This window comes from Dipteris shenzhenensis, chromosome 18 (assembly GCF_047967505.1).
Source record: "Dipteris shenzhenensis isolate YYH24624 ecotype China chromosome 18, Dip_SZ_1.0, whole genome shotgun sequence".
Lineage (NCBI taxonomy): Eukaryota > Viridiplantae > Streptophyta > Polypodiopsida > Gleicheniales > Dipteridaceae > Dipteris > Dipteris shenzhenensis.
The window spans coordinates 29,402,091-29,474,179 of record NC_141613.1 but is presented as its reverse complement, the minus strand read 5'-3'; the positions used below and the strand labels follow the sequence as shown (position 1 = coordinate 29,474,179).

The following is a 72,089-nucleotide window of genomic DNA, read 5'->3' as shown; positions in this document are numbered from 1 at the left end:
GAGAACTTTTGGAGTGAAACAAGGCTACCCCCTCTCATCGACTCTCTTTGGGCTCTATATTGATGAGATCACTTCCTTTGTGAATTGCCTAGGTGGAGAGGGTTCACTTCTACGTGCAACATCTATGAGAATGGAATACAGAAAATGCAATAGAGACAAAACATCAAAGATCACTGTATTCTAGAGCAAGATCTCGCACAACAACTGTGTACAGAACAACATCAAAATGCTAGTAATAGCATGCACACAGAACCACCTGATGGTTAGGGAAGCGGCCGTTGAAGACTCAACCACTTGGAGACTTGAACCACCAATCCTTGGAAGATAACAACCACAAAATGCGCTGCCACGACCACTGAATGAGGTTCTTCACTAGGATTTCTGCACTCGCTCGACCATAAGCAGGGTGCTGGGGATCGGATTGCATCTGATGGAGTTCATCTTGAGATCCACGGATGTGCCTCCTTACCACAACAATCTCCTCCTGAATCTCTGCCGAAGTGAGTGCAAACCTCCATGTGAAGTGCCTCCACAATGACGGCAAGGAACGGACGACATGAGCACACCCAAAACACCTTGTCAGAAGCCAATCAATCACCAGCTCATGAATCCCTTGCATGATGGTAAGAATGCGCATTGTGATTGCCAATGTGTAGCATCATAACTATGCGCAAACGTACGAGAAACAGAGATAAACGACAAGCACAACATCTATGAAAACGGAATGCAAATAATGCAATAGAGACAGAACACCGAAGATCATTGTATTTCGGAGCAAGAGCTCGCACAACATCTATGAGAATGGAATAATTTACCATCACCCACCCCTCAGAGTCACTGCTGCTAACTCGTATGGTTATGCAATAACACATAATGTGTAGCATCATGACTACGTGCAGATGCTACGAGAAATAGAGATAAACGACACGCGCAACATCTATGAGAACGGAATATAGATAATGCAATAGAGACAAAACACCAAAGATCACTATATTTCATAGCAAGAGCTTGCACAACAACTGTGTACAGAACAACATCAGAATGCTAGTAATAACATGCGTACAGAACCATCTGATGGTTAGGGAAGTGGCCGTTGAAGACTCAACCACTTGGAGATCTGAACCGCCAATCCTTGGGTAGCTATCCTATTCTCGCACACCCCTCAGAGTCACTGCTGCTAACCCACATGGTTATGCAATAACACATGGCACTCACGATGGACTATGCGAACCACACATGCACATCCCCAAAACTGAAGTCAGATGCCTACATAGTGTATGTGCAACAATCATTTTAGGCATAGCCTCGATAGAAAACCAGGTGCAGTAAGTTAATTCTCACCCTCCACTCAATACACATGAATTACAAAGCATCTCATTTCTAAAAACACTTAGAAAAAAACATCCATTGTCATTAATTGAAATGCTTGTCTGAACAGCCTTAGTTGTTTCTCTTGCGTGTCCAAAAGCATCCCCGCATTTCGGACATCTTCGATCTGGCTTGTCCAAAAGCATCCCGCATTTCAAACATCTCCTATCTTTATTCTATGAGGCCATCCAACAGCCATCGCCGTAGCTCTATTCTTCATCCGAACTAGAAATATACTAAACATGTGCATCAATGACACTCACCTTGCTTAGTCCCGCATCATCGCTTTCAAGGCCCTCTATCTACAATTGCATCATCGATTCCACTCCACTTGAACTAGTAGCAATAGTCTCTAGCTGCATCTTTCGCAACCACATCTTCAGCCTGCGATCCTGCTCTAGATTCATCAGCCATTGCAAAGGATGTGGCTTGGACCTATCCACCACTTGCTGTTCAGGCCACTGCTCTATGGGCAACACCTCATTTATCCAAGCACTCAATGGAAGCTATTGCTACCAGTGCTTCTGTGCTGTCACTGGTCGCTAAATCACCATTGGCTCATACGAAGGAGATCCGACAATCCAGGGAAAGTAGTGTGCTTATTATAGAATTTCTCCAAAAATTTATCCACTTCTCTCCACCAAGGAGGACAAGGAGGCAATGACATACTAAGGGGTGAGGACACAATTCTAACCATAGACATAGGGAATGCCTCTGCCACTTTATCACATCCACTCTTTTGCTATTGCGAGAAACGACTTCCACAATGCCATCCGCCAAGTCTTCGTACTTTGCATGCCAATCCTCCCTAATTTGCACAGACTCCATGACGATTCCTTTCCCCTTATCTGCACCACCACCACTGAAAGAAGTACTTGAACCCATTGGTCAAGAACCCATATGCACTTGCGGACCACTTTGTGGACCGAAACCTGCACCTGCACCTGCATCTCCATCCATTCCATGTCGGCGTTGTTGTGGAACCAGTTCTCAATATGTTTGCGAAACAACAGCCGCATTCTAGTGTGCAATCTGTCTATCCCACTCTGCCCACACATCCCCTTGAAGAGCCTCCAGGAGCAAGCCCATCTGCTCCATGTTGAAACTTACATTCCCGGGAAAAGCCCTTAACTACGTCGGTGTAACAGTTCATCGGTAGTACGTTGGTGTAACAATTCATGTTGAATGCCCGAAACATACTCCAAATGCAACTGATGAGTGGCCTCCGAGTGTGCTTCTTTCACTTGCACCTATGCTTCAAGAATTGCCACCCTATCCTCCAGTTGCCGAACCCTCGCCTGCTGACTCTACAAGGTCTCATTCTCCATTTGCAACAACTGAGTGACTTCTGCTTCCGAATTGGTCACCCTCACAGAATCATCCCCCACACCATATTGTGTGGCAAGCCAAGCGAGCAACTAGGAACAAAAAAATCAATGTTAAAGCCTTTGGTGCTGACATCCACATTGCCTTGGATATTGCCACCACCATTGGAGGAGTCACTGCAGTAGTCGTTGTTGCTGAATGCTGCTGAAGTTGCTCCAACCACCTTTGAGTAAGTGAGCCTCCTACCAGTGGATTACCTCTGGAAATCCCCATTGTAGTGGTCACTCGAGTCACCGTCACTCTGACCCTTTCCACCATGACCAGTGGTGCAAGTGGTGGTACGATAGTAATCTGCGTTGATGCCGCCCCACTGCTGAATACGCTTCCCATTCCACCTACATGAGAAGGAGTCAAGGGTGCAAGGGTAGAGGCCATCCCCTGACTAAGACAAGTCCCTTGTCTTCTATGCTTCTTCACCACTCTCGCATATGCACATCCTGGAACCCACTCAGCTTATATTCTCCTCTAGCATGGGCTCCAAACTCCGTCACCATCCCCTCCTCTAAACACATCGGCTGCATGATCATGGGCAAGAATAGTCGATGATAAATCAATTGGACCGTCAGCTCTTGATGCTCCTCCAAGAATTCCACCGCATAACCCACTGCCAACTGTTGGGACAGTAACGACGCTGCTGGATGAGTAGGTACCCTTTGCCAATCAATGCTGCTGAAACTTTGAATGCGTAATAGTTGAAGACGAGCATCAATCGACTGGGAATCAATGTAAGTTAGTGGAAGTAGATGAAGAAACTGAGCATGAGCCATCCCCATAGCTATGCGAAGGAGAAGCAAAGAGAGCGCACTAAAATGCAGATGAAAGGTGGAAGGCAAAGAAACTCAAGAGAAATATAAGTGCGATGAAGAAAAAGCAACAAACAACTGGTACATGCAAACAAATGCTCAAGAACTACAATCCAAATTGCCAATACCCCACCCTTACGATAGGTAGTTGCATGGTGGTTGGGATAGGACCTCACCGAAGACTCCTATCATCATGCCACGAACCCTTCTACCACATGTCCTCATATGATAGATTTGCCACCTCCACCTCAACCCAGGAAATCTGTGCCTCATTAGAGATCAGAAATGGGCACTGAATACTACCGTCATGATGGTATGTACGAAGCTGAAAACCATTAATTGGATGTGGAAGTACGTGCCCTTGCAGATCCACAAGATAAAATGATGTCGATCCACAATCATGAAAAATCCAGAATGGACTAGACCATCGCAATTTCAACTTCCCTGGCAACCTTCCAAGGCAAGTGTTGAAGAGAAGAACTTGTTGCCCGCACTCAAAAGATTTTTTCTTCGAGGCCAAATCCACCCTCTGCTTGCATCGTGCTTGAACCTCCAAGGTGAGATAATAGCTCTCCAACCGTATATCATCCAACTGATCTAGAACATCCAATTGGAACACCATAGAGTCTTGCGGAAGAAGCATGTCCTCTACCACAATACTCAAACTCAAAACAATATGCTCAATAGGCGTAATTGCTTTCAGCCCAAATGCCAATGTGAAAGGAGTCATCCCTGTGGCGACCTTGAATGATGTGCATTAAGCCCATAGTGGCGCTAGCAACTTCTCATCCCAATTTGTGCAGTAATTCACGCCACAACAACATAATCGGCTTGAAAGTATGATTTGTAGTCCCTGCCATTCCATTAGCCTGTGGATAGTAGGGGGAAGACTTCTTGTGAATCACCATATAGAAAGAATTCATCTACTTGATGACCTTATTGACAAAGTGAGTCCCCCTATCACTAACAATCTCAATCGGGCAACCGAACCGAGTGAACACATGGTATAGGCATTTTGTGACCGATTTTGCAGTTTTGTCATGCAAAGCCCAAGTGTCCACCCATTTGGTACAATAGTTCGTGGCTACTAGAGTGTAACAATTCCTTGTGCGGGCAGCTACTGAGGGCTTGAATGGGCCCATGAAATCTAGACCCCTCTTCTGAAATGGCTCTAGAGGTAATATGGAGTTAAGTGGCATGCAATCCTAATCAGTGGGCTGGCCCAACCATTGGTAAAGGTCGCAACTTTTTGCAAACCATTTGGCATCCTTCTGCATGGTTGGCCACCATAAACCCACTTGAAAATTTTTCTTTGTGGTTACTTCGCCCACAAAATGACCACTCGAAACCCCACAATGGGCTTCCATCAGCATTGCCTCCTGCTAGTGAGGTGGAACACATCGTAGCAGTGCCTCTATCAGATGTCGCCGGTACAGTTGGCCCAGGACTACTTCAAAGGATCAGCTCCACAATGCCAAGCATTTCCTTTGGTCTCTACTCATGTACTTGGGGATGATGCCAATAGATAGAAACGAGAGCATCTTATCATACCATGACCATGGCCCTTTCGGAATGACTTCGGCCTCTACCATGATTAGATCCCGCCCAAAAAATCACTACTAGCTCTGCATTAGGAAACTCTTCCTCTACTCCCATTGGTAGTTCTCTAGACTCTAGCCAAGATAGGTAATCTGCTACCGCATGCTACACCCCCCGTCGATGAATCACATCAAAATATATTCCTGCAGTAGCAACAGCCAGCATGTCAATCGGCCATAGAAATGGTTAGGATAAATTGGCCCGTTCTTTCAAAAATTGAGCTTCATCCATTTTGATGACAAATATGAGCTTGCCATAGAAATGTTTAGGATAAACATGATATAGGAAATGAACTAATAAAGCGGAATGCTGTAATGGATTTCCTCTTACAATCTTCTCTTGTGCCATAGAATTTGACCATTGCTTCATCTATTGCATAGGATCCCTTGTGTGATGGTAAGAACATGCATCGTGATTGCCAATGTGTAGCATCATAACTACACACAGACACTATGGGAAATAGAGATAAATGACATGCACAACATCTATGAGAACAGAATACAAATAATGCAATAGAGACAGGACCCCAAAGATCATTGTATTCTAGAGCAAGAGCTCACACAACAACTATGTACAAAACATCATCAGAATGCTAGTAATAGCATGCATACAGAAGCGTGATGGTTAGGGAAGCGGCTGATAAGACTCAACCACTTAGAGATATGAACCGTCAACCCTTGGAAGATAACAATCGCGAATTCACTACCATGACCGTTGGATGAGGTTCTTCACTGGGATTTCCGCACTCGCTCGACCATAAGTAGGGCGTTGGGGATCAGATTGCATCCGATGGAGTTCATCTTAAAATCCACAAATGGGCCTCCTTACCATAGCAATCTCCTCTTGAATCTCTGTCGGAGTGAGTGAAACTACGAGCAAACCTCCATGTGAAGTGCCTCCACAATGATGGCAAGGAACGGATGACACGAGCATGCCCAAAAACACCTTGTTGGAAGACCTTAGTTGCCAGCTCTCAAATCCCTTGCATGATGATAAGAATGCGCATCGTGATCGCCAATGTCTATCATCATAACTACGTGTAGACGCTACGGTAAATAGAGATAAATGACATCCACAACATCGATGAGAATGTAATATAGATAATGCAATGGAGACAAAACACCAACGATCCCTGTATTTAGGATCAAGAGCTTGCACAACATCTATGAGAATGGAATAACCTACCCTCGCACACCCCTCAGAGTCACTGCTGCTACTAACCTACATGGTTATGCAATAACACATAATGTGTAGAATCATAAGTACGCACAGATGCTACGGGAAATAGAGATAAATGACACGTGCAACATTGATGAGAATGGAATACTGATAATGAAATAGAGGCAAAACACTGAAGATCACTATATTCCAGAGCAAGAGCTCACACAACAACTGTGTATAGAATAACATTTGAATGCTAGTAATAGCATGAGTATAGAACTGTCTGATGGTTAGGGAAGTGGCCGTTGAAGACTCAACCCCTTGGAGAATGAACCGCCAATCCTTGCAGCTAACCTACCCTCACACATCCCTTAGAGTCACTACTGCTAACCCGCATGGTTATGCAATAACACATGGCACTCAGGGTGGACTATGCGAACCACACATGCACATCCCCAAAACTGAAGCCAGATGCCTACATAGTGAACTGAAGGCAATGACAAATTGAAGGAGTGAGCACATAATTCTAACCACAGACATATGGAATGCCTTTTCCGCTTAAGCACATCCAGTCTTTTGCTATTGTGAGCAATGACTTCCACAATGCCATATGCCAACTCTTTGTACTTTGTATGCCAATCCTCCCCAATCTGCACAGACTCCATGATGACTCCTTATCTGCACCATCACCACCGAAGAAGTACTAGAAACCATTGGTCTACCGTCTACACTTGCGGACCACTTTGCAGACTAGAACCTACACCAACCCCTGCATCTCCATCTTCCAAGTCGGTGTTTAGGAGTGAGCCCATCTATTCCATGTTTGTGGAACAATAGCTGCATTATAGCATGCAATCTGTCTATCCTGCAATCCTCTAGGAGCGAGACCATCTGCTCCATGTTGACACTTATAGTCCCTGGAAAAGCCCTTAAGTACTTAGCCAATGCATCGATAGTACATCGGCGTAACACTTCATGCTGAATGCCCAAAACATACTCCTAATGCAACTACTAAGTGGCCTCCGAGTGCAGTTCTGCCACTTGCACTTGTGCTTCAAGAACTGCCACCCTACCCTCCAGTTGCCGAACCCTCGCCTGCTGACTTTGCAAGGTCTAAGTGACTTGTGCTTCCAAACTGGTCACCCTCACAGAACCACTCCCCACACCATATTGTGTGGCAAGCCGAGCAAGCAACTGGGAACAAAACTGCCATCTGAACATTCAGAGGATGTGCCCAAAAAGAAAACCCGGCTGAGGACACCGTTGAATCAACCACAGACTTGGAGATCACTATTAAAGCCTCTAGTGTCGAGACCCACACTGCCTCGGATACCGCCACCAATGTTAGAGGAGTCACCGCAGTAGTCATTGCTAAATGCCACTGAAGATGCTCTAGCCACCTTTGAGTAAGTGAGCCTCCTACCAGTAGATTACCTCCAAAAATCCCCGTTGTAGTGGTCGCTTGAGTCACTGTCACCGTTACCCTTTTCGCCATGACTGGTGGTGCAAGTGGTGGTACAATAGTAATCTGCGTTGATGCCGCCCCACTGCTAAATATGCTCCCCGTTCCACCTGCATGAGAAGGAGTCAAGGGTGCAAGGGTAGAGGCCATCCCATGATTGAGACAAGGCCCTTGTCTTCTCTGCTTCTTGGCCAGTCTTCCAGGTGACCCCTCAGCTTCTCCCTGTGTAGGTCCCTCAGGCTCAAGAATTAGTACCAATGCTGTAGCCTGTCGAGGCATCGTAGACTCCAGATGCAAGGGAAACAATATCTCCAGAATTTGCCCAATCTTTGAATTCACTACTTGCTTCTTATCCACTTCTATCACCACCCTTTGAGCTTTTGCATGAATAAGCTCCTTAAAAATTTTGAGCCCATGGCACCACCCGCTACTCAGCAATCGCGATCATCCCTCAAGTCCGAGGAGTGATGGTATATGTGTTGGCCTGTAAAAACACAGACTCGAGTATCCACCGATATAGATCTTGCATCTGCACATCCTCATACCCACTCAACTTGTATTCTCCTCTAGCATGGGCTCCAAACTCTGTCGCCATCCTCTCTGCTGAACACGTCGACGACTGCACGATCACTCCATCCATGGGCAAGAATAGTCACTGATAAATCAATTGAACCATCAAGTCCTGATGATCCTCCAAGAATTCCACAACAAAACCCACTGCCAACTGCTGACAAAGCGTCGATGCTGCTGGATGAAGAGGTACCCTTTGCCAATCAATGTTGCTGAAACTTTGAATGCATAATAGTTGAAGATGAGCATCAATCCACTAGGAATCAATGTAAACCAGTGGAAGTAGAGGAAGAAACTGAGGATGAGCCATCCCCATAGCTATGCAAAGAAGAAGGAAAGAGAGCGCGCTGAATGCAGATGAAAACTGGAAGGCGAAGGAACTCAAGAGAACTGTAAGTGCGATGAAGAAAAAGCAGCAAGCAATCGGTACATGCAAACAAATGCTCAAGAATTGCAATCCAGACTTCCAATACCCCACCCTTACGATAGGTAGTTGTATGGCCATTGGGATAGGACCTTGCAGAAGACTATTGTCATCATGCCGTGAACCCTTCTGCCACGTGTCCCCACGCGATAGATATGCCGCCTCCACCTCAACCTAGGAAATCTGTGCCTCATTAGATATCAAAAATGGGCACTGAATAATGCCATCATGGTATGGATGAAGCTGAAAACCATTAACTGGATGTGGAAGTACATGCCCTTGCAAATCCAAAAGATAAAATGATGTTGATTTGCAATCATGAAAAATCCAGAATGTGGACTAGACCATCGCAATTTCACCTTCCTTGGCATCCTTCCAAAACGAGCGTTGAAGAGAAAAACTAGTTGCCCATGCTCAAAAGATTTTTTCTTCGAGGCCAAATCCACCCTCCGCTTGCGCCATGCTTGAACCTCCAAGGTGAGATAATAGCTCTCTAGCCGCATATCATCCAACTGATCTAGAACATCCAATCAGAACACCATAGAGTCCTACGGAAGAAGCTTTTCCTCTACCGCAATCCTCAGACTTGAAACAATATGCTCGATCGGTGTAATTGCTTCCAGCCCAAATGCCAATTTGAAAGGACTCAACCCCATGGCCACCTTGAATGATGTGCGGTAAGCCCATAGTGCTGCCAACAACTTCTCATCCCAATCCCAATCCACATGAATTGTAGACTCTGCCAATCCATTAGCCTATGGATAGTAGGGGGAAGTCTTCTTGTGAATCGCCATATAGAAAGAATTCATCCGATTGATGACCTTATTGGCAAAGTGAGTCCCCATGTCACTAACAATCTCAATTTGGCAACTAAACCGAGTGAACACCGCAGTATAGGCATTTTGCGACCGATTTTGAGGTATTATCATGCAAAGCCCAAGCTTCCACCCATTTGGTACAATAGTCCATGGCTACCAGATTGTAATAATTCCTTGTGGGCAGCTGCTCAGGGCTTTGCTCAAGTCTTGAATGGGCCCATGAAATCTAGACCCCATTTTTGAAATGGCGAGGGCAATATGGGGTTATGGGGTTAAGTGGCATGCAATCCTGAACAGTGGAGCTGGCCCAAACCACATGCAAAGGTTGCAACTTTTTGCCAACAATCTGGCATTCTTCTGTATGATTGGCCACCATAAACCCACTTGCAAAATTTTCTTTGCAATTACTTCACCCACAAAATGACCACTCGAAACCCTACAATGGGATTCCATCAGCACTGCCTCTTGCTCATGAGGTGGAACACACCACAACAGTGCCTCTGTCAGATGTTGCTGGTACAGTTGGCCCAAGACTACTTCAAAGGATCGGGTCCACAATGCCAAGCATTTCCTCTGGTATCTACTCATGTACTTGGGCATGATGCCAGTAGATAGAAACGAGAGCATCTCATCATACCATGACCATGACCCTTCCAAAATGACTTCGGCCTCTACCATGATCAGAATCGCCTGAAAAATTGCTGCTAGCTCCACATCAGGAAGCTCGTCCTCTACTCCCGTTGTTAGTTCTCCAGAATCTAGCCAAGATAGGTAATTTGGAGGGTGGCCATTTGGCCACCCTCCAAATGGCCAAATTCACGCCGTGGTGGGTTTTTGCATTTTTGGACACCCATGACATCCCGACCAACTTTGTCTTCAATGTCGCAGTCAAATTCCTTCAACCTTTGCCAAAAATGGACATTGGAATGGCCCAAATTGTCAAATTCCTTCATCTACCTAATTAAAATCCATGTGTCTTTATAGATGCATCAACTTCAACATAGATAAACATGGAAAATAAAATATTTACAAAGTAACTTAGCATGTGTATTAGCAACACCCAGTGTGCCAATCGGCCAGTAAGACTTTGCTGTTTTACCAAATACAACAATGCGGAATGATCAACATGGAATACAAAAGTTCGGCCCAACAAATAATCCGAGAATTTCTTGACAAAATAGATCATCATGCCCAGCCCTTCTCTCTCCGTGACAAAGTAATTCTTTTTGGTTGTTGAGAGCAGTCAGCTTGCATAGTAGATTGGGCGATACCATTTATCTGCATCTTCTTGCATCAAGACACTCCCAATAGCTCTATCCAAGGCATCCACAAACACATGAAAATTCTTCTCCCAATCCGGAGACAGTAGCACCGGTGCTCTGGAAAGCAAAATCTTGAGTTGCCAATATGGTTGGTTGCACTCCATAGTCCACACAAATGCCTTGCATCCTTCCGAAGCGAGTGTTGAAGAGAAAAACCAGGTTCCTGCACTCAAAAGATTTTTTCTTTGAGGCCAAATCCACCCTCCACTTGTGCCATGCTTGAACCTCCAAGGTGAGATAATAGCTCTCCAGCCGCATATCATCCAACTGATCTAGAATATCCAGCTGGAATACCAGAGAGTCCTATGGAAGAAGCCTGTCCTCTATCACAATACTCAGACTCGGAACAATATGCTCGATTGGCGTAATTGCTTCTAGCCCAAACGCCAATTTGAAAGGAGTTGTCCCTGTGGCCACCTTGAATGATGTGCGGTAAGCCCATAGTGGCGCCAACAACTTCTCATCCCAATCCGTGGGGTGCTCATTCACCAACAGCAACATAATCTGCTTGAAAGTATGATTTGTAGACTCTGCCAATCCATTAGCCTATGGATAGTAGAGGGAAGACTTCTTGTGAATCACCATATAGAAAGAATTCATCTGCTTGATGACCTTATTGACAAAGTGAGTCCCCCTATCACAGACAATCTCAATTGGGCAACCGAACCGAGTGAACACATCACGGTATAGGCATTTTGTGACTGATTTTGTAGTATTGTCATGCAAAGCCCAAGCTTCCACCCATTTGGTACAATAGTCCGTGGCTGCTAAAGTGTAACAATTCCTTGTGCGGGCAGCTAGCTACTACTGAGGGCTTGAATGGGCCCATGAGATCTAGACCCCACTTCTAAAATGGCTCTAGAGGCAATATGGGGTTAAGTGGCATGCGATCCTAATCAGTGGGCTGGCCCAACTGCTGGTAAAGGTCGCAACTTTTTGCAAACCATTTGGCATCTTTTTGCATGGTTGGCCACCATAAACCCACTTGAAAAATTTTCTTTGTGGTTACTTCGTCCACAAAATGACCACCCGAAATCCCACAATGGGCTTCCATCAACACTGCCTCCTGCTAGTGAGGTGGAACACACCACAGCAGTGCCTCTGTCAGATGTTGCCGATACAAGTGGCCCAGGACTACTTCAAAGGATTGGCTCCACAATGCCAAGCATTTCCTCTGGTCTCTAATCATGTACTTGGGCATGATGCCAGTAGATAGAAATGAGAGCATCTCATCATACCATGACCATGGCCCTTCCATAATGACTTTGGCCTTTGGATCCGCCCGAAAAATTGCCCCGCTAGCTCTGCATCAGGAAACTCGTCCTCTACTCCCATTGGTAGTTCTCCAGACTCTAGCTAAGATAGGTAATCTACTACCGCATGCTACGAGCATGACCGATGAATCACATCAAAATCATATTCCTATAGTAAACACCCAGCATACCAATCGGCTCGTAAGACTTTGCTGTTTTACCAAATACAACAATGTGGAATGATCAACATGGAATACAAAAGTTCGGCCCAACAAATAATGTGGGAATTTCTTGACAGAATAGATCATGCCTGGCCCTTCTCTCTCCATGATAGAGATTATTTTCAGCTATGGAGAGCAACCGACTTGTGTAGTAGACTTGGCGATACCATTTATCCGCATCTTCTTGCATCAAGACACTCCCAATAGCTCTATTCAAGGCATCCACACATGAAAATTCTTCTCCCGGAGACAGTAGCAACGGTGCTCTGGAAAGCTCAATTTTGAGTTGCCGGTATGCTTGATCGTACTCCGCGGTCCACACAAATGCCTTTGATTCCACATGAGTCAATGCATTCAAGGGAATAGCCATGTGAGCCAAGAACTGCAAATGTCTACCATGCCATCGAATTCGGCCCAAAACCATAAGCGCTCCTTAGGTGTTGTGGGCACTCGGGCTTGCATAATTACTGCCACTTGTTCAGATCCACTGCAATTCCTTCCATCAAGATCACATGCCCCAAGGGTCGGCTATCACCACTGTGGACTACGAATGCTCATTTCATAGGATTCAAACTAAAGGAGACTTCCCTGCATCGTTGAAACACTTTCACAAATGCTCCAGGTGCTCGGTGAATGTTATGAGCACACTAAGGTCATCCAAGAAAATCCACATGAAATCTTTCAAATAAGAGCCGAAAATCTCCTGCATTGCACGTTGAAAAGTCGAGGGAACATTCCACAATCCAAACCACATGACTGTGCAGACATAGACCCCCCATGATGTTATGAATGCTATTTTGGGCTGGTCTTCCAGAGCCATTATGATTTGGTTGTACCCACTATATCCATCCAAGAAAGAGTACACCTCATTACCTGCCACTTTGTCCAGCATAGAATCTATGTACAGCAAGGGAAATGGATCAGGTACAGTGGCCACATTCAGCTTGAGATAGTTGACCTAAACCCTAAATCCACTCCGAATTCTTGATCGGTGCGATGAATCCCACCCGCAGCAAGCACTCCAGCTCTTCACACACTTGCTTGGCCACATGCAGATTCATACAATACCACTGTATTTTTGTCGGAGTCACATCTGGTTTGAGGTTGACCTGATGGTAAAATTTTAGATCCAGACCGTTCATATCCACGTAATCCCAGGCAAACACATTAGAGAAATCTTGCAAGAGGGCAATCAATTCACTGTGGAATTCAGCCGTCAACAATGTGCTGATTTTGATTTTGGTTTAGATGCTCCATCCTCTCCAAGATATACCGTATCTTGAACATCTTCTTGCACTCATGTGACTCGGCTCATCCATTCTTCGAACTCTCTCTCCTACTGCAAGAGATCCCGTAGATCCATATCCGCTGCTACTGTGGATGGGGCTCGCCTCCTCCAGAACTATGCTGGCCGCACACGCCAGAAGACTATGATGCATGTAACTTTCTATAATGCCTTCCACATCGATGGTGAAGATAGGAACTAACTCTGGGTTTGCTTTGAGAAAGTCTTCCTCCTCACCATCATCCAATTGGTCTGCCATGTTCACCATCTCGGCCAACACAGGTCGTATTGTGTCAACCAAAGTGCCGCTATTCCCACTATGACCTGCACTTTCTTCTTTCCTCTTTGCACTAAAATGACGTTCTACTCCCAATTTTGATTGACTTTTGCTTATCGCAACCAAGGCCTACCCAAGAGGATGCTATATACTAGTGTTGTGGCTTCCATGTTGAGCACCATGAAGGAAACCACGAATGAAATGCTTGCCACCTGCAGAACAATGGCTCGTAAGATTCTGAGTGGTCAAACTCGATGTTGATCAGCCACGCGGACTAAGAATGGCACCGCTCCTAAGACATCCATCCCATTTCTTGGCAAGTCTTCAAAGTGATGATATTTACACCCGAACTACCATCTACCAGTACTTGAGCAAAAGTATGCCCTTGTGCCTTTGCGGATATAATCGGAATCCTCATGTCGATCAGAGGGACCGCTGGTACTAGGCAGGAATCAGCTTGGCATAGCTCCACCTCTTCTAGTTCAGACTCGTGTGAAGGGAGAGCAACAATTGCCAGTGGAATCTCATAACCAAGTTAAGTAATCTTCCCAATGAGATCTGGATTGGTGCCTCCAAAATGCATTCCAACCCCGGCTCCCTTTGTGGAGAATTTGCCCGCCTCTTGACTTGGTTTGCTACCAACAATGGAGTTACTTTGACTGCCTTCAGACCATTCCCTGGTAAGTGAAGTTTGAACTTGTGTTGTGCCTCCACCTCTAGTTGGACAACTGGTTCCACGAACTGCACCTTACGTGCTTCATTGGGCATCATTGCAGACTCTATCAAGTGCATCAATGGTGGCTCCTTTGTCACCAACTCGCAAGACTTGGCATCGTACATGTTCCTGGGCTGGCCAATCCAACAGCTTGTCACCATTCTTGGGAGTTAGTTCCTGCACCTTCGTACTAGCATGGGTGATTATGCTAATCTCTGGGCACACCAGTGGATCATCATCAACAATGTGTACCATCAAAGTGCTGGGTATTTTCCCAGCCAACTTTTGCTGCTCTACACATTGCCGATCCCATTCCTAAGCATCCAGGCATTTGTTCTGCCAATGGCCTTCGCCCAAGCAAAATAGATAGATTTTGAGTCGATTTTGACCACGACCTTTGCCTCTACATCCGTGTCTACGGCCACCATCGCCTCTACCTCATTGGAAAGCCACCATCGCCTCTACCTCATTGGAACAACTGTTGCTGCTACGGCTAAAATGATTACTGTTGTCAGTGAAACGCTTGCTCTTGTGGCTCTTATTGCACAAAAGACATAGCCGCATCCTGCTACTTACCAACCGCTCTCTGGCCCTGCCTATTATAGTGGCATCCCACTGTGTTGTGTGTATTAGTCAAGCAAATCGCTCACCAATTCGCGTTAAGAGCACACTCGACTGTGGAGTGACCAGGATTGCGGCAGTGAGTGCACCAAATATCCTTCAAGACTTTGATCCTTCTCCAGAAGCCACTGGCATGCACTTGCCCCCTTTAGAGGCTCTCTGGGTCTTCGTCTCTGCTTCTCAGTCAGATTCCTCCAAACTGGTACCTTTAGAGCTTTCTTCCGAGATGGTCACATCCGAATCTTCATCACTATCAACCGACTTTCTAGATTTTGGCATTTTCTTCTTGGTTTTACTCTTCGCAGATTTGTGGTTCTTGGATGTACTCTCGTGCAGTGAATCTATGGGAGAGGAGAGCACACACAAAGGGTTAAGGAGACACCAAAAGTGGTGGAGCAAAAGCTACTCTAGCTTATTCCTCTATCATATATATATGAGTATACATGGGCACTATACAATGGGTGGGCACACTGCCCTTTACCCCAACAACCTCCCACTTAAAGGCAGTGTTCCTTCAAGGGAGTATAGTATACATATAATACAATCAGCCATAGGCTGAACAACAAGATGACCAGCAGACTGTCATCCTATGCCCATCGGCACTTTACAATGTGCAAAGTGCATAGAGGATAAGCTGCTAGCAGACATCAAGTTTGCAGGATAGGAAATGACAAACTGTAGATGCCTGTCAACCAAGATCTCATGCCAAATCTCACTGGGAGAGTGAACTCTCACCACCACGTGCTCCTGTGCTAAGTCCATAGCACCCAAACTGTCACTATGCAAAGAAAATGTCTCTGTACCACCTGTGACCATAAGCACATGCCCTACAATAGACCTCTGCTAGTCTACCCAACCTGCATCACCTGCATGCTACTCCTGGAAGCATAAGGACCTGATGTCCACAACAGCTTCCCTATTGCCAAAATCTTCCATAATCATGCTACCAACTCCCGCTGTAATGGAAGCAAGAACCATAAGTGTAGCCCCAATGGCAAACATGTGAGAACCAAGTCTCAACACAGTCATGGATGCATGAAGTACTATGGCTGCCATGTCAACCATAACTTGCTGCTCAACTGATTTGTGATCGTCGAACCTGCAGTGTTTCAAGTATGAAGCCAATATAGGCAGTGGAGTACTCAGTAACTTCCCCCTCTCCATACTGAAACGACCAAGTATCTGACAAACATCATCAAGACCATGCAGCTCCCACTGCAAAGCATCCCTGTCCATAAGGAACCATATGGCAAGTAACCTTAGAAGGATAGCAACCTCCTGAATACTGAGACCATAACCTATCTCACTGTGCATCACATCCTGAGCTCTCATAACGGTATCAAACCTATGAAGCCAAGCTTAAGGGGATTTCTTCTTGCCATGGAGGCACTTACGAAGCAAACATATCAATGATTCCTACTCATGCGCAATATGACCCGAGTCAATAAATGCAGAAACCACATCTGTCCTGGCATAACCAGCCAATGGATCATAGCAGGCATTATTAGCCAAGGTATCCTCCTCACCATGCATAGCCTCATCCTCATCTGCAAGAGGCACTCCGCATCCTGGGAGTAAACTGTAACTGTCCATAGAAGATGCATCAACAATGTCCATAGGAGTATAAACCTATGGAATACTTGAGACATCTGACCGTCTTTGACCAAAATCAGGAAGTAATCGTGGCTGTCCCAACTTTATAACCTGCTCACCATGGGAAAAATCTCCCACTCCAAGGAATATGGGCTGCCCCTGCAAAGAATTCAGAGGTATCAGTGCACTTACACCCTCCTGGAATACCACTCTCCTAACATCCACAGTCCTGGGCTGTTGTCTAAACATAGCATCCTCTCTGAAATAGACATTATGGCTGCGTATCAACTCTCTAGTTGAAGAATCCCATAACCTGTAGTCCCTACTGGACTCACTGTATCCAAGGAAGATACACCTCCTCGATCGGGAACCATGAGAATCAGCCTCGCAGCCAAACACACGTAAATGCTCATAACATGGTGCCTTGCCTGTCAAGAAGTCAAATGGCACTCTACCATTCAGAGATCTTCTGGGTGACCTGTTAAGTAAGTATGCAGCTGTCTTACATGCCTCAGCCCAATAGCATTCGGTAAGACCTGCATATCGTAGCATGCTACCAATCCTATCCAATAGAATCCGATTTATGCCTTCTACCAGGGCATCGTGAGCAGAATGATGAGGAGTGGTCAACACCCTCCTGATACCAAGTGTATCACATAGATGCTGAAATCTAGAAGAGGTAAACTCTGCATCTCCATCAGTCATCAAGCTCAATAGCTTCTTTCCTGACTGATTTTCAGCATTACCCAAGAAGCGCTGAAATGTATCATATACATCATGCTTTTGCCAAATCGGATATACCCATATGTACTTTGTAGAAGCATCAATAAATGTCACAAAGTAAGAGGCACCACCCAGTGAAACAATAGGCATAGGCCACAAACTGCACTATGAACCAACTGCAATGGCTCAACATACCTCTCACTGACTGTCTTCCTCGCAAAAGAGGATCTTTACTGCTGATCATCATCACAATCATGACATAAAATTTGAGAGACATCCATAACAGGAATGTATCTCAATGTTGTAAGGGCTTCCATACATGCAGTAGACATATGTCCAAGTCTGGCATACCATAGACTAACTGATGGCTGCTTACTAATCATAAGCATCTTATTTTGGACACCTGATACATGCAATGCATAAGAGAATCCAACCCATGATCCCCTAGCCATAACCAAATTGCCTTTAGCAATCTTCCATGCATGACCACCCAAAGAGACATAATAACCTACCTCAACCAACTGTCTAGTACTGATCTTGCTCGTAGTAAGTCCTGGTATATGTCTAACCCTCTGTAGAACAAGAATAGAGCCACTAGGCATAACAAGGTGGATATCCCCATAACCATAGACATCCATAGAATGATCAAAGCCCATCAAACCACTCTCCACAATGCATTTTTGATATGCACTGAACCATGACCTATGAGGGGTCATATGACATGAAGCACATGGATCTAACATCCAATCACCGAGAATGGGTACATCAGTGGCCAAGAAGGAGGTGTCAGACATAGACGAAAGAATGCTTCCATCACTGCTATTGTCAGTGTAAACCCTGGCATCCATGCCTTGAAGCTCAACATGCTTCTTCTCCTTCTTCCTATCATTTTTAACCTTGCTCTTCTTCTTGCATTTTCTTAGCCATTTCCAGCAGTACTTTTTCATGTGGCCATACTTTCCACAATAGAAACATCTAACATAAGTCCAAGAGCTAGACTTGCTCTTGGAATTCCCCCTTGAACATGAACTGTTTCTACCAATTGATCGACCTTTGGAGTGCATATCAAGGCTATATCTCAGCCCATCAGGACATTTCAGCCCATCATGGTGTAACATAACACTATCATGGTCATACATTCGGCATATATGAGTATAGAACTCATATGCATGGTAGTCTACACCCTGTACACCATCCTGTACCTACAAGTAGACTGACTTCGAGAGTGATGACTGAATGATAGAGCATGCTTGCTCATCCATGTCATCCCAATCACTCTGTTTAATGCTATTAGGCTTGACACCTTTGTATTGAATGGGCTTATGCTGCCTTTTCTGCACTAACACATCATAAATCTGCTCTTTCCAATACTGAAAGTTTGATCCATCCAACCTCTCACTATCAAAGAGGGCACTACCAGCTGTAGATGCCATATCTATGGCACAATAGCTCACAACCAAAGAGCAGTATAGTGCAGTAGGCAACCCAAATGACCAAAAAATATAGTGTTGTCCAAACCAATCAGGTCTCCAAATAAACTAGCTAATCCAATGCTCAAAAGCACTCAGCCATAAAGTGGCATAAACAAGAATATATGCAGCCCAGTAACCTGCCAATGCCTGGCAATCCATGTAAGAAATGCACTGAACCAAATGAGCAATGCCTGCTCAACCAATGGCAATAGGAGCCCAGCTCAACTATCCATAAACATTAGTGTGGCATCCACCAATGCATATCCATAATGCATCGAAATGGCATTTACTGCATCACCAATGCATCACCTCAAGTGCACAATCCTTTGGCAACAAAATCAAGCATTCACCACTTGCCAAATGTGCCAAAGTGACTTGCCAAAATGCTAATAATGCCCTTGGACTAAAGTGAGATCCCAATCACTTTTTGTAATTTACTGTTCTGCAAGAGAAATCACATCCACTTTGGGCAGGATAACATGTTGTCCTTGTTTCTGAACAGTGATATCTTTTCACTGAAAGACTGGATGCCAAAGCTATAAACAGCAAAGTTGTAGCTGGTAGAAAGATCTACAACTTATCAGCTGACCTCAAGAGCCAAATCCTTGTGGATTCTCAGATATTATCACCTGAAAAATAGCTTCTTGCACATTGGTCACAAATAGACAGTAGATAGCAACTTTTTGTGGTTTTGCAGAGGCTGTAACTCCTGCAGCTTATATCGGATTAACTTGCTTCCAAAAGCAAAGTTGTAGTATGTTCTGTGATCTACAACTTTCCAGTTTGGTACAAAGCGCAATTCTGCACCAGGAAAGAGATATTTAGTCCTGAAAATGACTGTTTTGTCATAAAAATAGCAACAGCAGCTTCCTTGAATGTTTGCTGCCCTTTACAACACTCATCTGCTCCGGCAAAACAGTCCCAAAAATGGTCAAAATACATCCAGTAGATCACCCTGTATGTCAACTGCAACACCAGCAAAATGGCAAGTACAATGCCCAACCAAATCACCGGAGAATGGTCACAGGTCAGTAATAAAATAGCCCAAAAGCACTGGCAAAACAACCCTGAATACAGTAACAAATCAGCCCCAAAATGCTGACAAACTAGCCCTAAAATAGCTCCAAACAATGCTAATCTGACAGTACATCCTCCTCAGCTGTTCAATGAACTGACATAAATACCACCATACATGTAGGTGTAAAACCGTCAAAATGTCCATTGAATCACTGTCAAAATGACCTCAAAGCATGTGTCCACAGTCGGCAAAAGTATCTGCAATGGCGTCTGACAAGAGAACTCCTAACCTGAGTCTTTGTTAGCCTACTGTCACTCGGGGAGACCTACACCTGTCCTCGAGCCAAGCCAAGACCAACTGAAAGAAACTGACGCTGTCTAATGCTCAGCACAGACAAGATGTAGCAAATTATGCCCAACAAGACCGAAATGCATGGGAAAACACAAGCTAACAAAGCTCAACTGCAACCGAAAGAAGTTGCATAGTGCACAAGCACATATCCCACACAATGTCCACAAGGCGTACTTCTGTAAAATGTCCCGCAAAGAGACCAAAATCAGCCAATGCTCAGCTCTAAGACCTCAAATGCAACACCGGCTATCTCCCAAGCATACAACTGCATCAAACATGCAATCCACAAGCTCCCCAACAACTCATCTTCTCCAAAGTGGATGTTGTTGCTATCACTGGGCTGCTCTTCCTTTGCTCATGGGATGGAGTTGCTGCTAGTGTTGGGATGCTCTTGTTCCTTTGCTCACATCTCTTCCTTTTGAAATAGCTTGTTTAGTGCCATCCTCTCAAGGGCACCTCTAGTGTCCACGGCTCCATCAGCCCTTACAAGTGCCTCAGACTTGAAATACTCTCCTGCTCACGAGCCATCTATAGCAGCTGCATCTACAAAGAGCTTCCCAACAGCCCTCCATGCAACGCCTCACCTCTAATGATGAGCAAGATTCACTTGCAAGGGGATCTATGGCTGCTCCACGGCTCCATAAGCTGGCAACACACGACATCATCGATGATCTCCATCAACAGTCTCCTTCCAACGCTAGGCAATCGACTCCACAACCCTTCTCATAAATGAGCTCAAGGGCTCACAAGCAATCCAAAATGCCACCACCAGCTGCTCAACAAGCTCCTGGACGGCGAACAAGCTTCGCAAAATGGCAAAGAAATATGTATGGATGATGTTTACCCAAAATCTCTTCATGAATGAGAGAATCGAGCTCTCCAAAGCTCTCGGTAGATCTCTCGAAGTAGTGCCCGTTCTCCTCTCACCGAGCTCCTCGTAGATCGAATGCCATGGGCTTTGATACTAGTTGTGGGAGAGGAGAGCACACACAAAGGGTTAAGGAGACACCAAAAGTGGTGGAGCAAAAGCTACTCCAGCTTATTCCTCTATCATATATATATGAGTATACATGGGCACTATACAGTGGGTGGGCACACTGCCCTTTATCCCAACAGAATCTGCCGCTCGCACTACTTGTGCCATGACCACTACAAGCTTTGTCTATGCCTGATCCACTGTGGCTATCACCATTCGTAGATCTCGTGATAGCCCCAAAATGAAGTAGTCATTGAGTACCTCCTGAGCAAGCCGTTCCTTGGCTGGCACATGTTGCATGAGTAAGTTGAATGGACGCATAACTTTCCACATCTTGATCTCCCTAATCCAAGCGTAGCAATCTATCCAGAGTTTGTGGAATCATTTTTTCCCAATGAAACATTCTCAAGAATGCTTCGTGGACCTCAACATATGTGGTGAAGTAGTCCGCAGTGTACTCTACTAACCATCGTGTAGCCTTGCCCACTAAAGTTGACTCCAAATCACCTCCTTTTGGAGTGGTGCCATGGGTGTTGGATTGTTGACCCCATACACCTTCTCAAACTGTTGGACTGGAGCATCGAGGTCATCTGACCTCCGCCCCGCAAACTTGGCATACTTGACTTGGCCCACTGCCATCATAGCGCCTCCAACGTTTGGTGCTCCTCCTCCTTGAGATGACCTTCCTTAACCGAAGAGATTGCAAGAAGGCATCGAAATTGCAGTTGAAGATAAAGATGCACTCAACACCTGTCGTGCATCAAGTGAGACCTACACCCACAGCCTTGGCAGTGAAATTGACTAAGTAGGTGGAATCTGATGCCAATGGACCCCTCTCGAAGCTCCTTGCAAAATGACATCTCCATGCTCAGGATCGCTATTACGCCGCCATAGTCGCATCATTAGTATCAAGGGACCAGGAGGTCTTTGCGAGCGTGGGCACATGCATGCCTACTGGGAAGATAACAATAGCAAAATTTGTCGCCATGACCATTGAATAAGGTTCTTCACTGGGATTTCCATACTCCCTCGACTATAAGCAGGGTGCTAGGGATTGAATCGCATATGATGAACTTCATCTTGAAATCCATGGATGTGCCTCCTTGCCATAGCAATCTCCTCTCGAATCTCCGTCGGAGTGAGTGCAACTATGGGCAAACCTCCATGTGAAGTGCCTCTGCAATGACGACAAGGAACAGACGACATGAGCATGCCCAAAACACCTTGCGAAAATCCAATCAATCGTCAGATCACGAATCCCCTACATGATGGTAAGAATGCGCATCGTGATCGCCAATGTGTAGCAGCATAACTACGTGCAGACGCTACGGGAAACAAAGATAAACAACACATGCAACATCTATGAGAACGGAATACAAATAATGCAATAGAGAAGCAACACCAAAGATCATAGTATTCTGGAGCAAGAGCTCACACAACAATTGTGTACACAACAACATCGGAATGCATGCATATAGAATCATCTGACAGGCGGCCCTTAAAGACTCACCCACTTGGAGATCTAAACTGCCAATCCTTGCGGGTAACCTACCCTCACACACCCCTCAGAGTGACTGCTGCTACTGCTGCTAACTCACATGGTTATGCAATATCACTTGTGCTATCTCTCATACCACACATTGGAAGGGAGCATGTGAGATCATGTTGTCGGTGCTCTTCTGCACAACTGTCTGATCTCCCTTAGGGTCCTCACTAATGCCTTTGTTATGCATGGCTTCTTGACTCTTGGTGGAGGCCGTACAGGTACCCAAACATGGCTCCATGGCCTCCTATCTACTTTGACCTCTTGCGCTACTCTTCTCTACGCTGATCCTCCTCCAAATTCTCCTCTTGTGGATGACCTGATCTTTCATCTTTTTTGGAGTCCTTGTGATGGGGCTTCCTCGGTGTCTCCTTTACCCTATGCACAGGCACATGAACTATGTCCATGATGGGCTCTATCATTGGGAGAGGGATGACCATACTCTTTCTTGCGGTTTTTTGAATCCTCTTCAATAGAAGCTTCTCAATATTTGGGAGGTTTGCAAAAACGTTTTGCTCATTTGGGGGAGACCTCTCATGGGAGCCCTCTTTGGAGTTGGGGGTTGGTTGATGGCATTTTTGGGAAGGCTCATGGGAGTCAGGGGAAGAAACATGCTCTTGGGAGTTAGGGGAGGGCTCATGGGGAGGGGAAGGCTCATGCAGAGGAGAAGGATCATGCGGAGGAGAAGGCTCATGAGACTTGGGAGAGAGCTCACGAGACTTAGGAGAGGGCTCACGAATCTTGAGGGAGGGCTCACATGACTTGAGAGAGGGCTCACGGGACTTGAGAGAAGGCTCACGAGACTTAGGGGAGGGCTCACGAGAGTTGAGGGAGGGCTCACGGGACCTAGGGTAAGGATCATGCTCTTGGGAGTTGAGGGAGGGCTCACGAGAGTCGAGGGAGGGCTCACAAGAGCTGGGGGAGGGCTCACAAGAGTTGGAGCAGGGCTCATGAGAGTTAGATGAGGTGCCACTAGACCCAGAGAGGTTTGTGTGCACAGATGCCATGGAGGTGGTGGAGTTGGAGGAGGAAGGGTGGAGGCATCGTCTTGTGGGTCTAGCAAGTATTCTTCACTCATGCCATCGAATAATGAGAGAGTTTTTAAAAACTTTTTATATAGGCCCATCATCTTTTTATAAACCTTTTAATTATGTTTAGGGTTTTGCCCTAACCCCTCCACCCCCATCGCCGTCCCTTTGCCTCTGTTGCCCTCCCCCTATCCCCCCTCTTGTCGTTGCCCCCCTCCCCCCATACCTCCCACCCTTGCCACCACCCCACCCCCCGTTGCCCCACCCCGTGCCCCTCCCTTCTCTTCCCCCTCCCTTGCCTTGCCCCAACCTTCCCTAGCCTCCTTACCTCACATAGACCCTCGGCTCTTAAAGTGCGTACACAAATGGTGGCCACACTAAGAAAAATATTCATTTCAAAATTGTATACAATTACATGATACCTTATATTGCTGGTTGGACCCATCTACTCCCTTCTCTCACTCTAGCTTCCAACCAACATGCGACTCCTCGACTCCCTATGGATGCTTTCCAAGCACTATGCCATCTAATCTTTACTATAATTTGAACTACTTTTGTAAGTTTTGATGCCTTTTCTTTTTCAGACTTCAAAGTCCTACCTAGTAAACATCTAAAAAACCAGTTAAACATCTCATGCAATGCATTGCTATGAGTGACACAGGGCCCCAATTCTGTACAAACCATGGTCCGTGTGCATAGAGAATATGCTGCAAACATGACGAGCATCATTTCAGCAAAACAAATTTTTTTCATAAAGCAAATGCTAAATATTACGATGGTGACAATATTACCATGTAATGCATAATGTGTGACTCCCCCCATGCTTTTACCATTAATTTTCATAAACTCTTTCACAACCATCTTGAACCTTTCATAATACATCTCATCCCTTTGAACCTGGGGAAGAAATTTTATCAATGTATCTACCTTTGTCCATACTTTAGCTCTCAAAGTTGCTACTTGAGGGTGAGAAGCCTTATTATCATGCATTCACACAATGCTTTCTAGTATTCCCATTCCAAGCTTCTTTGAGACAATGTATGTTTGTCTTTGTCAAGATTGTGGTTAGATAGGAATCTCCTTGCCTTCGCCACACCCATGGACACTTTGGCAGGAAGATTTTGTGTTGTCCCAGAAATTTTCTTATCCTCCTTGACTTTGACATGTCCTCCATGGAATCCCATCTCTAAGAACAACTTCTCAGCTTCTGTAATGCACCGGGTAGATACTTCTTGTGGAATTAAATTCCAAGCATAAACAAGATGCAAATACAACAACTTATCAAGTACATGTAGATCTGCATTTAAAGTACATATGTGTACTCTCTCCAGTGGGATGGGCAAAGGTGGGATCCCACTTTGGATCCTTCTTGTTGCAATTTGGAGCTTGCGTTTGGCTATAAGATATAATGCCATCCTCCCATTGTAATCTAGCCTTTTGCTTATGTTGCAAACACATGCAATAAAGGCATGTGAACATTGCATTTGCCCCTATATCACAACCATGCAAGCACTCGAGTGTTTTCAAATCACCAGCAAGCCTGCCATTCAACTCAAAATGTTCCATGGCCATCTATTGTCAATATTTTCCCTTCCTCTTGTCTTCAGATCATTGATGGGATTCTTGTTCTATCTAGAACCCACTTCAATGTCTCATGGCACTCTTTTGGAGTCTCAAATGCTACAAGCCACCATTTATCTTTCTTTGATTGCACTGAGAAATCTTGCTCTACTTCCTCGTTCCCTTGAACAAAGGCTAAGGCTTTATTCATAATGCAGATGCTCACTCTCTTGAACTTGTGTTCACAAATTGAGCTTCATCCATTTTGATGACAAATATGATCTTGCCATAGAAATGGTTAGGATAAACATGATATAGGAAATGAACTAAGTAAAGCGGAATGCTGTAATGGATTTCCTCTTACCATCATCTCTCATGCCATAGAATTTGATCAATGCTTGTTGTAGTTTCTCAACATCGAAGTAGACATTGTTGAAAGCATTCATCTCAAAGGTTTGCAAACCAAATTTCTTTTTACTCTTCCAAGTCATTGTGCCCCTTATGCAATGGTACCCTCCAAGCATCTCTCTTGCACCTTAGTTTGTTTCTCACGATGCATGTCTCAAAGACCAAGGTGTGGGTAGGGGCACCATAGACTTCTTATTCTTTTTCAACATAGTAGACTTGAAATTTTTGAAAACAAGTGTGTAAGCTTCACGACTTACATTGGAAATATCGCAAACCTCAAGCATCTCCTTTGTGTCCATAATGTCCTTGAAGTCCTTCATCACCTCTTCACCAACTTGCACACATAGGTGCTTGTGTCTTAGTATCCCAATGACATCGCTTGACTTCAATAAACTTGCTAGAGCATATGATTAGTCACAATATCATCCCCGTCCATTCTTCCCATCACATCTTCCATCTCTCTTCCATGAAGTTCCTAAAGAAGATCACAAGAAAAACATAGTCACAAACACTATAGCACAAAAGAGTGTAATTTCATTGGAACATTTGATAACCAACCTTGTAGCCCAGATTCTCCTCTTTCCAACACCACCATTGGGTGCCAATGGGCCAACATTTGCTTGGGTGTAGCCAATCACAGAACTATTTTCGGGGCCATTTTGGAGCCGTGACGAGATGCGCTCCTTGGTGAATATTTGAATTTTGTGTAGACCTGCACTCTCATCAAAAATTTTGCTGATGTCATGATGGCACATTGGCATAATAATGATATGCAATCTATTTATTCTGAACACCACATAGCTCAACACATGGCATCTTTGCACTACTTCGCATAGCGTAGTCTCTAGCATCCTGACCACTTATCATCGCGTAGCCTTTTGCCGCAGCTTTGCCACCTGTCACTAAGCACCGCACCCATGCATATCATTAAAATTGAAGGTTCGCTTGGAGAGACCACTATGCTAGCTCTTGGCATAATAATGAGATGCAATCTATCATTCTGAACACCGCTGTAGTGTAGTCTCTCACCACCTATCATCGTGCAACCTTTTGCTACATCTTTGCCAATGCAAATCATAGGTTGGCTTGGAGAGACCACCACGCTAGTATTTGGCATAATAATGAGATGCAATCTATCATTTTGAGCATCGCCTTAGTGCAGTCTGATGACCTGCATCACCCAAAATTCAAGGTTGTCTTGGAGAGACCACTGCGCTAGCAAATAGAAGGAGATCTATGACAACCAGCACTGTTGTAGAACCCCAATCCTCGAGGGCTTTTCTTTATTTTCCACCCAACCGCGAATTCCAGTTAGCTCCCCCTACTTACCATGTGGAGCTCTCTTTCTAGAATCCTCCCCCTTGCTCAATACCTCCCAAGTGGCCAACCCTCATGGTGCCATGTGTCCAAGTGGACCTTACCATTAAACCCCTCTTTAGGTTCACTAATGCACCCTTCCATTAATTGCCTAGGCCTAGGATTTCCCCCTAGACCCTAGCCCTCATTAGCCACATGGATAAGTATTGTCAAGCCCTCATGGTTTCCCCGTTATACCGATGTCACGGTATTACAGTTAATGTAACATTCCCTTCCCCTTAAGAATTGTTTACGTCCTTGAAAACAAAATTGGGAAACCTCCTCTGGAGATTGCTTACCTTTTCCCATGTTGAACTCTCTTCAGATCCATCTTTCCACTTAATCAGACATTCTTTCCATATAGTATGTCGCGTTCTTTTTTCTTGCGTATCTAAAATTCTTTCTGGTTCATGTGGTAAAGATGCAGGTTCAATAAGTTCAACTAGGACTTCATTTCCAATGAGATTATCATCATCTCCTTATTTTCTTTTTAGCCTACTAACATGAAAAACTGGATGTACTCTACATCCCTCAGGCAAGGCTAATTTGTAAGCAAGTTCTCCAATCCTCTTAAGTATTGTGAATGGTCCACAATACCTAGGAGATAACTTCAGACATTTACCTGTTTTTAAAGTTTCTGAAGATTCAGGTACCTTAAGGTAGACTTTCTCATTTACTTCAAACTCCAACTTTCTACGGTGGGGGTTTGCATAACTTTGTGCTCGAGCTCTTCTTATGCTATCTTTAGCTAACTTAAGCATTTGATTCATATCCTCAAGAAAGTCTTTAGCCGCTTGAACCTTCTCTTTTTCAAGTCCCACTGTCATTGGGGCTCTAGGTTGAAATCCATACATCATCATGAATGGGCTAAAACCTGTAGCTAAATGTTTGGCACTGTTATATGCAAATTCTAATATGGGCAAATACTGTTCCCAATTAGTTTGCCATTTATTTACATATGCTCGAAGCATATCCTCAATGATTTGATTAACCCTTTCAGTTTGACCATCACTCTGTGGATGATCCGCGGTGCTCATATTCAATGAAGTTTTCCAACCTCTTAAACATAGCCCTCCAAAATTGGCTGTTAAATTTGCTATCCCGGTCACTAATAATACCGGCAGGTAAGCCATACAATCTATAGATATGCTCCACAAATAGCCTAGCTAATTCTGGGGTTTTAACATCTTCATTGACAAGAATAAAATGAGTCATCTTGGTCAACCGATCCACAATTACCCACACAAAGTTGTGCCCCCTTTGTGTCCTAGGTAGTCCCACAATGAAATCCATGGAGATGCTTTCCCATTTGCCAAATGGAATCTCCAATGGGTGTAGGAGACCTCCTACCTTAAGGCGTTCAGCCTTATTGACCTGGCATTTTTGGCACTTCAATACATAATCTTGGATGTCTTTACCTATTCCAGGCCAAAAGAATTGTCTTTTCAGAAGTACATATGTCTTCTGAATTCTCGGGTGTCCAGCACTCGGACTATCATGACATTCAAAAAGAATTTGGCACCTAATGTCATTATTATCCGAAATACATACTCTGCCCTTGTAGAGTAGGTAGCCATCTTCAATAGTATATTTTCTCCACTTGAGTCCTTTATCAGCAACCTGTGGTGTGTCGCCATTTCCATGCGACTCCTCAGTGAAAGCCTCTCGATTAGTTGGATCCTTGTTATTAATTGCTTTCCATATTTCAGAGAAGTGAGGATCAAATTCACATTTCCCTTTTAAGGACTCTAGGAAATCATTCTGAAATTGAGTAAAACTCAATTCATTAACAATTGGCATTCGACTAAGAGAGTCTGCTACCACATTAAACTTCCTTTTCCTATATGTCAATTGTATATCAAACTCTTGCATTAATTCAGCCCATCTAGCTTTTCTACCTTTAAGCTCTGGCTGATTACAAATCCATTTAATGCTTTCTTGATCAAAGATGATCTCAAATTTTGCACCATATAAATAGTGCCTCCACTTCTTTAAAGCATAGACTATATCATATATTTCTTTTTCATATGCCGAGTAATTCCGTTGGGCACGATCTAATTTTTTGCTTTCAAAAGCTACTGGTCGACCTTTTTGTATAAGTACTGCCCCAACAGCAAAATCACTAGCATCTGTCTCAACCACGAATGGCTCATTGGGATCCACTACTTTTAAGACAGGAGCTGCCGCTATAGCTACCTTTAATTTTTTAAAACTTCTCTTTTGAGGTTCATCCCATATGAAGGTGCTTCCCTTCCCCTTAAGCTGGTCCGTTATCGAAACAGCAATCTTAGCATAATCTTGGATGAATCTCCTATAGAATCCTGACAAACCTAAGAATATCTATAATTCTTCTAAATTTGTAGGATGTGGCCATTCCAATATGGCCCTTACTTTGTCAGGGTCCATACGAACCCCTTCTTGGGATATTATATGTCCCAAGTATTTCACTTCTTTTGCAAAGAATTCACATTTGGATTCTTTTGCAAAGAGTGAATTATCTCTAAGCAGTTGAAACACTTTTTGCAAATGTTCCAAATGTTTTTTTCTGGTTTTACTATAAATAAGGATATCGTCTAGAAATACTACAGCAAATTTCCCTAGATATGGCCTTAAGACACTATTCATAAGTGTCATGAAAGTTGTTGGAGCGTTTGTTAATCCAAATGGCATTACTTTAAATTGATAATGCCCATACCTAGTATGAAATGATGTCTTAGGGATATCTTCTTCCCTAATTCGTACTTGATGATATCCTGATCTTAAATCAATTTTAGTAAAATATTTTGCCCCTTGCAATTGATCAAAGAGCTCATCAATGCGAGGCATAGGATACTTATTTTTTATGGTGATTTTATTTAGTGCTCGGTAATCTATGCATAATCGCATAGTACCATCCTTTTTCTTTACCAGTAAAACTGGTGGAGACCAAGGTGAACTACTTGTTTGGATTTGGCCTTTCTTAAGATATTCTGTTAACTGTCTTTCGACCTCACGTTCCTCCATTTGACTAAGCCTATATGGGGGTTTACAAACAGGGGTAGATCCACGAATTAAATCTATTTTATGATCTACTTCTCTCTCAGGAGGTAAACCATTAGGTAAGTCAAGCGGAAAAACATCTTTAAATTCAAACATTAAATCATTGAAAGAAGATTTATACTTTTTAACATTATCAAAAATAACATTACTTCTTTCCGATGCAAAAGACATAGAATCACCAATAAAAGTAAGTTCACAAAGATATACCTCGCATTGTTCTTGGTGTAGTAGTCGTTCCAATTCCATCGAACAAATAAGAGGAGAATTAGGCATATCATGTTCTCCTTGAATCTGAAAGACTCTACCTTCTTTTTCAAACATAATGGAGTTATTAAGATAACTCCTCTGTAAGCTATGCCCAAGACTATACAACCATTCTTGACCAAGCACTACATCTGTTCGGTCGAGATGCATGATTTGAAAATCCAAGGCATCCTGATAGCCTTGAATATCCATCTCTACACCATGTATCATGGTGTCCCAAACTTTTTTATCACTACCCTTCACCAAAGAGACCACATATTTATGGGCGCTGGGACTCTCAGGCAATTTTAATTTCTTAACTAACGAAGTAGTTTAAGAAATTATGTGTTGCACTATCATCGAGGACCATCACTCTTACTCTTTGCCCCTTAATTTTTCCATGCATCCTCATTAAATCATGAGGACCAAAGGTGGGCTATCACATTGCCGATGATAGACAACACATGTGGGTGCTATCCTCATGATAGACCTCTACCTCAGTGTACTTTTTAGTACCATTAAGCGGTAACACTTGCACCGCATGCACTTGTTTTTGTGGAGGTCTATTTGGGGCTTCAGCTCCCGCTAATTTATTTTTAGGACAGTTCCAAGCAGCATGGTCTTTGCCCAGACATTTAAAGCAAAGATTTTCTTGCTTGGCCCTTTCATAATCCTCTTTTTTCAAGAGAGGATAATTTTGTGTTTGAGGTTTCTTAGGTGGTGCCTGAGGAACCTCCTTCTTAAAGTCCCCCTTCCTTTTCAAATTGGAAAATTTATTGAACTTTGGAACAAAACTTGTTTGCTCCAAAGTTCCAATTCTAAATTTTCCCGTCGTATCATCATATATTTGGGCATACTTAATGGCTTCCTCAAAGGTTTTTGGAGAATTTCTTTTCACCTCAACCTTATAGGTGTCTTTAAGACCTCTCACGAAACCCCTTATCTTTTGGAATTCATCAATTCCCTTCAGCTTAAGGACTGCCTCCCTATAATTTGCTATGTATTGGACTAGAATATTTTTACCCATAGTGCAATTATCCCAAGCCTCCCACGCTCTTTCTAATTCATTTTCTGGTAAAAAATCTTTTAGGAAGGCTTGTTCAAACTCAGTCCAATATCTTGGAATTTTATCACTCTCCCTGAGGCTCATCCACCATTTATAGTCTTTATTTCCAAGGGAAAGACTTGCTTCCATGACTTGATTTTCAGGAGGTGTATTCCTGAGTCGATGAAAGTCTTGCCATTTTTGCAAGAACGTATTAATCGCATCTTTATTACGCTCCTTTTCTTCCCCATTGAAAATTGGCAGTTTTAAGTCCTTAAGAATGTTCGAGGTTTCTCTAAGTCGAGAGGTAGACCTCTCCACTTGGTTAGGAGGAATCGGTGATTTTTCACTAATAGGTATCGATTGAGAATCGGCTATCTTTGTTATAGCTTTAGTTAGGGTTTTTAATGTTTCACTAATAACCCCTAACTGTGTTTCTATATTTTGTGTTCGAGTTTCAAGTTTAGTGAATTCCATAATCACCATAATCAATATCCTCCATTTCTACATTATCCTCTTGTACCTCCTCATGTATTTCCTCTCTAACTATTGCTTTTCCCTTTCTAGCCCTTTCCTCGGCCTCCCTAATCATACCATCCCTTTCTGGAGCTGTCATTTTAAAAATGTACATTTTCCAGAAAATATAGAGTAAAGCACTTTATATCAGATAGAAAAATATGATGCCCACTTCCCTAGTATTTGTTCGATGGTCTTGAATTTGTCCTTGAAGCTGACGCTTCCTCTCACGCTTTAAATTCTTGATCTCTCTCCCCGATCCCGCTCTTCTTGCTTCCCTCGATCTTGAATGTCTCGCTTTCGATTGTAAATCCTTTAGTTGAAATCGGTGAGGCTAATAAATTTTGGAAAGAAGGATAAGGTAAAACGACTTTGAAAAGAGAGGGGGGGGGCCTTTAAACTTTAGAGAGGGCTATTAATACTCTGATAAGGTGGCATTTTTCCAAAGGTTTTTTAGACCTTTGGATGATGTGGCTTTCACAAAGCTTTAAACTCTGCGTTTTGTGCAGCGTGCAGGTCGATGATCGTGCGACAATTTGCTATGCAATGATTTGCACCACGCTTTGCAGGTTCGTTCAAGTACTTGCAGCTTTCTCTCGTTTAATTTCGTACCAATCCTGCAATTCCTGCTCTTGTGATGACGGTCGCACGTTACTCACAACTCCTTCACGGCGATCACGGCTCCTTCACAGTGATAGGAATCACGTAGTGCTTGGGTACTCCATTTGTTTCAAAGGAAAGATGATTGCATAGGACGACAGCTGCTATGCATAGGCAAGAGCAAATCAAAGGCTGGCGGCACTCCCATAATCTTATTGCTAAACACAGTTGCGCACGGTTCTCCGAAGCCTATCGTTGCAGGCCTTTGTTACGCCACTTAATTACTACCGTGCCATCCTTCCGGACTCTTGCTACTTCAAGTCTATTGTGGGCCGCACGACTTCAATTGAGCATTGAAGTCCTTCCTGATGCTCCTGGTATTAAATCTCGTCTCCTCCATCCCTCCATCATGACCGGCTCTAATACCAATGTTGTAGAACCCCAATCCTCGAGGGCTTTTCTTTATTTTCCACCCAACCGCGAATTCCAGTCAGCTCCCCCTACTTACCATGTGGAGCTCTCTTTCTAGAATCCTCCCCCTTGCTCAATACCTCCCAAGTGGCCAACCCTCATGGTGCCATGTGTCCAAGTGGACCTTACCATTACACCCCTCTTTAGGTTCACTAATGCACCCTTCCATTAATTGCCTAGGCCTAGGATTTCCCCCTAGACCCTAGCCCTCATTAGCCACACGGATAAGTATTGTCAAGCCCTCATGGTTTCCCCGTTATACCGATGTCACGGTATCACAATTAATGTAACAACCACATTGGTTCTTGGAGTTATATATTTGTGTACCAAGGAAAATGTATTCCATTGTGCCACCAAGAAAAAATAAATTGACGATATGGCCCTTGAGGGGTCTCCTTTAGGGGCAAGGGCCATATCGACATGCCATTTTTGTCTAGTGGCATCCTCGATATTGTATAATGTGTAAGAGATTACAAAGATATGGTGTTGTAGGCATAAAGTCAACCCTATGGTTGACCAATAGTACTTAGGTACTATATATACCAAGCACTTGTATTGTTTCATTTGAACATTTCTATTGGAGCTTTCTTGCATGTACTCTCGCTCACTTGTGTTCACAACCTGTCTCCACTTCGTTTCTACATTTGGTATTAAAGCACTTCCGTCGCTAGAGTCCATTCCCATGCTTGCTTCCAGACTCCTACAAGCTTGGTGCTCCAGTGCGTGTTCTTGGTTCTCACATTCAACTCTATAGCTTTTGTTTGAGGTAGCTCCAATAGTCCAGCGGCTATTTTTTGACCTTTTGAGGTCTGATTTTGACGTTTTTCAAAATTTCGAAGCTGCCCGCATACAAAAAAATCTATCCCGCACCATTTTAGGCAACAAAATTTAAAAAAAAATCTATTTTTAATCCGTACAATCCATATGGATCTGTCCGTACAGTTGTGCGATAGTGCCGTGAGTCTGTACGACTTGTCGGAACTTGATTTTGAGTCCGTACGACTTGTTAGAAGGTGATTCAAGTGGTTTTTGATTGTTTTTTGGCATTTTTGCTCAGATCTGGACTCTTTTCAACTCTAGGCTCTCCCGAGTGTGTTCTAGCAGCTCCAGGCTCTTCTCCATATGTGTATTGTGTTCAAAAGTACTCCCAATCACTTCATTGAACTCCAAACAGCTCACTTCAGCTCCTTTGTCATCTCCAGCTTGCCCGCACAGTCAGTGGATTGTTTTGCAGGTGGTTCGGGCCAAGTTAAACTTCTAGTAAGTGTTTTGAGCTATGTATTTTGCTTTGGGACTATTTTTGCAGCCCATACTCTTGCACTCTCAGGTGCATTTGTAGATACTCTGCATTGTTGGGTGCATTTAAAGTTACTTTATAGTAATGGATGCTTTTGAGCTCTGTTGGATGGATTTGAGCACTCATGAGTGCACTCTTTCATATTAGGGTTGTGCATTTTCAGTTTGGGATTGCATTTCAAATTGCAGCAGAGTGCGATGATTGGTTGATGCCATTTTTGCAGTGATTGCATTGTGCAGTCAGTGGCATTTTAGAACCGCCAATCATACTTTGCATTTGCAGCCAGTATTAGTTTGGGATTTGCAGGCACATTTGCATCCAGTTGCACTTTTGGGACTTGCAATTCTTTTTGCAGGTTCATTTGAAGCTTGTGAGTATCCCATTTTGCATCATGTCGACTCTTTCAGATAGTTTTGGCAATTTGTCAGAGGGTGACAAGCTGGATGGACCGAATTATGCCTTGTGGTCATTCCTGCTTAAGAACATCTTGGTTGGTAAGGGCTTGTGGGATATTGTTAGTGGGGATGAGGTGAGGCCAACAGGCTCATCTACATCCAACACAGCTTCTTCGGGTTAGACTACAAGCAAATAGCAGACTGCTACATCCCCTCCTGCCAGTCTCATAGCATCGATGGAGGAGCATAAGAAGTTTGACCGCCGTAGTGCCCAAGCGATTTTTTTAATTGCCACAAATGTGAAGAGGCACATTATGATGACTATCAAGTCATGCAAGGATGTAAAGGTAGCATGGGAAAGATTGGAAAACATTATGTTAAGAATGAGGCAAGGGCCATTGCCTTGGCAAATCAGCTCAAGGATCTTGCAATGCAGGAAGGCCAGGCCATCACTGAGCATATTGCCAGGATCACTGATCTACATGATCAGCTCGCAAGTATTGATGAGGAAATAGAAGACAAGAAGCTCTTCTCTACTGCTCTCAATAGCTTAGCACCATCATATGGCACATTCATCACTTCATTGACCATTGTTCTCAGGGTAGCCCCACTGCTTGCCACATGTTGAGGATGGCTCTCCCTCAAATCCACATGTTGAGGATGGCTCTCTCTCAAATGTTTTAGATTTGCAGCCAATTAATGAGAATAGACAGCCTCATTTTTGGAGGCATTATCAACATCGTGAGGCCACTAAAGATGTTAATGTAGCCCCAAGTGGTACAACAGAGAAATCTATTCCACGCTGGGCAAGGTTGACCATTCAAGCTGCTAAGGATCAGCCTACTTTGGGGAAAACCAGGGCCATTCTCATAGTTCAGATAGCTTTCCATTCAGTAAACAAGGCAAGAATTGGGTCAAGGCAACCAGAGTGCTGCAAATAGTGCACAGTGATGTATGTGGCCCCATGACTGTCATCCACACAGAGGAGCAAAGTACTTTGTGACCTTTATAGATGACTTCTCCAGGTTCACATGGCTTTTTCTCATGAAGGAAAAATCTGACGTGTTCTATTGGTTTCAGGAGTTCAAAACTATGGCTAAGAAGAAAACCAATTCTAGAATTGGAACACTCAACTCAGATAGAGGGGGAGAGTACATGTCACATGCATTCCAGGGATTTTTGAAGCAACATGGGATTAAACATCACTTGACATGCCCTTACACACCACATCATAATCCAATCTTTGAGAGGAAGTATCGTACTCTCATGGAAATGACAAGATGCATGCTAAAATTCAAGAGAGTCTCAAAAGCTTTTTGGGGAGAAGCAGTTGTGATAGCCACTTACATTCAGAACAGATGCCCTACCAACGCTTTGGCTAATGTGACTCCATTTGAGGCTTTGTATGGCTTTAAGCCAAAGGTTAGTCATTTCAGAGTTTTTGGCTCAGTGGCATATGCTTTGGCTCCAGATGCACATTAGACAAAGCTTGATGACAAGAGTGTCAAATGCATTTTCATGGGATATCGCATTGAAAGCAAGGGATTTAGGCTTTATAATCCCACTACCAAGAAGGAAATAATCAGCAGAGATGTTCTCTTTACTGAGAATGAGTGCATGCAACCCGCTAGTGCAGACTTGCCACCATACGATGACACCCCTTTGGACATCATTTAGTTTGAGGATGATGAGAGGGAGTCTCTTGATGCTTCCCCTTCTACTTCTCATAGTTTAGATGGCTTGCCACATGTTGAGGATGCCTCTCCCTCAAATGGCCAAGATAACCACCATTCGTTTTGTCATCCCTGTTGCTGCTTTTTATGGTTGGTCAGTGTACCAAATGGATGTCAAGACCACTTTCCTCAATGGAGATCTTAAAGAGGAGGTCTATGTACATCAGCCCCAAGGTTTTGAGGTGAAGGGACAAGAGCACAAGATATGCAAGCTTAAGAAGGCTCTATATGGTCTGAAGCAAGCACCTCGTGCATGGTATTAGAAGATACAGCAGTTTTTGTTATGCTAGGGCTTCGTCAACACTCATACAGAGCCAAATCTATATGTTTTGTAGCAAAAATTAGAATTGGTCATATTGGTACTATATGAGGATGACATCATACTCACTGGCAGTGATTTGTAGCAAATTACAGTAGTGCAGTCCACTTTATGTCACAACTTTGACATGACAGATTTGGGCCTATTGCACTATTGTCTTGACATTGAGTTTTGGCAAACCCATGATGGGATTTCTATGTCAGACAAAGTATTCGAAGAGGTTGTTGCAGAAATTTAAAATGGAGAACTATAAGCCTATGGCTATCCATTGGAAAAGGGACTCAAGCTGAGTAAGCATGATACTATTGAAAAGTTTGATGGCACTTTGTACAGGTAGTTGGTTGGCAGTTTGATATATCTATGCTCATTTCCTACACCACAGGGCTTTTGAGCCAGTTCATGCATTGTCCCACGACCACACATTGGAATCCAACAAAGAGGGTTCTCAGATATGTCCATGGCACTCTCTCTCTTGGCTTGCATTATGCTTTAGATTGTGATCTAAAGATGAGTGGTTTCACCGACTCAGATTTCAGGGGACATTGATGACAGACGGTTCACTACTAGCTAATGCTTCTCATTGGGTTCAGCCTGTACCTCATGGCTCAGTAAGAAGCAGAGTGAGTCTCTCTTTCCTCCAGTGAAGCAAAGTACAAAGCTACAAATTCAGCCACTATGGAGTTAATGTGGTTAAGGAAGCTTTTGCATGACTTGCATCATGCACAGGATGGCAAAGCAAACTCTACCTTCTGTGACAGCCAGAGTTGCATTGCCATAGCCAACAATCCTGTTTTATGCTCGCATGAAACACATTGAAAATCATTATCATTATGTACGGGATTGTATTTCTTATGGCTTCACCGATCTCATCTATTGTCCATCTGAGGACAATGTGGCGGATATCTTCACCAAAGCCCTGTCAAACAGATCTTTTCTTATGACATCGACATGGCTTGGGGATCAAAGAGACATTCTCACAATGTCAATGGGGGTTTTGAAGTGATTCACCATTACAAATATTTGAGTATATCTTAAATAAAACGAAAATGGGAAGGAACAATAGGCAATTCAATGTTGTGATTGGGCCAAGATTAGTGGTATCTGAAATTCTCCCATGCTCTTGTGCTACATGAGAGGCACCCTCAAGAAGCTATAAGTAAGCATTCACATGAATATAGGCAGTGGCGGCTTGTTAAATCCTGATACAAAGTAGGATTTTGCACTTTGATGTGGCTAAGGCACTTCGAATGGAAGATAGAAGCTTGGTGCCAATTATACAATTGAGCCAATACATACCTGAAAAGGTTTTTGTATTTTGTTTTGGATGCAGCTCCAGAAATGGCTTCTACCGTTGTTCCAAATCTTGGGGAGTCGGGCTTCCATGGGCGACAAAGCCTTCGGGCAATGAAGCGATCTGCAAGGGTGGAGGGCTCTGCAATTTCTCACATTATGTTGTCATCTTTTCGTGAGCCACATAGCCTTCATGTGACAAATCAAGTTTTTGCAAGGGCGGAGACTTCAACCCATGGAGCAAATTAGGGTCCCAAGATGCCTTCAAAGCATTTTAAGTCTAGCCACAAACATCGCACTGCTAATATAATGAAACGACTTAGAAGGGGGAGAGCTTCAACCCATGCAACTACGCATTCAAGTCATTACAATCTTTTAAAGTCCATTCAAGCCATGTGTGAGGATAATAAGGATGCATGTGCCATGAACACACGATATTTGGCCTCTTTATGGGGAGAAATCCATTTAGATGGTGGTGCAGTAATAGCGCAGGGAAGGGAGAATTCCCTGGAACTCTCATTGCAAGGATTTCTCAAATTGAGAATAGCGTTAAGGACTCTAATCAATGGATGCAGTAGATTTTGGGGAGAGGTTTAGAAGGGGCAGTTGTATGTGAGAATGGGTGTAGACTACAAGTTGATAAGCTGAAAGAACAAGTTTAGCTATTGTCCACTGAGGTGTCAATGTTCAAGCCCTTCATGGTGTGGCGAGAGGGCTATATATGCTGCGGGCAAGGGCAAAGCCCTAGGTGACTTTATTTTGATTCGAGGCCATTTTGGGGTCCGTTTTGGAGGCGAAAGTTCTCCGCAAGCACTTAGAAAAAGGCCCTGTTTTTGCTGTGCGACCACTATTCTGCAGGTCAGTGAAAAGTTGCCGTAGAAATTGCATCGTATGCCTATGTGCAGAGATATTGGGAGTTGCAAAATCATCCTTATTGCCTGTTGATGCAAAATCATCACTAGGAAGTGACTGTATGGTCAAGTACCACTTTCGTCAGTTTTGCAGATTTGCCCTTGTGAGGCAGAAGCTGTGTTTTTTTGTAGTGACAGAATATTTTGCAGTGTTCTGTAATGGCATCTGATTCTCTTTCATAGATTGTCACTGAAAAGTTTGACAAGAACAACTTCCAGGCATGGAAGTTTAGAATGACGAATTTCCTTATGGGAAAAGGCTATTGGGAGTTCATTACAGGAAATTAAGTCTGCTTGTTAATTCCTGTGGATAAGCTCGTCCTGAATGGTTTATTCTCAATCTCACTACAAACATTTCTAGGCCTCAGCTATGGTTGGTAACGTTTCGACCAAGTATTCTATTTGTACCTAATCAGCCTTTTGTGCCTCATTTCGAGCTTCAAGTTGTAATTCTTTTTTGTCTAAAGATAAACTATCAACAAAGGATTGCAAGTTTATTTGGTGCTGGACGTTTGGCTCAAGTGTTGAATTCTCCCCACCCTCTCCTTCTACCTATCCTGGACTACCGAGAAACTTGGAATGTCCGAATTTTAGTCTTGGTGTGATGACATCTTGGATCCTTCAATTTGATGGAGCTTACAAACCTTCGACCAAGGCTGCTAGCGTGGGTGTGAAGCTCACTTCACTGGGTGGTGAGGAGTATTGTTATAGCAAGTCTGCACCTGCAAGTACTTACAATCAAGCTGAGTACTCGAAGCTCATTTTTGGGCTACAAAAGGCACAAGAACATCACGTCAAACAACTTGAAGTGCAAGGAGATTCTCAACTAGTTGTGAACAAGTTAGTGGAAGGTGGAAGGTGCAGAGCAAAGGCTTGGTTCCACGACATCAACAAGCATTGGAACTTTGCAACCAATTTGAAGAGGTAAAAATTCAGCATATCCCTCGAGCTCGAAATCTAGTTGCTGATTTCTTAGCACATGAAGCTTGTACCTCAATCACGCATGATGCGAGTGGAAGCACCACCCCAACAAAGCTGCAAGCCACGAAGTAGGGTGATCATTTATAAGGAATGCAAAGGTTGTGGTCATCATGAAACTAAGTGTTGGGCATACTTGATAGGAGTTCACCAACTTCGGAAGATCATCAGAAAGGTCTTCAAGGACATTGCTCAAAAGAAGGATGCTAGACTGCACACGCCCCTTGAAGAAATAGCATGGCAACTACAAGAACTGGAAGAAGCTGAAGGTGATGTGCAAGCTCTCCAACTGTTGACATTTTTCATGGCATTCTTGTTTGCCTTGATGAACAACCTCATGCAGCGCCGTGTCTCTAACCCTTGCGTGTAAAGATGGATGTGATATCATGAGGGTTGGTCCTTTTAAGATTGTCTATGTGCTATTCTATGCTGAAGATTCTTCCCGTGTAGTATTTCACAATACACCAGTCACAACCTACCCTGCCTATGTGTGCTTTGTGGATGTATCTTCACCCGATTTTCAGTTCAAGATTCCTCTTTCTATTGTTTGTCCATAGATAAGCCTCGTCTTGCCTCTCTCTTTTCCATCTTCCAAGCATGGCTGACATTCCTGTGATTTGTGGATGGGTGGAAGAAAATCCAAATGAGTATCTTGTGGCCTTCAAGCACCGTTGTGTTTCTCTCAACTTTCTTATTGAAGACAGATGGCTGTTGGTTCTTTCCACATTTCTAGAGGGTTTGGCTCAAGTGTGGTATGAGAAGCAGGTCGAAGACGTTCGCCAAAGGTGGCCAAGGTTGACAGCAGTGATGATTGAGTATTTTGGCAAAGAAGAGGAGTCGGAGAATGTGAAGTTGCAGGTGGCAAACTTGAAGCAGTCAGAAGGTGAGATGGCGCATCGATATGTGGATCGAGCGGCCATGCTCCTGGACTGTTTAATTGCCACACAGGAGGACAATGACGAATTTTGAGCTAGAATGACTCAGCATGTGCTGGGCTACCTTGTAGCAGGAGCAAGTGACGAATTCCGCCTCAAGCTTAAATGGGAGAATCCAGAAACTATGGTGCTAGCACATGAGATTGCTCAAAAGTTTGATAAAGTTCAGTCTGACCCCGCTTCAAAGAAGACGATTGTCCCTCTGCAACCCCCTCAATTCCTGCAACAATAACCTGGGGGGCCTAACTCAGGGGCATACCCCCACCCCTCATCAGGCATGTATCCACTCCCTCCACCTCAAATGTATGGTCCTCCCTTAGATGCTTACCCTCAACAAGGTGTATATTCTCACCCTCCGCCTCGAAGATTTCCCTAGCCTCGCCCATGAGCCCCCCTCCTTTCTACTCCCTCGGCCCCTCTAGCTAAAGAGGCCCCCTTGCAATAGAACCTGGAGTCAATGACCTAGCCAAGGCCCTGAATGATCTTCAGCTTGAGATGGTGGGCATCAGAAATCAACCAACCGCCCTCCAAGAGACCATGCTAATGTTGTATGCTACGAGTGCCACCAAAAGGGTCATTATCGCACGGAATGTCCCAATATTCCAAGGGTGAATCTTCTAAGTGAATCAAGGCACTGAGGATTCTAACGTAGAGATCCTTGACCTTGGGAAAAGAAGTCGTACCACCTCGGACCCCTCTCCAAATCGTGGACCGGGCCGCCCCAGGAAGAAGGTGTCCTTCTCAAAGCCCTCAGATGCTGACATGGTAGACCCACCAACCAAGAAGACTAAAAGATCCCGTAGGAGTAAGTGGTCACCCTCGGATTTTCCCATCGGCTCAGGGCAAGAAGACTATTCGGTCGTTCAGGATCTTGCTCATCGGTCTTTGAGCATCACGCTCCCTCAATAATAGCATTAAGCCCTAAGGTGAGACGTGAACTACAGCAAGGGCTCTCAACAAGGAGGAACAAGAAAAAGGGAGAGGTAAGAGGCATCTTCTATCTCTAAAGAAATTGATCGGCACCCATATACAGTCGATGTCATTATAGATAATTGCCATGTCAAAAATGTGTGTGTTGATGGGGGAGTTGCATGTAATATCATGGTACCCCGAATCATGAAGAATTTGAATTTGAAATGTACAAGGCGTTCCTCCACTCGAATCAAGGTAGCAGATGGTCGACGACTCGCCACCCTAGGAGTCATTGAGGATTTTCCCATCACTGTCAATGGGTTGACCACCACCATCAATTTCTATGTAGTGGACATTGAAGATACAAGCAGGAGTTACCCAGCCATACTCGGGAGACCATGATTGAGAAAGAGTGATGCAGTCAGCTATTGGAAGACAGGACACATGTCTTTTGGTGCTTCTAAGGAGAAGATCCCGATGCAACCTAGTGCCATAGATTCAGAAGAAGAAGAGCAAGACAGTGATACTCTCTCGTCCTCAGTGTCTAAATCAATGTCTAAATCAATGGAAGGATCAGACAGGGGGGAGGAGTTCTCAGATGAGGAAGTTTACATGATGAGGGTGTCTCCAACCTCGCCACCTGCAGAAAAGGTAACAGCTAGTCCTCAACAGCTTGAATCTATGCTTTCCCTAGACCTCACTCCAAGTGAGAAAGATGAATTCCTAGAAATGTTCAAAGATTTCCTTGACCTTTTCGTAACTAGCTACCACCACCTTCGCCATGTGACTACCATAGAGCACAAGATAGAGCTGAAGCCCTGATGCAAAGCCTGTGGCTCAGAAGTATTGAAGATTAGGGCCCCTACAGACCGATGCTTTGCGTCAGAGTTGCAGAAACTTGTAGAAGCTGGGTTTATTGTTCCGGTTCACAATACTGAATGGGTTTCACTAGTGGTAGTCACCCCAAAGAAAAACAACAAGTGGGGGTCTGCATCGACTATAAGAAACTCAATGCAGCCACCAAGAGGGATCATCATCCTCTGCCCTTTCAAGACCTCATTCTTGAGAAGGTAAGTGGTCATGAGATGTATACTTTCTATGATGGTTACTCTGGGTTTTATCAAATCAGAATTGCCGAAGAAGATGTGCTTAAAACCACATTTGCTGTCATCCAGCTATTATTCGTGGGCGGTATACCAACCGCATCTGCAGCTATGACATAAATGCACAACGGTCACCTTGGCATATCGCGAGTGGAGCTCGATATCTCAACACTCCCCCTCGAGCTCAATCCCAATTCCTGCAGCCAAGCAGGTCTCTGAACTTACATAGCTTCTCTACGCCCAATGCCTTCGTGAATATGTCAGCTACCTGATCCTCTATGCTGACATAAACTAGATCAATAAGACCAAGTAAAACCTTCTCCCGCACATAGTGATAATGCACCTCAATGTGCTTTGTTCTAGCATGATAGACTAGGTTATTTGCCAAGTGTATGCTGCTCATGTTGTCACAATAAATGACAACTGGCCCATCTGTAGACTGATGCATATCATAAAGTAGCTTATGCAACCAAGCTACCTCACATGTAGCCATTGTTGTACCCTTGTACTCAGCCTCTGTGCTCGACAAGGCAACTGTAGGCTGTTTCTTATTGCTCCAGGTGACTGCAGCACTCCCAAAAGAGAACACATATCCACTGGTAGATCATCTATCAGAAATACTACTAGCCCAATCAGCATCAGTGTATCCATGCAACTGTATCTGACCCCAGCCTCATAAAATAGTCCATACTGCAATGTTGACTTCACATACCTAAGTATGCATCTAGCCACATCCAAATGCGGTTTCCTTGGAGCCTTCATAAACTGACTTACCAATCCAACAGCATAGCTTAAATCTGGCCTGGTAATAGTCATATAAATCAAACTTCCTACTATACGTCTGTACATAGTAGGGTCTTCCAGAAGCTCACTTGCATCTGTGCTCAGCTTCACATTCTGCTCCAAAGTAACTGAAATAGGCTTACAGCCTGTCATCCCATATTTGGACAGCATGTCCAATCCATACTGCCTCTGCAAGAGCTATATCCCACTTGGTGATCTAATCACCTCAATGCCCAAGAAATAATGCAGCTCTCCCAAATCCTTCATCTCAAACTTCTGCTTCAATAGCATTTTCACATGAATGATATCTTCATCACTATCACTTGTGACAATCAAATCATCAACATAAATGACAAGTAGCATAATACCTTTCTCTATTTTTCTCACATAGAGTGAGAAATCTGCCTTAGAAATCTGAAAGCCAATAGTGACAAGATATTGTCCTATCTTGTCAGACCACGCTCTAGGTGCTTGCTTTAAGCCATACAAGGCTTTCTTCAACCTGCAAACACAAACTCAGGATGAATAGCATGAACATAACCTGGTGGCTGCTCCATAAAGACTTCTTCTTGCAAATCACCATGCAAGAAGGCGTTCTTTACATCCATCTGATGTAAAGACCATCCCTTTGATGTAGCCATAGCAATGATTGCTCTTACAGTTGCCATCCTTGCAACCGAACTAAATGTTTCTTCGTAATCAATGCCATATGTCTATGCATACCCCTTGACAACTAATCTTGCCTTGTATCTGTTCACAGAACCATCTGCATTATGCTTGATCTTATAAACCCACTTACAACCAATTGCATTCTTGTCTTTAGGCAAAGGCACCAATTCCCATGTAGCATTTGCTTCCAAGGCATCCATTTCTTTGTCCATGGCTTTCTCCCATTTTTCATTTCCCATGCCCTGTATCACTTTGACCATATAGGCATAGTGAATGGCTGTAAATCCATCATATTTCAGCCTATCCATAGGATACCTAGCTCTGGTATACTTGCGTAAAATAGGCTCACTTCTAGGTGCTCTCAAAACATCCCTGGTCTTCCTTACTCCAAGTGTAACAATAGAAGGAATACCCAACTCATCATCAATGCTCTGTTCTGAGCCACTCGATTCACCATCCACATAAGAGTGACCTACATTCACATCAAACATGGGATGATCTACCTTCTCTTTTCCTTTTCGTGATACCTACGTACCACTATCTGCATTGCTTTGAGGAGATTCTTCTGATCTCAATCTTCCTATCCATGGTGAAGTATGTGAACCACTGCTAGAGGACACTGCAGGTCCACTGATATTTTGTGATTGTTGTTGTGAATTCTGTGCAGCATTACCATTTTGTGCATCTACATTAATCATCACATTTACTGGTCTATACTACTCATCTCATCAAAAACATCTCTGCTCACTGTAAACTTATGAGTAGAAGGGTTATAGCATCTATACCCTTTCTACTATAGAGAATAACCAATAAAGATGCACTTCTCAGCTTTTGGATCCAACTTGGACCTCAACTCATCTGGTACATGAACATAGGCAATGCAACAAAAAATTTTCAAATGAGAAATGTCTGGTTTCCTACCAGTATACATCTCCTCTGGCATCATGCCATGTATTGCTGCAGTGAAAGTCCTATTCATTATGTAAACTGCTTCAGCCCAATAATAATCTGGTAGATCTTTTTAATTTAGCATGGCCCGAGATACCTCTCCAATATGCCTGTTTTTCCTTTCTGCAAGTCCATTTTGCTGTGGGGTATGACTGCATTAAAATTGCTGCTTTATCCCATGCTCCTGCAGGAACCTTGCAAACTCATTTGAGAGGTACTCTCCCCCTCCATCTGACCTTAGGCATTTTATTTGCAGACGTGTTTCTTTTTCAGCCATAGCTTTAAAAGCTTTGAAATGCCCAAACACTTCACTTTTCTTTTTCATAGAACTTTTCTGATGTAGTCATCAATAAAAGTGACAAAATAATGACAGCCTCTAATAGATGCAGCTTTAGTAGTCCACACATCAGAGTGGATTAATTTCAATGGCTTCTTGCTCTCTTGAACATGCCTAGGAAATGGTTTCCTTGCCTGTTTTTCAAATTGACAGGCTTCACAGACCTTATGCATTTCTGCAACCTGGAATTTAGGCAATCCTACAATAATATTTTGGGCCTGCATTGATTTAAGTCGCTGTACATTAACATGACCAATGTGTTTATGCCAGATATCAGTATCTGCAACAACACCAGTCCCATGTGCAAACATTGCTGCACTCAATTCAGGCATGTCCGCATCCAATGTAAACATCCTGCCCTTCTTCTTTCCTTTTGCTATCAAGCGACCGTTATTTTTCATATCCTCAACAAAGCATCCATGAGGATTAAATCTGACCTGCAAGCCCTGCTCAACCATTTGACCAATAGAAACTAGGTTCTTGGTGATATTCGGGACATGAAATACATCAGGCAGGTATTTCCTTTTCCCATCCTGCATAGACAAAGGAATTTTACCAATCTACACAATAGGATGTGCAGTATCATCACCAGGCTCCACAAATCCTGGTTTTTCCATTTTCCTTGCATCCTGCATCCATTCTGCATGACCTGTCATGTGGTTTGACGCACCTGAGTTAACATACCACACATCATTTCGTTCTTTTGCACTTGTCATAGAATTGGTCATGTGCTGCACCATAAATAGATGCTCATTTCTGTCATCACCCTGTCTACTAGAAGATGCATAATTGCCTTGCTGCAATTTTCCATTCATAATGTCATTCTACTTTTTGTAGCAGTCCTTAGCCATATGACCCATTTTACCACAGTAGTAGCATTCAACATTGCTGTTTGCATTTTAGCCTCTCTGCCATCCACCATGGCATCTTTGGCTCCCCCTGCCTCTAGAGTTACCACGTCCTCCTCCATAGGACTGGTTTTCTTGAGTTTGCTACATATTCTGATTTCTACCACGGCCTCTAGATCGGCCTCCTCTACCTCTGCCTCTACCTCTTCCAGCATTTGAGTAGAAGACAGTTTCTTTTGAAGTTCCTCCTGAAGAAGATGCACCCCCATTTCTCTGCTCTTCAAAAATTAGAAGAGCAAACAACTCTTCAAAATCAGGAAATTTTTCAAGGACGGCAATGGATGTCCGGAATTGTGCATAATCCTTTCCTACACTATTCAAGCTCACAGAAACTAGATCATCATCTTCCACTGGCGACCCAATGGAAGCAAGTGCATCTACAATTTTCTTCACCTTCATGTGGCAGTCATTGATGCTCATATTTTCTCTCTGCACATTGTGCAACTCCTGCTTGAGCTGCATTTTCCTGGCTTGCGTATTTGTGCTGTACATTTTTGCCAAGGTATCCCATGCCTCCTTTGGTGTACTTGCATCCTGAATATGCACAATCATAGAATCTGAAATACTGGTAGACAGCCAGTACATAACTTTTCTCGCTCTCTCATGCCATCCTTTAAATGCCTGCATTTCCTGTTGATTGGGAACATTAGGAAGAACTAGTTCTTCTTCATTTCCAGTAATGAACTCCCATTAGCCTTTTCCCATAAGGAAATTCGTCATTCTAAACTTCCATGCCTGGAAGTTGTTCTTGTCGATCTTTTCAGTGACAATCTGTGAAAGAGAATCAGATGCCATTACAGAACACTGCAAAATATTCTGTCACTGCAAAAAACACAGCTTTTGCCTCACACGGGCAGATCTGCAAAACTAACAAAAGTGGTATTTGACCACACAATCACTTCCTAGTGACGATTTTGCATCAACAGGCAACAAGCATGATTCTGCAACTCCCAATATCTCTGCACACAGACATACGATGCAATTTCTACGGCAACTTTTCACCGACCAGCAAAGCAGTGGTCGCACAGCAAAAAACAGGGCCTTTTTCTGAGTGCCTGCAAAGAACTTCTGCCTTCAAAACGGGCCCCAAAATGGCCTATACTGCCCTCTTGCCACACCACGAAGGGCGTCTCAATATGAAACAGTGCACTCTTGCACTTCCGGCTGTGCTACCTGCAGAGATTTGCTCCCAAACTCGAAAAAGGAAAGCAACACTGGTCCTCTTACCAGGACAACGCGAACTTGGTTTGCTTTCTTGAGCTCCTTACCACGAACAAGGCTCTGATACCATGTGAAGATAGTGGTAGAGAGGGAAGGAGTCTCACTTGCGGCTTTCTCACATACACAATGGGGGAATACACACACAAGTGGAGGCAGAAAACAGTTTTCCTCTTCTTAGTTGTCTAAGCCAAAAGAACTCAAGTACAAAGAAATAGAAGAACCCTATATGTGGGTCTCAAACCAAACTCAACTAACTATATGTGGGTCTCAAACCAAACTCAACTAACTAAGGTGGCATACTAACTGAGCCACGAACTAGAGTAGATAAGGATAGCTATCATCCAGCTATTATTCGTGGGTGGTGTACCAACTGCATCTGCAGCTAACAAGTCAGTGACATAAATGCACAACGGTCACCCTGGCATATCGCGAGTGGAGCTCGATATCTCAACAACCCAGTGATGTCCATCCATCCGTTTCAGAAGTGGGGAGTAGATTTTGTCGGGCCCTTGCCCATAACTGCTCGCAAAAAGAAGTATCTTTTGGTAGCCACTCAGTATGTCACTAAGTGGGCTGAAGCTATCGCCCTCCCCGTTGCAAATGGTAAGGCAATTTCAAATTTCATATTCAAACGTATCTGCACAAGGTTTGGGACACCCATGGAAATTCTTTGACCATGGGAGTCCATTCTTAAATGAGGCAGTGGAGTTACTCATGAATCACATGGGTATTGATCATCACACTTCTAGCATCTATTATCCAGCATCCATGGGTCAAACAGAGCGGACCAATGGCCTCCTTTGTAAAACCATGGGAAAAATGGCCACAAGAAACAGGAGCCAATGGGATTAGAAGGTCACAGAAGCCGTATGGGCTTACAACATCACCCATAAAACATCTACGGGTCACACTCCTTTTGAATTGGTATATGGTACTAAGGCCATTTTACCACTAGAGATAGAGATTCCAGCTTTGAGATTGGCACAAGAACAGAGGATGACAGAAGATGAACATGTAGAGGCTCGATTGGTGCAACTTGAGAAGCTAGTTGAAACCCGACGCCTTGCCCTACATCAAACAGAGATCCAAAAGAATCGACAAAAGGACTGCTTGGATGCTAAGATTCGCAAGGGATGGGAAAGACACTTTGTTGAGGGGGATGTTGTGCTATGCTTTGATAACAGATTGGACCACCAAATGGATAAGAAGTTTCTACCACTATGGGCCGGTCCATACAAAGTCATCCAGGAACGTAGCAATGGGTCTGTACAAGTTCAGGAGCTGCATGAACCATATGGCAAGAAGGTGATCAACAAGCGTAACCTCAAGCCTTTCTTTGTGCGTGATGGACCAGGCATGGAAATGCTGTGCATTTCCTGCCTGGGGGGGGGGAACTGTTATGGATAAATTTGTCTAAGGAAAAAGGCATTAATATGTGTGTGTGTTTGTATGTGTGGCAATAGTATAATAAAATATGGTGTGCATAGGGCCCAAGGTTGAGGTGGCAGGGCATGACCATGTGCCACCCTTCCACGTAAGAGGACCCATAAGGTGTGTTGTACATAATCCATGGTAGTAATATTATAAAATGTAAGGTGGCATGGCTCCTCCATGTGCCACCCCTCCACCTAGGCTGCATTTAGTGAGATATGGCTCAAAGTCCATGGGAGAAGTAATATAAAATAGGTGGAGATGGATATTATATTGGGTTATTCCCTCCATATAGCATAGGCCCATGTGGGGGAGGTATAGATAGTCCAAGGATGCAAGTTAAATAATGGGGAAAGTAGGATGAGGTGGCAAGATTCCTTGTGCCAACCCTCCACTTGTCCTCCTAGAGGTTTGAACATATTACAAAATTGGGAGAGACCAAGGGAGTATCATAGACTTGAGATATGGGGCTTGATTTATGTGGAAAAATGAGGCAAAGGGTTGTCGCACACAATTGAGAGTGTGTAACTGCCTAGCCCACATGGGAGACTTTTCCACACACACCATACATGTGGGAGGATGCATTTATTGGGAGAAAGCCCCTCTCTTGGCTATAAAAGGAGGGGGCTATTCCTTGATGGGACACGCTCATTCTTGTAAAGCCACCTAGCTAGTACTTTGATTTCCCCCTTCCCTTCCTTTCAAATAAAGCATGGTCCTCTCCCTTGATGTCTCCATCTTTACATTCCTCCTCCCATCATGTACATGCTTCTCTTCCCCCTCTCCCTTTCCCCTTGTGTCATAGTCTCCCTCTTCATTCCCTCCCCTTCTAATTCCTTTTCCCCTCCCATGATAACGCTTTGCCCTCACGTTCTCCTTTCTTCTATGGCCCTCGAGCGTCACCACGCTTAGCCTCTAGCCTCTAGTCCTGATTTCTTTTCTGGCTAATAGTAATTAATGGCATTTCTTTTTGTACACCATATAGACGAGCAACAGCAGAAGTTCCAGAGTAGTTCTTTTATTGGCTTCAGTTGTAGATGTAGTAACAGTTCATAGGGTCGTTTTCTTGGCTTTAGCCTGTAATGAGATGCACACGATTCTAGAAGCTGCGTGACGGTTCAGAGTATTCGAAAGGTAGTGTCAAGATTCAGAGTATTCAAGAGGCAGCATGATGATTAGTACGATTGTTCATATTTGTATGTGTGCTGCAAATGTTTGGCTCAAGTTCCTCGTCCTTTGAGTTAGAATCACTATCACTTTCTTGGGTGAAGAGATCCGATGATAGAACATTCAGGAGCCAGTCTTGTCCGCACCTTTTGGCCAGCTCACCTTCCTCCGCTAGCACTAGTCCTCCATCGGTTTCAATCCGCACAGTGGGAGAGCTCCAATCTGTGCATTGAGTGTTCTTGATCTCTTCAGGGTAATGTAACTTCAAGTAGTCAAGCAGCTCTTGTGTGCCAAGTTGCTCCTAAAGTTGCGTGCTCTTGAAAACATTATAGAGGCAACTTGATGATTCAGAGTTTTCGATTGGCATTAGCTTGACATTCTTGTAACTCATCCTTGTTGCTTCGATGGCCATGCTATTGATGCTCGTAATTTGAGCTGCTACGCATGGGCGATTGCCAACAACCTCAAAGTTTTTTGTACTACAAAATTGATCCATTAAATTTTCAAAAATGCAAAATACTATGTACAAAATACAAAATCATACATTTCTAAAAACAAAGTACCATGTGCAAAATGCAAAGTGCTATGTCCTATATCCCAAACTCAAATTGCTACATACTATATGCAAAATGCTATGTGCAAAATGCAAAATCATATGAACCCAAGGAAGGGCACGTTCCTTGCTCTTATAATTTTTAGAGAGGAAATATGCCAACTCTCCCCCCACATGAATGTGTGGTTAAGTTTATTTGTTTATGTGTTGGATATAAAGTGCTATTTGCTAAATGCAAAAATGCTAGTTGATCAATGCTAAGTGCTAATTCTAAATGCAAAATGATATGTACAAAATTTATAGTGCTATATCTCAAATTCAAATTGCTACCAAATATATACAAAGTGATAAATGAAAACTACTATATCCCAAATTCAAATAGCTACAAATATATGCAAAAATATATATGCTAAACACAAACTCCTATGTGCAAAAAGAAAGATCTATTTACTATGTTCTATATTTGAAATGCTATATCCTACATTCAAACTCCTATATGCTATATTCAAATTAGTATCAACATAAACTAGAGACGTTATAAATTTTGAGTGAAAAATATAAAGTGTTAACAACCTTGATATTTTGTTTGCAGATTATTCGAATTGGTGAATTTGAAGTCATTTTTAATGCTCTCATCCATAGCGGGAATATAAAGTAGGTGCTTCTATTTCAACATATAATTTACTTTACAAATATGAAAAGGTCTCTTATTGAAAGGAGAGAACGTGCTTCCTACATTAGCATAGAAAACAAGAAAAGACAATTACAACCGAGTTTCTCCTCATGGCTATTCATCAATAAATTTCTAAAAGAATAGAACCAAATTACTTCTCAATATATTTCGAAGATGCAATATTGTGTATATTGTGGTAGAATAGAATTTAACACAGGTTCTTTTACAAAGTTAAAATCAGTAATATCACTACTAGAATCAAGCATAACACCATATGACTTATCCAATATGTTCATAAGTTTGCATGTAGAAAATGGCATAGGACATAGATCAAAAATGGCTTGTAAAGCATGCATAGATAGTCCATTCAGAAAGTTGTACTCGGTTCCCTATGATCCAGACTATTTACAAAATGTATTAGGTGCAAACATATTTCAAATGCAAATGCTTTCTATAATCGATATATCCCTAAACGTTTCTAAAGGTATTACATCTTTAGCAACAGGTATACTACAAAGGAGATCGATGTTGGATAATCCACTAATATGTTGGAATCGCCAACAAAGATTCTGTAGTAACTCAACAAACTTACTATCAACAACAAAACATGTTCTAGCGTTTAACTCTAGAACAAACCCCATATTTAAAAAATACTTGACAATGTATGAACGACCGCATCCAAAACTAGGAGTAAGTGTTCTTTCTTCAGAAGTTATTTCTGATATTCTTGAAAGACACTCTGCTGACTCACCATTCGATCTTATGAAAATTGCACATGAGGACAACTACTTGTCATTACTAGAACAAATCAACATGCTACCTACAACTCATCAATTCAAAAAAAATACATCACATGAAGTCGGGACAATTGTACTTCGTGATTCAACAAGAATTATTGAGCATCATCTCATAACATCTATGGAAGGTCTGTCTATTCCTCAAGATTGGGCACTCATTGGCTATGTGGTTGTCCATACAGTGTGGGCACCATACATTCTCTCTTCTTGGGTACTATGGTGGTTGAGAGACACACAAGTTTTGTCTATGACCTGCATCATTTCTTCCTTCACCCTTAAGGCCATGGCTTCCGCTCGGCGGTCCTCAGTGATGTAATCCTTTGTGGAAGTGCTTCCAATCTATAGGAAGATTTCTTGCCACGATGACTTGATTTATAGTTATCATTGTTGCTATCAGAATTGGTCATGCCATCCTACATGTCAATTATAGCTTCATGAGTGTTGTTGAAGTGCACATAGTTACTCACTTTTTTCATATATTTGCATATGGACTTTTTCAGCCTAGAGATGAACCATGAAATGAGGGGAACACACTTGGCTATTAATCTTTTCATTCTTCTAAAGTATGTTTTGACCTTCTCTTTTTTTCCCATTTCCATATTTCTTAGTCGGAGGGCAGGGTCATCTTGTAGCCTTTTGGTTTGGAACCTTCTTCTGAACTCCTCGGATAGTAGTGCCCATGGGGCTCTTTCTTTTACAAGAAGGTCTAGGTACCATTTCGAGGCTTCATCGGGTTAAGGACATGGGAAACCAAGTGGCTTTGGTTTCATTTGATAGGTCGCCTCCAGCACAACATGCTACGTTGAAGATTTGAATGAATTTGACAGGATCCCTTCTTCCATTGTACTTTGGCATCTCCAATTTACCAAAATGTCTTCTTCCATTGTTGTTGTTGTTGTTTTGTCATTGGTCGAAGAAATATTCGTGATACAGAGCATCATTTCTTCATCCCTTCAGTCCTCCATGCTGCTTGTCGATGGGGAGGTTGAATTCCTAGAGAGCATCGAGGGTAGAAGAAAGTTCCAGGAAGTAGGCAGGTGCTAGCCTTCATCCAATCTTAGGTGCATACACAATGTTTAATTATTTCCTTCAATTGAGTGCATATGACTGTGAAGTTCGCAATTGGTTTCGACTTCATAGCCCAAAAAATACTGTTTTCTTTTAGTTAGCTTATGGGTTGGGTCTTGCAATTCCCTGTCTGTCCAAGTCCAATGTTGAAGATCCTTAGTCTACAACTAAAGATCTTGTATAGAGTTGTGCAATGCAACAATGGTACTCTTTCCCAAATGTGCTAATTGTTCTACTTGAGCTATGTACACCTCGCTTGCTTGCATGGCCATTGTTTGAGCATGGTTCAATCAATTGCAGTAACCAAGTAATCCAGCATGTCCATCTCCAACAAATTGAACAAGATTATGCATTGTATGAAAAGGGAGGTTCTTTTGGTTGGCAAGGTTCATAGGATATAAGGTTCCTTCCAACCAAAATTCAAGATGCTTGTTTCCTTGCAAACAAAGACTATGGAGCACATATTAAGACTTTCCATAGATTTGTGCACTTGCCACTGAGACTTCTAGTGTAAGGTCACATGGTACTTGTTAGAGATGTCCTCAAATGGTGCCATGACTAGTCACAGTGAGCAGAGAGAGTGTGGGAGCCCTTGATAGAAGGTAAGGTAGGAATGAGGAGGAGGGATGGAACATGAGGAAGAAGCAATAAGGGAGAAGAAGTGAGCATGAGAAAGAGGGAGGTGGAGCAAGCACATGCAGGAAGGAGGAGGAAGGAGCAAACAATAGCAGGCATGAGTAATAAGACATGAAAAGAAAAAAGTACTTGGGGAAAGGGAGGACGTGGACATGTGGGAGGAGGTGGAAGAGCATGCAATTGGAGGAGGAGGAGGGTTGCACGAGAGAGGAGGAGGCCCCCTCCCATGGTTATGTGTAAAAGTGACATTCCCACAACCCAAACTAGGTAGGGAGTTTGCTTTAGGCCCCTAATCCTCCCCTATTTCATTCTTGACGAGACTCTTTTGAGACCCCATTTCTCCCCTTATAATACCACAAGAGATCTCAAATATGGTGGCCTCCTTCTATACATGATATTTTTACACAAAGGGGGCCACTCTTCCAATGGTGGCAACGAGGGAGGAGGTTTGGATGCACTCTTATAGTAGACATCACACATTACATCATTCATGATACAAGTTTTGTTTAGAAAAGAAGTATCCTTGAAAATATTCACTTTCTATGAGGTGACATATTGGCCACAACAAGAGTCTCAAACTCTCACGATGCACCTTCTAAAGTTTAAGATGGCATATGATAGAGTGGATTAGGCTTTCTCAGAAGGTATTGTGCAATTGTGGGAATTGAATCTCGACATTGTGTGAAGCAATTCCAACCAACTCCTCATTTTGAGAAGGGAATGCATTATGAAACAAGACTGTCCTCTAGCCTCCTTTTTATTCTATTTCTTGCAAAAACTCTAGGATATTTCATTCATAGGAGGTTGCACCTCCCAATCTACCGAGATGAGGAGCTTCTGAATTCAAAGTTTAAAGATGGTACAACTGTCCTCTAAAGGGAGCATAGTTTACTTGTATTACTTATCATTAAATCACATTCGAGGATTGCGCACCACCGACTTAACTAGCACTATCCTCAATCAAGAGGACTATATCCTTGGGCATAGGACACATACCAACCATGCATAATGGGACAGTGGCCCCACTAGATCTATGGGCACATGGCGTCCACATCAAGCCATTTACAAACAGTAACAAGGAAGAGTTAGAAGATTGATGAATCCTCGATGGGAGGGACTTAGATGGTGGTTACAGATGCCATACAGAATGTTGGACAAGCCAACTCTCTAGGACAAGCGTTTCCCTAAAAAATACTTAGTAGCTTATCACTACAAGTAATGTGCAGATGGGATCCATAATTCGCCATCTTGCTTTTGCAAAAGGTCCTACGGGTTGAGTCAGAGGCGATTGACAAAGATCCCCCTTCTGTGCAGTCAATTGCAAGGCAACTAGCTTTTTCTCAACGCCTCACACACTACTAACAGTTCATTTTGTGTTTCAAGTTTTGATACAAGACAATTCTCTCTTTGCATGGGTGGCTGCCTGCATGTGGGGGCGGTAGGCCACCACTAAATTGCATTTGTAGCTTCAAAACCACCAATGTCTATTTTTTAATATAGTTAACTTCGCTCTAATACCCAAAGAAACCGGGAAAAAAGAACAATAATCTGCATTTGTGCATGGTAGCACTGTTTGAAATATAGCAACAATGAAGAGAAATACATTTCTTTATCACCTTGAAATTTTAAATTCATCATTGCAACTTTGACCTATGCTAATAACGGTTTTGTAAGCAAAATCATAGTACTAAAAACCTTAATGTTTTAGAACACCTAATACTCCAGAAACTACGAAGCATTGTACATGATGCTTCGTGACTCTTTATTGACAGTTTCTTTTCAGCAATACTTTAAAATCACAAATTACTGAAATTCCCCTCGTGGATAATCAAATTCTACTAGTGTTGCAATACATCCCAACTACTCTGGTTTTTCCCAGAGTGCTGTAGGGTTCAGTAATATTTATAAAATCCTTTCTAAGATGAGAAACGAAAAAAAGATTCACCACATATTTTGGGTAAAACTGTAGAACTTTGAATCGTCCTAGATACATAGTGTTTCTTTGTTTACAAAATTATCTAGTGTTTTATGTTCATTTCAATGTTACAAGATTGAGTGTCATTCACTGTCATATTTACAGAATAATTGATCCATGAAGCTGTTTATCAGGACATTATACGCTCTCAGCTTGCAATAGAAATTGAGTCTTCCAGCATGATTGTATTTCTATGACTCATTTTCATATCAGCAAGCTTGGAATCTTCCTCGTTGCTTGTAGACATGCAATTAAAACGATGTCGCATCTTCGTTTCGCCTCTTACATACATCATCAAATGTTGCAGTGAGTAGTCTGACCCTTGCCTTACCCTGTTCAATTTTACAACAGTAGAAAATGAGCTCTGTAGAAGACGCCTACTAGCAACTATAGTTTGATGCGGGTGCCTCTATACATTAATACGAGAGGGAGGCTGAGTAGCATTCAGCATGGAGACAGACATGCTTTCAGATTCAGAGCTGGACCACGAAGTTTTTTGTGGCATCGGACACGTGCACAATCTTCTGCTATCTCTGAACGTTGCTTGCATCTCATACTGACTCGGATTCAGCAATCAAGAACCTGCCTAGAGACAATCAAGATACAATTCTGACTGTCAAAACCGGAGCTCATGTAATCAAAATGATCATCAGTGTATTTTACTGGAAAATAATGATACATTCTCAAAGGCACATAAACGCCAGTGAGCCTCCTTTCAGCTTACACACCAAGATACAGAGTACCATTGAGATGGAGCTCAAAATCTACTCTTACTAATCCACATCCGTTCATGTCCCTGCAAATCTCCATGTTCAAGGCCAATGTCTCGAAGGCTTCAAAACTGTCAGGCATTGAAAACCTTGCGGCACATTCTCAAATAAGTTTTCACCAACAATCATTGCAAAATCATCAAAAATGTAGGGACTTCAATTCTTGTTGCAGATAACATGTTACATCGAAAAAATCTCACAAAAAGCTTCCATGTGGTGCCTTTAGACTCTTGCTATGAATTTTCAAGCATTAATGTGTCCTTCAAGTTGGTTGTCAAGCTGTTTAGGAGGGATTTTCTGCCAAATCCACCTTCACCTTTCCGCATCATGGCAACAAATTCTGTGTAATCTATCCTTCCATCCTACAGGGCAGATGAAGATATGTGAGTATCGCATGTTAGAATGATCAGCCTTACTCTCTACGCAAAGATAATGACTCAAAACAAAAGAGTAAGGATATTTTACATTGTCTTGATCTATTTCTTGAATAAGTTCTTCAAGTTCCACATCTCCCATGTTATGTTCAAGGCAGGCCGCTTGTAGTTCATCCACTGTGATATATCCACTTCCGTCCTTGTCAAAATACGAGAATGCAGCCAACAGATCTTCATCTCGCTGGATCTTGTTAAGATTTAAAGTTGCAGTTATAAACTCTCCATAGTCTATGCTGCCACTTTTGTCAATGTCAGCCTAGACGAGCAAAAGAGTTAATCGTTACAACAAGCAGCAGTCAGTTCTCCAGATACACATGAATAGTTTCCACATGCAGGAAGCTCATAAACAGGATTCTCAAACCATGCAGAAGTCAATAGTGCAGCAGTCATGGCCTACGGATTTATCTATGATTTGGACCTTCCACAACCAAACTAAGTTACAAGCAAATAAGATTCAGCAACAAAGGCCTAAAAACCCGCAAGTAGGAAAGATGCCATTTACAAAATGCCCTCAAGTCAAATGAAAGCTTCTTACTCCTTCCATTAGGGTTTGAATCTCATTGTCCCTGAGACCAGAGCCCAGCCTCTCCAATCCAATCTTTAGTTCATCAAATGTGATTGTACCACTGTTATCTGTGTCTATCATTTTAAATATCTCCTTTAATCCAGCAATCTCTTCTTCTGATAACCTCTCTGATATCACCTATACAAACACAGACACCAGCAAAGGAAAAACTTTTGATGACTTACTGCCACAAGCCATTTATCAAGTTATCACCATACAAAATCACACAGACTCAAAAAGAGGAGGTACCCGCAATGCTATCTTTTTCATCTTATTCATTTCCTTGAAATGTTTCATCCGAGAGAGAATCGCGGGATCTAGAGGACGGTCTGGAGCAACACCATCCACCTGAATCCATGGATGACCTGGTGGAGATGTAGCCATCAGAAGAGGCACTACGAAAATGCGAGCTGAAAGAATGTATCTATGCTGATACCAGACAGTTCAGTGTTCTTACATAAAACCTGGTGTGCAGTAAAGCGTTTCGCAGGATTGGAATTAAGCATATTTCTAATCAGGTCCTTTGAGCTTTCTGATATCTGTGGCCATGGCTGTGAATCAAAATCTAGGACACCCTTCAGCACTTGCTCGAAAATCCCTTTCTCCGTTTCTATATGCAAAAAAGGACGTGTGAGTAACACGCAACTTAAACTGGCACACCGAAACTTTCATAAGAACACTCAGACATCTTTTTGCAAACAGGCTATCATCACTAAGGCCCTTAACACAAACATTAAGCTAATTTAACAATGAGTCCCAAAAAGTCTCCAAATGGTATTGGCTAAAGGACAGCTGAATCATGACTCATTTGTTTCTTTTGCTTCATAATCATATCCGTTCAATGCTCCGCTTTTAGTAGTTTCCTGTTATGTTCAAACACAGGTAAATCCTCATTGCTTGACCCCCTCAAAAGCATGGCCTCTATGATAGCATACATACTTGCGAAGATAAGTAGAAAATGGCTAATGAGAGAACTGAGTGATAAGCTCCAAATAACCAAATAGGTGCACAGATAAACCCAGGTAAAGATCTAAACTTCCAGCTAAATAGGTGCACAGATGAACTAAGATCAAGATCTCACCACCAGCTAAACCCGAACACTAAGTTCCTGCCACCACTACTGATAGATAGCCTCTGAGAATCTATTATTCTAAATAGCCTTTTCCATTTGAGATTCCATTCCATTGCACACCCATCTACATAAACTAGTAGCAGTGTCGGACAATTCTAGCCTTCTCTCAATCCAATAAAATGACACTCGAAAATAGCTTAGCTCTACTGATCTTCTCAACAAGAACACAGCAGCCCACAGTAGCAGAATCTTCACTCCCACTTCCGAAGCAAAGCTATCCATGTCACATAGCCTGGCATGAAACCAAAAATATATGCAAATTGTGCAAGTTCGTCCAGCCCACTCCTCAATGCTACAATTGATGTTTATTCCATGAATCATCCAAGTGGCTGTGGTTACAACCCACGCAGAGTTGTAGATACTATACTGCTGGAGTCTCTTCATCGCCCATGTATGTGTCTAGGTTAGCAAGTCAATAGTTTCACAGTCACCACTGCAACCAAGAACCTGCAAGGACTTGTGCAACAACAACAACTTCTCCCGCCTGGAACATGCAAGAGAAGCAGTGATTATGTGAGAGCCAGTTTGGCTATGACAGATGCAGAAATTGCTACAGTATTACCAAAATGGTGCAATAAGCTAGAGGAACCTAAGCACCACCTATGAATAGTCAATCTCAGAGAAAACCGGTAACAGAGCTATACTATCCACAGGAGTCTCCACATTGCAAGAGGAATAACAGCTCATCCAAACACGCTGCCATGCTTCAACTAGCACAACAATGTAATAAAGGCACCTGAAACTTGTTGGAAGCACAGAGATAGTGAGTCACATCATAGGCTTTGATACTATGAGGCCTTTTAAATTGAGAGAGCTCAAAATGAAAGTTTACACGGGATTATTCAAGTGCCCCTCCCATTCATTGTACTCCACGCTTTGACGTGACATCCTCTCTCTCTCTCTCTCTCTCTCTCTCTCTCTCTCTCTCTCTCTCACTGTTTTTTTTAGTGAAATCTTTTATTTCCATGTGGGAAACCCCAGAAAGAGGTAAAAACCCACCAATAGGTACAAAGGAAAAATTTACAAGTAAAGCCTCAGAGAAAAACTCATGAGGCAGCCCAGTAAAAAGTTACTAATCCACTGGAGGAGAATCAAACAAAAGATCCTCCAGTTTCACACACACAATCACACACATATTTCATCATGCTGCTATCGAAACTCATCTCTCCATATCTGCCCTTCTACACTTACATTGGTACTCCTTTTCCTTATCCCATTGTGCTACTACCTTCTCCCCATCTATGGTACCAGAGCCCTTTCTTTGTCCTTAAGCCTACTTAGCACCTCCTTTCCACCCATCAGCCCATTCTTATTTCTTCTACCTAAGAAATCTTCTCGATGCATTGAATGGACACGGAATCAATTACATTGAATTGGGAACAAAATGAAGCGTGGGAGCAGCGTTCAGAATCTCAAGTAGCATTGTCATAATCTTGGCTCCACTGCAGCAATGTCAACTCTAACGCGAGAATGGAAGCTTCAAGTCCTTGCTCCGATCTAATCAATATTTGTAGCAGGGAGAAAACCTAACTCACTCTCTCTCCCGCTCACTACTACCTGAATTGAGAGAATAATGCACTCAAAACACAAGTGGAACTGTTGGAGTGACTGTGTGAGTCTGATGGAATAATATAATGGGCCTCTGAAGAGGGAAATAAATAACTGAATAAATGAATGCCCAATAGGGCTGAATACAAAGGAAAGAATAGATACTGTATGGAGGGGGAAACCCTCACTGCAAAAGACTAGAGAAGTACTATGTAAAGGGAACTAAACCCTCACTGTAGGAACTGTGAACTACTGAAATAAGGAGCTGCTCTGATGCAGACTCCTGCTGCTGCTGTCCGGAGCTGAACTGGGACCTATAGATGTGCCTGTACATGCCACGGATGGGGCAGATCTGCTGCTCCCTGAACCTGGCTGAACAGCTGCCAATCCCTACTGTGCTGGCTAAGAACTGATGCCCCAAGCCACCTCAAATGTGGATGGAATGAAGGGCCAAGGGGCTGCCCTTATATAGGCCCCCTTGGGCCCTGAGATACCCGACCCAGGCCTGCTCTGATAGCCGACCTAGGCCAGAATCTGCCCAACCAGACAGGCCGGGCCTGTGCAGTCACCAACTGCCACGTGGCTGCTGATGTGACACTTGTACAGCACCCCTGCTGGCTGCTGCAGGTGCTGCTGACGTGTCCGTTGCAAATGCTGACGTGTCTGCTGCTGCTGTTGGATGCTGACGTGGCCTGGCTGTGCTGTATTAACGTGGCCTGGATGTGATGACATGGCTGCCTGCTGACGTGGCTGCTGTCACAGCTGCTGACATAGCAATCCAGCATTTCATGGGCTGAGGATGCCAGTGATATCCCCCCTCTGCTGAAACTCAAACTAGGGTATGAAGAGAGCCTCCCAATAAGATGTGGCCAGCTGTGGAATGCCTGGCTCATAAATCCTAATCTGATGGAACTGGATAACTGGCTCATGAATCTTGATCTGATGGAACTGAACCCCAAGCTGCTACCCTGACTTTTAGAAAGGATACTTGCTGCGGGGTGATGATCTAGGAAGATGTTCAATGAGATGCTCCTCCGGTCGGACCCGTGATAGGGACGGAGGGATACTCGTCATGAAGAAAACACCCTGGTCCTGCCTTAGTACTATGACCTACTGGGGGGTCTTGACTCGTGCCCTTTGAATTGCTGAAATCAAAGGTCTAGGCGGAACATCCCTAAGCTAAGAGATGAACTTTGCCCCATAGCCTGGGAGCTTGATATCCAAGCCCTGGTTCTAATATTCAGGTCTGATTTCAGACTAGTGCCACCATTGTGTCCCCAAGATGATATCATCTGCCTAGGTGGGTGCGACCCTGAGTTACCGCCTGTCTACCCACCTAAGATCTTTAGAGTGGGTGAGGTGACGCCCATGTTGCTCTCCACCTGCTCTCCTGAAAATGCGCCATTCAAGGCAATGGTATCCATTGGCGTGAGAGTCAAGTGCGCCTGCTTGGCTGCTTTGGTGGAAATAATATGATCGAAACTCCATCAATCTGCAAGGATGAGGTCTGACCACCAATCTAGTCACAGACCTAAAACATTGTGGGATACTTTAAAGGCTTCCCCATCCGCTGATCTTCGAACTCCTCAATGACCATTGATATTATCCCCATAGGAGTTGAGGCTGTGGATGAACCACTTGATGTGGCTCCTTCTACCTAGTGCTTCTTGAAGTGCGGGCAATCTTGCTTCTTGTGGCCCTACACATGACAATGAAAGCACCGGTTCTCTTTGGCTAGATTGCTCATGTCGTTGCCCCAAGAACCCGCCATAGCCATTGCTATCTTTCCTCATCCAACTCTTCTTCTACTGCCCAATCCCACCATCACCTAGTGTAGTGGAATCCTAGGACTTTTTTCTTTTGGATCCTTGACCCTTGAGCATGAGCTCAAAATTCTGGGCAAGCTCATATGCACCTTCATAATCATGTGGTCTGAAACTTCTGGCATACCACTAGATGTCTGTATGCAACCAATGGAGAAACGTATCCGGCTTCTAGTGTTCCTCCTGCTGCAACTGTATGGATGCCTAAGTAAACCGGTTGCCGTAAGAGTTCACCATCTCTATGTCCCCCTGGTGCATCTCAAAGATCGGACTCTGCCGTCTGTCCAAGTATTGAGGTAGTAGGAACCGGGATCTAATATCTTTCACAAACTCCGTCCACCCATAATGAGGTGTCTCCTCGCCTGCATCATAGTGGTCCTTTCACAATTGTGCCACCAGGTGACTGCCTCGCCTGTGAGGTGCATCGATGCGAGAATACGACTTTCGTTGTCATTCGTAGGCACAATTGAAAAATAGCTTTCAAATTGGTTGAGCTACGAGTCCCCACTGGTGTTGGACTTGACACTAGAACTCATGGTGTCCTAACAGATCATAGGACACTCAAATTCTTCCTCACTCAGCCAAATTTGTCATATAAGAAAAAGAGGTGGTTGCAGCTCATCCTATGATTTTGGCATTGAGTACAGAAAGGGGAAGGAAAATGTAGTTGCATATGCCTTGTCCAAGATGTAGGCTTGCAATTTGTTTGCTATCTCTACCATATATCAAGAGTGGATTCATGACATTCAGGAAGAGTATATGCAGAATTCTAAGGCAGCTCCCATATTTTCAGAGTTACAGAAGCCTTCTAGCCAGGGTCATCCGGAATTCAAATTGCATAATGGGTGTTTGTGGTGCAAGGACATGATTTAATTTAGTGCCAGACTCACAATATAGACAGCTGGTTTTTCAAGAAATGCACTCCTCTCCCATGGCTGGACATGCAGGTGTCATTGAGACATATGAAAGAATCAAACAGAGCCTTATCTGGGAAGGCATGTGGTAGGATGTGGTTAAGCACGTGGCTGAATCATTGCCTTGCCAATAGAATAAAGTGGACAGCAAATTACCTGCAGGTCTCTTGCAGCCATTACCCATTCCAGAGAGGATATGGGACAGCATCTATGTTGTGGTGGATAGAATGACAAAACAGGCCCACTTCATACCCACGAAGACCCCCTATTCAGCATCACATGTTGCTTGGCAATTCATTGAGCATGTCTTTAAGCATCATGTCTTCCCTCAAGAAATTGTCAGTGACCATCTTGAGACTAATGGACAGTTGAAAAGGGTGAACAAATGGGTGGAGGAATACTTGAGGCACTTTTGTCATGATACTCAGAAGTCTTGGGATAGATGGTTGGCACTTGCTGAATTTTGCCACACCAGTACCAAGCATCTTTATATTGGCATGAGCCCATTTGAGGCAATGTACGGATGCAAGGCTAGAATGCTCTCTTCAATTGCAAACATGGCTGTGAAAAATCAGCAAGCACGGAATGATTTGGAAAGGATGGATGCCCTTCTACAGTTGGCTAAAAGGAATATGCACGGTGCCCAAGCCAAGCAGCAGAAGTATGCGGATGAACATAAGAGAGATCTGTCTTTCAAAGAGGGGGATTATGTGCACTTGTGTCTCCATAAGAACCGTTATGCCTCGCTAAAAGGAAATACCAATACAAAGGTTGCTCATAGGTATTATCGCCCTTACAAGATCATCCGCAAGGTTGGAGAGGTAGCCTATCAATTGGAGGTACCCAGTAGATCCATGATGTTTTCCATGTATCCTTGCAGAAACCACATGTGGGACAGCATGTGCATGTCCAACCTGAGTTGCCACCCATGGATGAGGAGGGTCACATTCTCTATATTCTAGAGCACATCGTGGGTTTCAGATATCACGTGCTCCGCAAACAGGGTATACATCGAGTACCTCATCAGGTGGAAGGGAATCCCTAAAGATGAGCAGCCATGGCAGCTAGAGAGCATTGTCCACGGCTACCCCTATCTTCTTCCAGAATTATCATCATATTGCTGCCTTGCAACAGCCAGTATATGTAATTTTGAGGGAAAAATTCTATGGGAAGGGATGGCTGTAATGAAGGTGGGAAAATGAGGGGAAAATAGGGGGAAACTGGTGGGAAACTACTTGGATCTAAGGGGGCTTCCTGCTGCCTACGTGCCTACCTTATCCTCTCTCTCTCTCTCTCTCTCTCTCTCTCTCTCTCTCTCTCTCTCTGCACCTGCATAGCCCTCTCGTCCGTTTGTCGTCCGCTCATCCGCTAGTCGTCCATTCGTCGCTGCTTCCTAGTTCTTGCTCGTCGTTCGTCACTAGCTTCTTTCTCATCGCCTTTGTGCTAATCTCTCTCTCTCTCTCTCTCTCTCTCTCTCTCTCTCTCTCTCGCTCTCTCGGTGCAGCTGTGTAGCTCTCTCCACTTGTAGCCAATTCTAGATAGCCCGTCGTCGCTTGTAGTCAGCCCGTCAACTTCTCTGTCAGAGACTCTCTCTCCGTCCCCTAACCCCGAGCTGGGATTGAGCCCCGAACCCAAACTGGGTTTAGCTTCAGCCACAGGGTGACTTTTAGATATGGTTCAAATGGAATGGCCTGACCTATCTTCGAAATCTCCCTCTGCTGTAACCACCCCAATATCACCAACTTCTATGAGGAAACCTCTTTATTCCTCAGTTGCCAGGACACCAAGACATACTATTGAGGCGGTTTTGACCAACCTATCCTTGGACATTACAATCAGATTTATTTTCTACAACACGTGAGAGATCTACAAAGATGCTCTCACAGCTCGAGTACAGGCTCTCGAAGGATCTGGTAAACAGGACATGGCTGATGAGGCAATGCAGACATACAAGGCTTCCCCTCCTGAGTCCTAACCCTCAACTACTTTCTACAGTGAAGGATCTTGTACAAGCTGAGGTACAAAACATTAAAAAAGAAGTGATTGTAGAGGTAGACACAAAGGCAAGCAAGACTGATATCCACGCAGAAATCAAGGAACACAAAGCCAAACGAAGATCAGGATTGGGGGGCTTCCGGAAGGTTGGTTCAAGGTTGAGGACTCATACAATGAGACTTTAGCAAACATCAAAGCAGCTACTCCTAGCATTGAATGGATGGGAGATGGTGACAAGGATTCTGTGACTAATATTCATAATTCCAATGGACATGCTGTACTCACAATTAGTTCAAGGGATATACAACTAAAGCTTCTACGCCAATCATACAAGCTGAAAGGTACTAAGATTTGGATAGCCAAAGAACTCATACAAGCCCAACTAGCACAAAAAGCAACAGAACTAGCCAAGGTCAGGGCTGCTAGGAAGGAAGGAAAATGGGCAGTATATCGTGAGGGTATAGCCCTCATCAAGGAGTTTAAACCAAAATCAAAAGACTCTCAGTCTTAAACTGATGTATGGCCGATTATCTCTCTTTTATTTCAGTCTACAATGTAGGTAATCTAACTAACTTGGAGTTGCTCTTTGCACTCCTTGGGAGCTGCCTTGTGCCCTCCTAAATCACTTGTATTAGTTTGGAGGTTTCTTTGCTGTCCCATAGACCTATGGTCTCCCATGGACATTAATAAACTCTCTCTCTCTCTCTCTCTCTCTCTCTCTCTCTCTGTGCCATCTTTGGCTCCCTTTTCCCCAAATCTGTCTACCTCTGCCACAAAAAGTATGCCCAATAGGGCTCAATGCAACTGAAAGAATAGATACTGTATGTAGGGGATAACCCTCACTGCAAAAGACTATAGAGGGAACTAAACCCTCACTGTAGGAGCTGTGAGCTGCTGGAAGATTGCATGAAGGGCCAAGGGGCTGCCCCTATATGGTTCCCCTTGGCCCTTGAAATACCTGACCCAGGCCTGAATCTGCCCGACCAGACAGGCCAGGCCTCTGCAGTCACCGACTGCCACGTGGCAGTCTGACATGGTGCCTGCTGTACGGTGCCCCTCCTGGCTGCTGCAGGTGCTGCTGACGTGTCTGCTGCAGATGCTGACCTGTCTGCTGCAGGTGCTGGGTGCTGACATGGCTGCACTGATGTGGCCTGTGCTGACGTGGCCTGGCTGCGATGATGTGGCTGCTGTCGCAGCTACTAACGTAGCAGTCCAGCATGCCACAGGCTGAGGATGCCCATGACAATATTGCAACCTAAGCAGACCTTCAAGTCTGGTATACATAAGATCATTGTTGTACCTTAGCTACTCATTTCAGAACTAAATATCTGAAAGGACTTTCTCTGCTATGGATACTTGGTTGTACCCACCTATCTCTTTACCTTCCTTGGCTGCCTCATCCAATACATCTCTCTCATGTGCAAGGGTATCCTTTCCTTTAGTCCAGTTTCAGGGGACATCACTGTGGCACAAGACACCCTTGCATCCCTTCTCTCCAACCCATGGATAGGGGGCTGGAGTAATAAGCAGGCCTTCTTGAAGCTCGAGTCCTATTCTCAGCCTTCCTATGCATATATTTATTTATTTATTTATTTTATTTATCTCTTTGGACAAAAGTACAATCCATTAAAAAATAAAGACTCAGTTACCCGCAAGGTGCTGAGAAAGACTAGCTGCCTTGCAGAGCCTTTTTTTTTTTTTTTTCTCTGGACAAAAGTACAATCCATTAAAAAATAAAGACTCAGTTACCCGTACGGTGCTGAGAAAGACTAGCTGCCTTGCAGAGCACACACAAGGTCTTTACGCTAGGGTGGCCTGGCAGAAAATTATTCTTGCACATTAGATGGGAGATTAGATATCATCAATCCAGAGGCCTGGGCTGCAGGTATTTCCTCACAGATTGAAAATTCAGTTCGTTATACAGTCCAAAGTGATGGTTGCTGGCACCTGCTCCAGGCCTACGAAGGGCAATGAGCCGGAGCCTAGCTGCAAGGCAGCTAGTTTCTCTTTCTTCTCAGCATCTCTCACATAGCTGATATTGTATCATTTTCAAAGCATATAATAGAAGATCCTTTTTTCGGAGGGGTTAAGAACAGTACAAACAAAACGGCTTTTAGAATCTTTATACTCACAAACCTCTCTAAAACTTGATCTAGACTGCCAAAAGGACTTCCAAAATCTTATCCCGCATAGATTGAGAGCCTGGAAACTTCTGCTTATGAGCACTGTACATGTTCTGATTTCAGAGGCACCTACATCAGCTAAAATTCCCTCCTAGAAAACCAAAATGATACGAACAGGTCCTTGTGATATAATTGGAAACTCCTGCCTGCTTGCTTACCTGCCCAAAAAGGAGGGACCCCACTGAGTAAGATATATAGAATGACTCCTGCACTCCAAACATCTGCCTGAGGACCATAGGACTTTCTCAAAACCTCGGGGGCCACATAGTAAGCGCTTCCCACCACATCATGAAAGATCTCACCTGCAAATGCAAATAAAATAATCAACAGTTGTACGCTTCTCAAGAACCATATGCTGGACAATAATGATTTAATTCAAATGCAACTAAAAGCTGTGAAGCTCAGTGATCAAACACAAGGATATGCCTACAACACACAGCAATGAAATTTATTGAAACGATACCATGATAAAATGCGCTATTGCTTCTCTTGGGAAATCAATGGAGAGTAAAGATGCCCTCCTTGGCACTTGATGCACTCATGAAACAAAACCATCATAAAAGCTTTTAAAGACCAAGCCAAAGACTTGACCAAAAGCGCAATAAAGAGACAGAAAAAGTGTCGACTTCCTCTATTTTATGAGGTCAATGTAACAGGAAAAGCAACCGATGGTCTCAAAAACTATATGATTCATCTTTGCAAGGTCAACAAGCTCTTCCTTATTGAATCCCCGCCATAACCTTTCTTCCAGTTTCCAATATGCTTCTCATTTATTCCACCATTCCCCAGTCCATGCTCCTGCGTCCTCCCCGTCTTGCAATATCCGCTCTTTTCTCTCATCACTGCCCCCCTTTTCGCTCCTGCGCACACCCCCTCATTGATAGAAACGTCCTAGAAAAGCAAACTGTGCGAGAGAGAACGAAAACCCACAGCACTATTTCAGAGGTTGCTCTTCCGCCACTAAGGTTCGGCCTATCATGCAATCTTGGATAGCGTTTCAAGGCAGCGTTAGAATACAATTTGACACAGGTGACCGTCACTGGAGCTTTTCCATATGACCTATGCTAATCAACTTGCGTTAATTCTGCGGCCACACATTATGGAGATAGGCACCGTCAGACGCAGAATTATCCAATCCTTCGAACGGATTTGTCCAGGCCCAAGGATTAAGAGGCTTCGCTAGAATTTATCTTGTAATGAAGCCTTTCCACCTAAATACGCCTCATTATCTGTATCACGAGTGTGGCGGTAAACATTTACTTCAATCATCAATCAGACCATCTAAATGCTTCCAAAGAGAAAATCTCATTCATGCTTGGTAAATCTGCGTAAATCTACTTTTGAGCAAAGGAATATATAGCTGAAGTAACATACGCTACTCGGCAGAACGAATTAAAGCGTTAAGCAAAATACAGAGTCGACAGGAGTGGAAGGAAGATACTGTATGTCCTCCCGAGAAAGTGCGTCTCAAGAATACAATCACTCTTGTGTAGAATGTGCATTCCCCACTAGAATGAGTGTCAAGATGATACTACCAAAAATCCCAAATACCTGGTTTGAAGAATACGGACAGACCGAAGTCTATTGCTTTCAGAGGGGATTCTTCTTGTTCGTTAAGAAAGAGAAAATTCTCGGGCTTTAAGTCGCGGTGCATGACCCCCAAAGAATGGCACGCTTCCACCACACCCACAATCGTCCTGGTGAGCTCCGCAGCCTGCCGTTCGCTGTAGTGACCCCGCATGACAATGCGATCGAAAAGCTCCCCGCCGGCACAGAGGTCCATGACGAGGTAGACGCAGCCGGCGTCCTCGTAGGCGCCCTTGATGGCGACGATGTGGGGGAGGCCAGAGAGGTGGTGCATGATGCGAATCTCACGGCGGACGTCGTCGAAATCCTCGGGGAAGAGGAGCTTACGTTTGGCGATGCATTTACAAGCGAAGGGGAGGCCGGAGGAAGTCTCGGTGCAGAGGTAAGTGGTACCGAATTGGCCTTCACCCAAGCGACGGCCAAGGGAGAAGAGGAGGGAGAAAGCTTCGGTGGAACGTTGGAGGACGGAGGAGGAGAGGGAGGGGGAGGGAGGCATGGCGGAGGAGGTGGAGGGAGCAGGAGCAGGAGCAGGAGCAGGAACAGGAACAGGGAAAGGGGAAGAAGAGGAGAAATGAAAGAGCTTGTGGAAGATCTCTCTGCTCATACAATTGCCCATTTCCTCCGTTTCTTTCTTTATTGTTCTGTACAGCCTCGTTTTTTTGGACGTAAAACAGAAGCTCCACTCACACAGCAAGCTCGCTCTTCTTACACTCAGCCTCCACTAATAAGCAAGCCCCCCAACTTTAGCAGCTTCGCCTCTTTCTTTGGCCCCCCTCCCTTTCGTACTTTTCCCGCACGTGCACTTTTATAGATTCACATCCATGATCCTGCCACCCTGGCACCCACGTACACACGTCACCTCTTGTGTCGCACCCGCTCAAGAACAAGACGAATTTCACCATTCACGTGAACTGAAGAGAGAGAGAGAGAGAGAGATGGCGCCCCCCCTTGTCTAGAGAGAAGAAAAAGAAGAGCCAAGAGAGAGAGAGAGAGAGAGAGGGGGCGCTTGCCTAGAGAGAAGAAGAGAGAGAGAGAGAGAGAGAGAGGGGAGAGGGAGAAGAAGGAGAAGAGGAGAGTGTAGGAGAAAAGAAAGGGGAGAGGGGAGAGAGAAGAAGAACTAGAATTGCAGAAGGTAGCCTTTCCATCGTTGAATCCTAGCATTTTATAGATAATTTTTCAAGGAAAAAAGCGAATGAGTACGCATGAGACTCGACACAGGGTCCGTTAGGACTTGATCCTCCCTGCAAATGCCAAGGGTGGTCATTTATTATTGATTTCATGATGTCAATATTTTGGAAGTTGAAGTCTAACAAATACATGAATAAGGCAATACAATAACTGATCCACCTTACAGTCAATACAATATTGTCACATGGACTACAATCGTATGAATAAAGGTGTCAATATCTTTTGATCTTGCATCCACCTTGGCTTTCCTTTCTCCCCCCTCGCATCAAGAACATGCATCAAAAGAGAGAAATGTTGTAAGAATTCATATTGAAAACAACCAATTTTGAATGGACGAGCACATGAAAATATTTGTATGATAATATATAATATATGATTATTATAACCACACAGTGTGGAAGACGGTGCGCTTCCTTCCAAAGAGCTTGAAGTGCCTCCTCGAGGTTATGGAGGTGTTTAACGGTGCCTCTGATTCCAAATGTAGCTGCCTCCAGTGTAGATCAAGGACCTAGAGGTGAATCCGATCCCGCAAGATTGTAAGATACCTCAGGGCCCCTCTGGGCCTCGGCATGTCCATTAAACAAAGGTTTGAATAGTTTCTTGATAAACTGAGAACCAAACCAAAAAGTTGGTATGGGTTAAGCCTTGGGTTGAATGCATGGTTTTTGTTGGTACAACAAATTTTGTTGGCTTCAATCATTTATGTTGCATCTATCTAGCATTTTAGCAAAATGCAGTGGCTGGAGGTTGAAAGGCTAATCTTGGATTTCCTATGGGATGAAAAGAATGGGAGGAGGAGAATGCACTACATTCTGTGGGAGCTCATAAGGATTCCGAAGCCACAAGGAGGAATGGGCTTGTCGGATTGTCGCCTTCAAAATATTGCTCTGATAGGGAAATGGCTTCCACACCTGTTGGAGGGGCGAACACCATGGATGGCAATTGTGATGTATTTCATCGAAATATCAAAGAGAAGAGGTGCACATTTGTGGTTGGGACTGGCCTAGCATCATAGGCTAATTTTGGATTTCTCAACTAAAATTGTGGGATTGGTATATGCTTGGAATTAGTGCACTGAGAAGATGACTTGGAAGGGGCGAAAAGGCCTAATCCAGTCGAGTAGAGCTCTGAGGAGAGACAATGAACCCTTCGAACTCCATGATCGATAGCATGTAAGGAGCCTATACAAAAAAGGAATTAAGGCATGAGTGGAGATTTGGGACCCACAGTGTGTCGATTGGGGATGTCAATGGAGTAGCTACAAGCAAGATACGCCTTGATAGATGGGGAGAAGGACCTCTTCCAAGCTCTGAAAGATAGAGTACTATACTCGTGGTGGCCGTCCAATTCGATCTTTGTGTGGGATAAGAAACCTAACCAGTGGTGTCTGGGTAAGACCCCGCTATGTAAAGCATTGGCCAAGAATATCTACAAGCTCCTTGCAAAGAGCGATGCCCACTATGATCTAAATAGAAAAAGGAACCTTAGATGGAGGCCAGCATGGTGGAAAGATCGATTCACTGAAATTTGGAAGGGATGCTTAGTTGGAAAGGCCAGATTCCTATTTTGCTGAAAGCCACAAACATGTGGCTGTTGGTTAGCTAGCCAATAGACTTCATGTAACCGTGGGATGCCTTCGCTATGGAAAATCTATAGAATTCATCTATCACCTATTCTGGAATTG

General features: G+C 43.6%; 1 protein-coding gene across 2 annotated transcripts; it reads right to left on the bottom strand.

The window, feature by feature from the left end:
• Positions 1–56,279: 56,279 nt before the first annotated feature.
• LOC147891072 (calcium-dependent protein kinase 26-like) lies at positions 56,280–69,853 on the bottom strand. Of its 2 annotated transcripts, XR_015542553.1 has the most exons (8): positions 69,182–69,853; positions 67,789–67,932; positions 58,493–58,645; positions 58,285–58,400; positions 58,006–58,173; positions 57,502–57,726; positions 56,728–57,398; positions 56,280–56,598 (listed from the first exon to the last, which is right to left on the bottom strand). XR_015542553.1 is itself a non-coding variant. In XM_087389094.1 (7 exons), the coding sequence occupies exons 1-7, from the start codon at positions 69,831–69,833 to the stop codon at positions 57,270–57,272; spliced, it is 1,587 nt and encodes a 528-aa protein (XP_087245220.1). In that variant the 5' UTR covers positions 69,834–69,853; the 3' UTR covers positions 56,280–57,269. The 2 variants fall into 2 exon arrangements, 1 of the variants encoding a protein (XP_087245220.1); XM_087389094.1 differs by having other exon boundaries at positions 56,280–57,398.
• Positions 69,854–72,089: the final 2,236 nt, after the last annotated feature.

Bases quoted from the DNA above. Each gene is read 5' to 3' on its own strand.
- LOC147891072 (XM_087389094.1), bottom strand. From the start codon at position 69,833: ATGGGCAATTGTATGAGCAGAGAGATCTTCCACAAGCTCTTTCATTTC. The intron at 67,933-69,181 runs GTATTTGGGATT...TTGCATTTGCAG, and splicing joins GTCCGTATTCTTCAAACCAG to GTGAGATCTTTCATGATGTG. The intron at 58,646-67,788 runs GTAAGCAAGCAG...TTTTGCATATAG, and splicing joins GGTCCCTCCTTTTTGGGCAG to AAACGGAGAAAGGGATTTTC.